The 71309-nt window shown below is 43.9% G+C and overlaps 4 protein-coding genes and 2 pseudogenes across 4 annotated transcripts; 3 read left to right on the top strand and 3 right to left on the bottom strand.

Moving 5' to 3' along the window:
- LOC127755720 (putative disease resistance protein RGA3) overlaps positions 1–2284 on the top strand; it is a 3562-nt pseudogene extending 1278 nt beyond the window's left edge.
- Positions 2285–13299: 11015 nt separating this feature from the next.
- LOC127755719 (uncharacterized) lies at positions 13300–16295 on the bottom strand. Its single transcript, XM_052281391.1, has 4 exons — positions 16159–16295; positions 14943–15953; positions 13914–14807; positions 13300–13807 (listed from the first exon to the last, which is right to left on the bottom strand). Exons 1-4 carry the CDS (start codon positions 16293–16295, stop codon positions 13300–13302), a joined length of 2550 nt encoding a protein of 849 aa, XP_052137351.1.
- Positions 16296–19934: 3639 nt separating this feature from the next.
- On the bottom strand, positions 19935–21742 carry LOC127755107 (probable esterase PIR7A). The gene is made up of 3 exons (XM_052280747.1): positions 21040–21742; positions 20814–20951; positions 19935–20498 (listed from the first exon to the last, which is right to left on the bottom strand). The coding sequence occupies exons 1-3, from the start codon at positions 21445–21447 to the stop codon at positions 20220–20222; spliced, it is 825 nt and encodes a 274-aa protein (XP_052136707.1). The 5' UTR covers positions 21448–21742; the 3' UTR covers positions 19935–20219.
- Positions 21743–32834: 11092 nt separating this feature from the next.
- LOC127753717 (putative disease resistance RPP13-like protein 1) lies at positions 32835–40726 on the top strand. Its single transcript, XM_052279142.1, has 3 exons — positions 32835–33325; positions 37140–39954; positions 40082–40726. Exons 1-3 carry the CDS (start codon positions 32963–32965, stop codon positions 40123–40125), a joined length of 3222 nt encoding a protein of 1073 aa, XP_052135102.1. The 5' UTR covers positions 32835–32962; the 3' UTR covers positions 40126–40726.
- A 6208-nt stretch (positions 40727–46934) lies between these two features.
- LOC127755329 (probable esterase PIR7A) lies at positions 46935–48283 on the bottom strand (annotated as a pseudogene).
- A 6691-nt stretch (positions 48284–54974) lies between these two features.
- Positions 54975–56111, top strand: LOC127753677 (putative disease resistance protein RGA3). The gene is made up of 2 exons (XM_052279091.1): positions 54975–55409; positions 55485–56111. The coding sequence occupies exons 1-2, from the start codon at positions 54975–54977 to the stop codon at positions 56109–56111; spliced, it is 1062 nt and encodes a 353-aa protein (XP_052135051.1).
- Positions 56112–71309: the final 15198 nt, after the last annotated feature.

The following is a 71309-nucleotide window of genomic DNA, read 5'->3' as shown; positions in this document are numbered from 1 at the left end:
AGTCCATATAAAAATACAATTTATAAATAACTGAAATTCGGAATTAAAAAATACGGAATATTAGCAGAAGAGTATAGAGTCCATATAGAATATACAATTAGGACATAATAGAAATTTGGAATTAAAAATAAGGAATATTAGAAGTAGAGTATAGAGTCCATATATAGAAATATAATTAAGAAATAATAAAAATTCGGAACTAAAAAATAAGGAATATTAGAAGTAGAGTATAGAGTCCATATAGAAATACAATTAAGAAGATATAGAAATTCGAAATTAAAAAATAGAATATTAGAAATAGAGTATAGAGTCCATATAGGAATTTAAAACTAACTAAAATTCGGAATAAATATAATAAAATTAAAAATAGAGTTTAGAGTGTGTATAAAAATACAATTTACAAATAACTAAAATTCGAAATTAAAAAAAACATGGGAAGAAGAGAGTCTTAAGTTAATATAAGAATACAATTTAGAAGTAACTGAAATTCGAAATTAAAAATTAAAAAATATTGAAAGATAAGTTTAGAGTCCACATAGAAATACAATTAGAAATAATAAAAATTCAGAAATAAAAATAAATAATATTGGAAGAAGAGCCTAGAGTCTATATAGAAATACAATTTACAGAAAATTCGGAATTAAAAAATAAATATTAAAAGACGAGTCTAGAGTCCATATAGGAATATATATAATTTAAAAATAACTAAAATTTGATATTAAAACTAATTAATAACTAACACGTGTATAAAATACAATATGAATATTACACATTAGTAGTTTCATAAAGTTAGTACAAAATTTAAAATTATGTTGTCATTTTAATATATTTGAATAAACGTATATAAAATACAATATGAATATTACACATTAGTAGTTACAAAATTTAAAATTATGTTATCATTTTAATATATTTGAATAATATATTGTGAAAACATATATGCTATTATATGAGAGAAAATATAATGATGCTAGCCGCGTAATCTGTGCGGGCCACCATGCTAGTTAGTGTTAAATTAGTAAATCTCCTTCTTAGCTAATATATGTTTTATTCTGAAGGTAAATGACGAGCACTACCGCATTAAACCTGGCGTAGTTCCAGTTCCAAGTGAGTTGGCTGTTAGAGCAAGGAAGGTTGTAGAGAGGTTTACTGAGATGAAACATTACTATGATAGTTTTAGTCAGTCCAAAAATGATGGGTATCGGCGGATTGTCCCTGACTTCCAAACTGTGCGGCAAACCAGCTCTTTTGTAGTGGAAGAGAGAATTATTGGAAGAGAGCGAGAGAAGGAGATAATTATCAAAAGGCTGATGAAGTCCGGAGAAAGCAGCAGCGTTGCGTGTTGTATGTCTATATTTCCAATTGTTGGTATGGGGGGTGTGTGGGCAAAACAACTCTGGCACAACTCGTGTACAATGACCCAAGGGTGAACCAATCTTTCGATCTCTGCGCATGGGTTTGTGTGTCAGAGTACTTTGATACCAAGAACATTACACAAAGATCATCTCTTCGCTGACAAAGGAGAGCTCCAGTCTATCAGAACTGGCTGATCTTCAGGAGGTGATGGGAAATAAACTACAGGGGAAGAGATTTTCCTTGTCCTAGATGATGTATGGACTGAACGAAGAGATACATGGGAGTTGTTGTGCATGCCATTGTTTGCTTCAAGTGTATGTAGGATCATGGTAACGACCCGCAATGAGGCAGTGGCAAAGTTGGTGCAGACAATGCCTTTCTACTACCTAGACTGCTTAAGTTCAGATGACAGCTGGTTATTGTTCCAACAAGCTGCATTTTCTGTTGACCAACAAGATGACACCCCAGCAGACCTGGATAAGATTGGCAAGAATATTATTGTACGGAGTAAAGTGTAGGGGCTTGCCGTTAGCAATCAAAACATTAGGAAGCATGTTGTGCTATGAAGCTGATGAAATGAGATGGAGATATGTCTTAGAAAGTGACATATGGGACTTGGAGCCACCACAAAAGGAGATTCTACCAGCCTTGGAATTGAGCTACAGACACTTGCCTATACACCTGAAGAGATGTTTTGTTGCCCTTTCTCTATTTCCCAAAGGCTATTTAATTGATAGAAGCGAGGTGTTTGGACTGTGGAAATCGCTTGATATAATTCAATGTGATCGACAATTCGACATAATAGTGCCGCAAGACTATATTTCAACGAAATAGTTGACCGCTCATTTCTGCAAGTGCATGATATTCAAGGGCTTCACATCATGCATGATCTTATCCACGATCTTGCATGCTTTCTTGTTGCAGATGAGTTCTTTAGGCTCGAAGCAGATGATGGATGCATTGAAATTCCACCAAATGTTAGGTACCTGTCCATTCATTGTATATCGCGTGAAATGTCAGTTGCCTCACGTTCACTCAGAGCCATCATAGTGTTGAACAGAGCATCTGGGTATATAGAAAATCCAAAAGCATTGCTCCTCGGTTGTGAGAAGTTGAGAGCTCTTGTCTTTTACGAGAAGGAGTTCTTTCTAAGCAAGGCATTGGAGGGCTTCATGGGCAGTGCAAAATTACTACGCCATTTACATTGTGAATGCCTGCTAGATAACCGGTACGATATTTCTTACTGCAGGCTTGAGCTACACGGAATTCACAGCCTAATTAACCTGCATACTTTGCCTCAACTATATATCGGTCGTAACATTTGTAACATGGGAGAACTGATGAAGAGCTTGAACAAAATTAACGAGTTGACAGTAAGAGGACTGGCAGATTTAGATCGCAAGGAGAGGATGCAAAAGAAGCTTGGCTACATAATAAAAAGCACCTCCAGTCCTTACACTTGGACTTCAGTAGTGGCATTGATTTGGATGACAGCCCAGATTACAGTGAAAACACGGTACAAAGGGAACCTGCAATTACAGTGTCACGAGCTGCTGCTTGACAACTTGCGACCATATAACAGCCTAAGAAAACTAATCATAGAGAGATATGAGAGTTCCAAATATCCCTCTTGGTTGGGTGAGTCTTCCTTCTCCAACTTGACAACAATAAAGTTCTTGTGGTGTAAATCTGAGCGACTTCCAACGCTTGGTGAGCTACCGTCCACTGGTGGAGAAACCATCTTTGGTCGGTCGATCAAATTCCACAATAGTCCCGGTTGCAATAAAAACCGGGAGTAAAGATCATCTTTAGTCCCGGTTAAAATTTTTTTTATCTGTTACCAACCGGGACTAAAGATAATTTTTAGTTCCAGTTTAAAGAAGTTGGTGGGTAGGGTCAGGCTCCAATTATCTTTAGTCCCGGTTGGTATAAACAACCGGGACTAAAGTTCTATTTTTACTCCCGGTTGTTTATACCAACCGGGACCAAAATAGACTGCCGAGCGCGCGTCCCAATTATCTCCTTGTGGTGACCCCTCCCCTTTTTTTTCTCTCCTCTTTAAGTCTCTCGGTATCCGCCTCCAGCGCCTCCTCGATATCCCCTTCCTCCCCTAGCCCTTCCCCTTCCTCCTTCCCCTCTCTGCTCCCCCTTCCTATCCCCGCCTCCTCCTCCTCCTTCCCCTCTCTACTGCGGCCGGGCGGCGGCAACAGAGCGAGGTGGCGGCGACGGAGCAAGGCGGCTGCGCGGCGGCGGCTGGTGGCGCCGCAACTGTGCGGCGGCGGCAGAGCGAGGCGGCCGTGCGGCGGCGGCGGAGTGAGGCGGCCGCGCGGCAGGCGGCCGTGCGACGGCGGCCGATGGGGCCGCGGCCGGCGACAGCGGCAGTCAACATTGTTTTTTTATTTGTGATTCACTGTGATGTACTTTTGTATGGACAATATTGTGATTCATTGTACATTTGTATGGATCTGTGATGTATAAGATTTGTGATGTTACTTTGTTTGGGGTTTGATTTGGGTATTTGGGGTTTGATTTGAGATATGTATCCCACTTGATTCGAGAGAAAATAAAAAAGAAAAAAAAAGAAAAGGACCATCTCACCGCCGCTACCTCTCTTTAGTCCCGGTTGGTGATCGATCTTTAGTCCCGGGTATTTGAACCGGGACTAAAGATAACTATCTTTAGTTCCGGATTGGTAGTCCCGGTTTGAAAACCGAGACTACAGAGGGTTACGAACCGGAACTAAAAAGCACTTCTCCACCAGTGGTCCCTCCAGTTTCTCCATGTCCGTGAAATTATGTTTCTGCAACACATCCGACAGGAGTTCTGCAGCCATGGCCATGGTTTCAAGGGCTTCCCAGCACTGAAGAAACTGAAATTCGTGCAAATGCCCGAGTGGTCAGAGTGGTCTGGGGTGGATGATGGTGCATTTCCGCGCTTGCACAGGCTTTCCATCAGATGTGCAGATAACATTTTGTCTCTTCCTTCAGTGCCCTTTCTGTTCTTGGTTTCTTTTCAACTGATGGACTGTCCTAATATCACTGGGATTCCTGCGTCGACTACCCTACATCAGCTACACATTTGTAGATGCGGTAATCTGGAACAACTGCCTGCCCTCCCATCACTCACCACACTGCGCAGGATAACAACCTGTCCAGGCTGTTGAATAACCTCTCATCACTGGAGTGCTTAACAATCAGCTGCAATTTCATGACATGCATCTCTCTTGAACCACAAGGCCTGCCGTACTGTCATGGGCTTTCTGGACTCACTTCCCATATGGAACTGGATATCAGGGAATGCCCAAAGCTCTTGCAGCACGGTTGCATTTTCTGGATGTTGTGACATGGAAGGTTTTCCTCTTTAATTATTAACACCGTGTACGAACAAATAACTCAGAATATACTTTTCGAAACAACTTTCAACTTTCTAACTGTTAATTCATCAAATTGTGCACTAGGATAACTATTATAGACTCAAAATTGTTCATCATATATACATTATTGTCTGGCATGTCTGCAAAGAACGGGTCTACTCGTCTAGCAGACACTGATCATAAATACATCGCAAATGTCGTCTCAGGTCTTCGACTTTAGTAAACTCACATCAAAAGGGGATGTTAAATCTAGGTGTAAAGAGCATAAGTAATTTTATAGTGCTTGAGGAGGTACCTATTTTCTAGTGTAAAATTTGGTACCTCTCGGTATCTCGTGTACTAAAAGGTACCAAATTTGCACTAAAATATATGTTGGTACCTTCCCGTACCTCTTAAGGACTGCAAAATTACTACAACTATTAACTACTCCTTCCGTCATATAAAAAACCAACCTAGTATCGGATGTGACACATCCTAATTCTACGAATCTAGGCATACATCTGTCCAGATTCATTGTACTATATGTCACATCCTATCTGTTGTCGAAACGACAACTGTATACGTCGAAGGACATGGTTACTCAACAGTGTTGGAAAGCAGTAAACTGTATTAACTTTTAAGATTTTTCTTGGGGATGCCGCCTTTACACGGCCCTAGGGGTCTATTTATAATCCTGTTACAGGTCCCCCTATTAAGGTTTAGGTTTTACAGGGGAATTTACATGGTTGCCCTTATGAAAGGGGCATTTACATGGGTACACAATGTCATTTGCATACATAGGCCTCTAATGGGCCAATCGATTAGGCCCGGCCTATGGCGAATGGGCCCCTCAGGCCGAAGTAGCCCGCGAGGCCGCTTGCATGCCGAACCTGTCCTGATGGAGGCCTCGCGGCTTCGCCGTATACCCTTGGCTATATGTCATTTGCCCAAGATGCCTTTGCTTCGCATGGACCCAACGCGGCTTGTCAGCCTTCGCCATCTCCGCCCATGGCCTTCGCCATGGGGCTTCGCCCAACTGGCTCTGTTGCCTTTAGCTTGAATCCTCGCTGGTTCTTAGGTTTCGACAGGCCCGGCCGAAGGGCCTCACGGCATACTGCCAACAAGCCCCTCACGGGCAAGGGTGAGTAAGGAGCTTCGGCCGAGACCATGCAAACCATGTGGTATGGTATGAGGCGCCCCCTTTCGGCCGACGTTCCTGCCAAAACCTCTTCTCAAAGTCCTGCAGAAAAAACGTGAATACTTGGTGTTTTCATGGTTTGGTTTAGAAAACTTTAGCATTCGCCCTTTCGGAAAGGGGGGACTGCATTGCCTTGATTTTGGTCTGAAATGCGACAGTAAGGGGCCCTTCATGGGCCGGTATGCTCCTCTTGGATTTCGGCCTGTACTGAGCGGCCCAGTCCGATGGGAATTTACTGTTTCGTCTACCCCTGGACACGTGTCGCGCCCTAATTGGGCGGAAGACGAACCGTCGTGGGATGGGATTATATAACCCCGCCTGGGTTACCGCTTTTCTCCCCTCGCTTTTTACTTTCACTGCTGCTACGTGCTCGCGCCCTTATGATTCGATACATTCGCCTTGACACGCTCTCGTGGCTTTCGAACAGTTCCTTCCTTTCGCCACGGACTCGATGGCTCCTCGCAAGCCTACGATGGCTGGGTCGACTGGCGAAGACCCTGGCAGCCTTGGCGAAGGGTGGTCGTGCTTCCTTGGTAAATCACTTGTCAAGGAGGCCGCCTTGGCCGAGCTTGTCCTTTCTGGTGTTCTCGTGGAGGACCAGGCGACCTATGGGGGCGAAGCCGTCGTCCCTTCGCCCGGTAATAGCCAGACTGTCGTCTTCGCCGCCTTCTTCGCTGCCTGTCACATCCTAAATTTCGTTTCAGGATTTATAAATTATTTAATAAATTATTATTAGAATTTATATTAAATGTTCATTAAATTACAAGTGAAGTTAAATGTGGGAAATAAAATTTCCTAAATATGAAGCATGGATGGATTTAATTTTTATTAAATTCTCCATGGTTAATTATACTCTCTGGAATTTTCTCGGATTTTTCGGAGCTCAATTCCTAATTTTAATCATACAAAGAACATTTCAGTAATTATCCACATATTAAATTAATCATTAAATGGTCTGATTGTAATTTTGTTAAGTACTTTGAGGGTCCAAGTATTTTCAAGATTTTTCTTGAAATTATTTGAGCAATATAAGTATTTTTAACAATTCAAAGATCATTTCAGTGATTAATTTAATTGGAAAAGTAATTAAAATTCACCTTTTCCTTTTCGGGCCGAATTAGGAAAAGTCCTCTCACTCTCGGCCCAGTCTCCTCTCAGCCTGCAGTCTTTTCCCTCTCTTTCCCGAAGTCTGCTTTTTGTCCCTCCTTTAATCAGTCCTTGGAAGTAGAAGCCTAGCCAAAAGTCTAGTTTACCTCCCTGTCGCTACAGTGCGTCTTCAAGCTCCAGCCGCCGGCCGAGCCGAGTTGGCTGCCATGCCGAGCCGCTTTGCCGCGCCGTTTCCTCCTCAATCTCTCCCCTTTTCTTCCGATTGTTTGAGGGGTTTTGATCCTCTCGTTCTCCTCTATCTTTACCCCCAAAATCGGAGCTAATCGTTGAGTATCTTATCCGAATCGAACTCGTTTTCGAGTTTATCTCCAAAACCAAGTTTTTGATTTCCCGAGCCGATTTCTTGCAGGAGGAGTCCGATCTCTTCGATTCAAGGCTATAAATAGGACCCCCTAGTCCTCCTCTTTCGTTTGCCCCCTCTCCCGTGATCTCCCGTGCCTCGTAGCGCCGCCGCCACGTGCTCCACCCCGCCATCGTCGCCGGCCGAGCTCCATCCGTGTCGCGCCGTCGCCTCCGCCGTTGCCGCCGGTCGCCGTCACCGCCATAAGGTGCGCCGAGGTGTGGGCAAGCTCGGCCGCTCCCTCCCCGCTGTCGCCGGTCACCGGAGCCCCGTCGCCGCCGTCGACCAAAGCCGCGCCGCCGCTAGACCCCGTCACCGGCCGTCGTCGTTCGTCGTTTGGTTCGAGGGTGAGTACCGTTGGGTTCGTCTCGTCGTCCTCTATGCGTAGGTGTCCTCCAAAAGTCCGGCCGACCACCCTAGCTCCGGCGAGGTCGCCACCCGTGCGTGGCTGCCGTCGATGACGTCATCATGACGTCATCATCTCCTCTTTTTCAGTTTTTTTTAATAGATTAAATCTTCGGAAATTCATAACTAAATCATCGTAACTCGGATTCGAGTGGTTCAAGTTGCTAAATTCATCTAAAATCAAGATCTACATGTTAAAAATATCCATATGTACTGTTTATGCTTGTTTTTGTACTGTTTTGTTGATTTTGTTCTTTCGCTTTAGTTTCCGACGTTCCGGAGAAGAGCGTTTTCGTTGAGGAAGGTTCAGAAGTGTTTGCGGAAGATCAAGGCAAGTCACACAGATCCCAAACAACCCTTTGAGCATGTTGAACCCGTTTAAAGCTGATGTTTTATTTCAACTTATGCATTATTTTCGAATGTCATCGGGTGGTGAGCCTTTCCCGATTAATTAATGGCCGAAGATGACTTTATTTTCCTATGGGTTATAATTTGATTAGCTAGGACCTTATATATTGGTTTGGTTCAGCTAAATGCTATATATATATAATTGCTTAGCCATGCATAGAAACATTAGCTCATTAATGGGATGAATCATATATACTACATTATTATTTATGGTTATATTTAATGGTAGCTCACGATGGTTAATCGTGTTATGATAATTATTGATAACTAAAACTTGACAATGGTGGGTTGTGAGCACATGGTTTTGAAGGTCGTGCTCATGACAATTAAGGACCGGTTCGCGAGCTACTATTGTGAGACATTAACCGTGCTAACCACAAGCCAGCGTGGGCAACGGCTTTACCTTTTGTATAGCATGATTCATTGCGGGGCACCAGACTGAGAAGCGGCGAGAAGTCCGTGGGGGTCGCTGGGGAGTCCATGCCTCTGGTTATATTTATAGAGGGGGTGATTATGATCTAGGAATGGTGCACTGTGGTGAGTTGTGTTGTGCAGGGGGTATTGTCATAGCCTCTATTCGGGTACTTTCCAGTATCGCGACGCATGGTAGACATGATGTTGAGGCTGTGTCTTGTGGGTACAGTGGTACACCTCTGGCCAGAGTAAAACTATTCGAATAGCCGTGCCCGCGGTTATGGGCGAGTTGAGCAATGTTTTTCATGATTAGTCTCACACCTCTCACAAATAATTATTGATGCAATAACTGGTAATAATTTGTTTAGCTCCTGGTTTGGAGTTCGATCTGTACAGCTGGGTATGGTTGTTCAGGATGGTTGGGCCTGAGCAGCATGGGTGTGCTGTTCAGTGTTGATTAAAATTTCTGATTAATTACTCTACTGTTTTACTTCTCTTAAATGTTTGCTAAATGCTGTTTTCGCAAATGATCCCTATATTATGCCATCCTTTGGAATCCTTGTGCACTTGCATATTTGCTGTGTGGCTTGTTGAGTATGTTATATGCTCATTCTTGCAATAATCAATCAACCTCAGTTGAAGAAAAAGGATCCAGAAGGAGAAGACGTTTGGCTTATACCCTAGTTGAGCTGCCTGTGGGAGTGGAGCTGAAGCCATCGTTAGACCGTTAATCCGCTGCTGTTGTTTTTCTTTTCTTTTGTAAGTATGTAATGTTATTATTATGATGGATTTGTATATTAAATTGTCAATTTGTGTACCTCGGCTGATTCCTGGACGAGGATTTTATGCACAAATTAGTTCGGAAATTATTAGTGAATTTCCGGGCGTGACACTGCCGGACTTCGCCTCCCTTGCGACGACTTTCTGCCGTCCGTTCTGGAGATGTACGAGGTTAGGCTTTCCCAGCTCAGCCCATCGGCGTTCCCGAAGTTAGCTGTTTTTGCGTGGATGTGTCGAACGTGTGGGTTCGATCCCACTGCCGAGCTGTTCGCCATTCTTTTTACGGCATGCGCAATGACGAAGGATGTGAGCACACCGGCCGGTCCGAAAAGGATGGTGTTTGGGTGCATAAATTTCATACTCCGCCCTAAGCGCTCAGACGCCTGGCCGGTGCCTGCCTCGATGGCGAAATGGGAGCGAAACTGGATGCAGAAATGGTTTTATATCAATAAACCATATTCCGCAGAAGATAGCAAGGCAAACTGGCTTAGGTTCGAACGCGTTGCTGTTTCGATCTCTGCTAAGCCGAGTGTGGAGGTCGACGGTGTTCTTGAGTCTCGGCTTATTCTCCTTCGCAAAGTTGCACGGCGGCTGAGTACCCGCGACCTCTGCGAGGAGTTCAGCCTGCTTCGGATCTCTCCCCATGCTCGCGAATGGGGGGTGTCCGTTAGTGAGGACGAAGAGGTGCTCGGGCTTCCCCGCCTCGCTTTTCCTCCTAGAGTCAAGCGTAAGTTCCTTGCATTTATCAGCACCCTCTGTATGCGTGTGGACATCTTTCGACTCATTCCGGTTTTTTTTGTCCAGTTCGCACACTTGGAGAGGCTGAAGCGGATGCGTCGAAGATGGTTGGGGGCCTTACCTCGACCGAATTTGCCTGCCTGCTTTCGTGTCAGCTTGACGGCCAGGCGAATCGAGTTCACTTTGGCGAACTACCGGGTCGATCGATCCCCGCCAAGGCTGGTGACGACGACGTTGGAACGTCGAGAAAGCGTAAGCGGGTGGTCGCGAAGGGTGGCCAGGTGCGATCTCGTCGCGCGACGAAGGACACGGCTGAAAGCGGTGGTGAGGAGGAGGAAGACGACAGGGAGGCTGGGTCTGAGGACGATGGCTCCCGCGGTTATACTCCTAGTCCGACCCCGGTGAAATCTGGAGCGGACTCTCACGTTTCCCCCATTCGCCCGCAAGACGTTGTTGTGCCGAACACCCTTCTTGCCATCTCTAGCACTGCGGCAAAGCCGGGATCAGTCGCCCGAGGGAAGAAGAAGAAGGGTAAGGTCATACAGATTGGTCGTGCCTTTTCGGGCAGCGAGGGGTCCGACAGGACACCGACTTCGCCGGTTCTCCAGCGCGCTCCTTCTCGGGGAGGCGCGCGTCTCCTCCGCCTGCTAGTGACGCCGAAGCGACGACAGGCGGGAGTGCTTCGCGCCGGCGGTCGGGACGAACGTCTCTTAGGACGAACGGGTTGAAGCGATCCCTTCGCTAGCTCGCCGGTGGGAAGGAAAGGCTCCGGCGGTCGAAGCGACTGTGTTGGACGTGACGCTTACCACCCCGCACTTCGTTCCCGCCGATTTCGCCACTCGGCCGGAGATCGCCCCTTTTGTGGATGGGGTGTGCCAGGTTATCGCGCCCTCCGAAGGCCTTGGTCTCTTCACCGAGATGAACGAGTTCGGTGAAAGCTGTGCAACCGTAGAGAGCTTGTTCGTTCGGGTATGTTCATTTGTGTTGTTGTTTTTTTTGCGCGAAATTTTCTTTTTTTGCTTATGGCACGCCGTAATGGTTTCGGTCTCCCTTTTCTAGGGCCTTGCCGCGCACCTGAGTGCGAAGAAGTCCGCCTTGGAAAGGCTGGATGGTTACCGGTTCGGCTCCGGAAGGCCGAGGACAACCTTCGCCACAAGGAGGACGAAAGGCGCGTCATGGCGGACACTTTAAGGAAGGCAAATGCAGAGAACAAGTCCCTGGTGGGGGAGAACAAGTCACTCCGTGCCGATCTGGAGGCGGCGAACAGGCGGGGCACCGAGCATGATCATCAGCTTGCTGCGGCCGAAGAGAGGATCAGGTCTCTTGAGGCCCGCCTCATTTTGGCCGAGGCCGCTGCTTCGGCCCTGGCGCCGGCGACGGAATCCGCCAAGCAAGCCTGTTACATGCTCAGGCTGGCCCTCAACGATCTCAGCGCGCGCACAGAGGGTGCCCCGGGAGATGACGGGATAGCTTTCGACTTTTCTGATTGGACGCAAGAGGCGGCCGGCTCAGTTGTCGATGTGGCCGGCACTTACGGGGATTGCTGTGCTCGTGTTTCTGCAGGCTTCGTCCTTAGCCTGCTACAAGCGCACGGTTGTGAACATATCAGGGATTTTCCCGACCATGTGACAGGAGAATGGCCTTCGAACTCGCAGTGCTCCGGGGCGTCCTTGAAGGCCTTCCGAAAAGGTTTCTAGGAGGACGGCGGCCGGGATTGTGTGAAAACCTGCCTTCGCGAGAATCTTAACAGGATTGCGAAGGACGAGGAAGCTGCTGCCGCCCACGCCGGAGGGGCCCCCGGGTTGTCAGAACCGGCGGCCGAACACGAGGGCGAAGGGAACAGAGGCCAAGACCACCCTGAGGTGTGAGGCCCTTCGCCCTCGTATGACTTCTTTTTCTTTTTTTTTTGTTGGTAGCCCTGCTGTGTATAGGCTCTTTGCATGTTCGGCTTTTAGCCGCTTTCGCCTTGTAATTATTAAGACTTTTTGCTAATGGAAAATTATCATTTCGCCAAACTCATTATCCTATTGGGCAGTGGTATTGATTTTGTTCGGATTTTTTTTCCTTTTGCACTTGTTCTTTGGTGCTTTATTAGCAGGATTGTGGCTGGAAAGCATGCGTTTGGCCCCCCACTGGTTTTTGGTGAAAAGAGAATGAGAAGTTCGTGGCGGCGAAAGGTTTGCTGAAGGTTAGACGTCCTCTTCGGCCCGTTTTCTGCAACAGCTACCAAGTCGTAAAGGTTGCTGAATGGATGCGAACACATCCGGGTCGGACCTTAGAAGATTATGATTGCCATCGTATTTTGTGCCGCGAGAATAGTGCAAACTTTTGGCGAGACTTTAAGAGGTCGATTCGCCAAGAGGCGATCGCTTGTCGACGTTATAGCCTAGTTTGTGCTTCGCCCCCCTCTCCTCTTAGGGTAGTGTATGACATTAGTAATGATGACGAACCATGTTCGCCAAATCATTCCTTTGGGAGAGGGGATTACTTTGGGGGCGAAGATATAATTTATTTGTGAGCTAGGCTGTGAAGCTTTTGCTTTCTACGCTTGTACCATGTTGTATGGCTTCATCCTTTGATTATTTTTTCGAAGTTAATAAAGATGTGTTTTATTCCTTTTTCGCTATTTTTCGCATTGTCACCTTTCGTCCTTTCGTTAGGTCAAAACATGTCGGCCCCTTTGCATATATTAGCGAAATAGGTACACTGACTTTTCAGCTTTCGGCTTCCGTTTTTGATATGTGGTATTGTGCGTTGAAAGCACTTATGTTTCCACATGGACCTAGTATAATGGTGTTCGGTTAGTTATTTCCGAAACAAGCTGTCGCGGTTTCAACGTTCGGCGAGCGATGCTTCGGCCGATTCGTTTCGCCCCCCTGGCGTATTCGCTGATCAGGCGTTTGCCTTGGGGTTTTTCCACGAATTATCATTCACACAAGTAAAAAAGACGAAAGACACAAAGATTTTATACTAGTTCGGGCCTCCAAGGTGGATAATAGCCCTACATCCAGTTTTTATTCTTTTTTCATTTTCCTCTTCTTTTTTTCTTGCACTTTTTTGCCGAAGGGCTTATATAGTGCCGAAAGGCTTACTTAGCAGTATGCACATTTTTACAAGTTGGCGATTTGGGTGCCACAAGTTCTAGACATAGAAGCGCTTAAGGGAAGTAGCGTTCCAGGAATGGTCGAACTCTTCGCCTTCCAGCGTTGCTAGGCGAAAGGAGCCTGTCCTGGACCTGTGCTTGATGAGGTACGGCCCTTCCCACTTCGATTTAAGTTTCCCGACCGCCACCGAGTTCGCCTTTTTCCTTAGGATGAGATGGCCAGGCAACAGCTCTGTCGGTCGAACTTTTTTGTTATAAGTTGCCAAAGTGCTTGTGGCGTATTTGCGCATGTGTTCTAGTGCTTCGACTCTTACCCCTTCAAGGAGTTCAAGTGACACCTCGCGCCCATCTTCGCTTGCAGAGAACATCACTCTTGGCGAATTAGCTCCTAGCTCAGTTGAGGTCATTGCTTCATCACCATAGAGAAGCATGAACGGGCTAAACTTGGTTGGCCTTGTGGGGGTCGTTTGAAGGGCCCAGAGAACAGATAGCATTTCGTCTGGCCATTTACCCTTCGCCGTCCCCTCAAGCCTTTTCTTGAGCGTCCTGTCAAAAAAAAGCCTTTTCTTGAGCGTTTGTGCATTCGGCCGCCCCATTTGACTATGGGTGCCCGACCAAAGCGAACCTGATTTCCAGGTTTAGCCCTTCGCACATTTCTCTGAACTTGTCAGAGTCGAATTGCTTGCTGTTGGCAATGATGAACTCCTTTGGCACTCCAAAACGGCAAACAATGTTTTTCCACACGAACTTCTGTACAGCTGTCGAAGTGATCGCACCGAGTGGTTCGGCTTCGATCCAGCGGGAGAAGTATTCGATGGCTATGATTGCGAACTTGTACCCATTTCGCGCCACAGGGAATGGGCCAATGATGTCTAGCCCCCATCTGGCGAAAGGCCAGACTGGTGCGATAGGTTGCAGCTCGTATTGAGGTGCAGTTTGGCTTCGGCCATGCCGTTGGCAGCTTTCGTACTTCTTGGCTTGCTCGACACAAACTTTCAGCACGGTGGGCCAATAGACTCCCAGGCGGAACACTTTGGAGGCAACCGTTCTTGCGGCTTGATGTGCACCGCACAACCCCTGGTGTATTTCTTTCGCCATTTCCTCTCCTTCGGCGAAAGAGATGCAGCGAAGTAAGGGTCGGAGCACCCCAGAGCGATAGAGCTGGCCGGAGACTAGCTTGTATTTTGTGGCTCTGAGCTGTAAGCACTTTGCTTCTGCTTCATCCTCCGGGAGCCAGCCATTCTTGAGGTACTTGACAAACGGTGTTCGCCAATCCTCCGGGTCTTTGCCCAGTTCTGCCTGGTCGATTGCCATGATGTCCAGGCTTTCTGTGGGCACACTTGGTGCGTACAGGACTTCAAAAAAGATGTCTGGCGAATGCGGGCCTCCACAGGCGGCAGATTTCGCCAGGGTATCAGCTTCCTCATTCCGGCCTCTTGGTAAGTGTTCGACCGTTATGCCAGCGAAGCACTTTTCCATAGACCGAACGGCCTCCAGATTTCTCTTCATTCCCTCTTCTTTCGCCTCGAAGGACTTGTCAACATGACTTGCCACAAGTTTGGAGTCTGTTCAGATGAGCAAGCGCCGAACCCCCAATGCTTTCGCCTTCCTTAGACCCAACAATACTGCTTCGTAATCGGCCGTGTTGTTGGTCGTGTCGAACTGCAGCCTTGCGGCATACCGAATCGGCACGCCCCCTGGCGAAGTGAGTACTGCCGCGGCGCCCGCCCCCTTGTGCGACCACGAGCCGTCGGAGTACATTACCCAAGGCTGTTCGATAGGCTCGGGTTCAGGGGCGAATGCCGGTGTCCATTCGGCTACGGAGTTAGCTAGCACTTGGGATTTGATGGCAGTGCGGGCGACAAAATGCAGGTCGAAGGGCGATAATTCCGCCGCCCACTTGCTGAGTCGGCCAGTGATTTCTTTGCCCCGTAGCACTTCGCCCAAAGGACACTGCGATGGCACAGTGACTTTGTGGGCCTGAAAGAAGTGCTTAAGCTTGCGCGATGCCATCACTAGGGCATAAGCAATCTTCTCCATTTCAATGTATCTTATCTTCGCCCATTGCAAAGCTTCGGAGACGAAATACACTGGTTTCTGGCCTGACTCCGTCTCTTGGACAAGAGCTGCACTAACCGCTACTGGCGAAGCTGCTAGATAAAGTAGCAGTTCGCTTCCCAGTGCTGGGCTGACCAGGGCAGGTAGGCTTTGCAGGTACTGCTTTAACTCGTCGAACGCTACTTGGCATTCGGGTGTCCAGCTAAAATTTCCCGCGCCCCGGAGGGACTTGAAGAAGGGCAAACCTCTTTCGGCTGCTTTCGAGAGAAATCGACTGAGCGCCGGAATTCGGCCTGCGAGCTTTTGTACTTCACGTACGCTCGATGGAGGCTTCATTTGCTGAATGGCGTCGATTTTTTCGGGGTTTGCCTCGATACCCCTTTCAGAAACAAGAAAACCCAACGACTTGCCCGCGCGAACACCAAAAACACACTTCTCAGGGTTTAATTTCAAACCAGCTACGCGCAAGTTGTCGAAGGTCTCCTGTAAGTCGGACGCATGGTCAAAAGATTTGCGGCTTTTTACGACGATATCGTCGACATAGGCCTCCACATTTCGCCCCAACTGCTTATTAAGGACCTTGTACACTAGCCTGGCGAATGTTGCTCCCGCGTTCCTCAGGCCGAAAGGCATCCTGAGGTGGCAGAAAGTGTCGAACGGCGTGATGAAGGCTGTCTTGGGGATGTCGGCCGGATCCATGTGGATCTGGTGATAGCCGGAATATGCATCCAAAAAGCTAAAGCTCGTAGCCGGCTGTCGAATCGACAAGCTGGTCGATCTGCGGCAGAGGGAAGTCATCCTTCGGGCACACCTTGTTGAGGTCTGTAAAATCGACGCACATGCGCCACTTGCCGTTCGACTTCCTCACCAAAACAGGGTTCGCCAACCACTCCGGGTGGTTGATCTCTTGGATCACCCCCGCCTCGAGCAGCTTCTGCACTTCAGCCTTTGTTGCCTCTTGGTGATCGGCGGACATCTTGCGCAGCTTCTATTTCCTTGACTTGGCATCCGGCTTGACCGCCAGATGGTGCATGATGAGGTCCGTCGAAACACCTCCCACTTCGTCGGGGCTCCAGGCGAAGATATCAATGTTCTTCTTGAGCACCTCCAGGATGTTTTCGGCTTCCTCTTCGCCCAGATCGCCCCCCAGCAGGACAAGCTTTGTGGGATCGGCGTCGTCGACTTGCATCTTGATCACCTTGCCATGAGGTGCAGGCTTCGGCATGTGTTTAGCATGGTCATGTGGTTCGGCCTCAACATTGTGCACTGCCCTGTTGATTGCGGCCAAATCGCCCTTTGATGCGGTCGAAGGTTGAAGCCCCTTAACGATGATCACACCTGTTGGGCCCGGCATCTTGAGCTTGAGGTAGTTGTGGTGGGAGATGGCTTCAAACTTGTTCAAGGTTGCGCGGCCGAAGATGGCATTGTAGTTGTATGGGATGTCAACGACATCGAACAGTATTTGCTCTTCGCGCCTGTTTTCAGTTGTGCCGAAAGCTACCACCAGTTGTACTTGGCCCAAGACTTGAACTGCTTTGCCACCAAAACCACGAAGCGAGGCTGGTGCCTGGGTGAGGGCTAGGGTTGGCAATCCCATCTTGGCATTTGCTTCGGCGAAGATGACATCGGCCGAACTTCCCCCGTCAACTAGGATTCGCCAAACCTCGAAGCCAGCCACCTCGGCTGAGATCACCAAGGGGTCTTGATGTGGGAATAGCACCCTTTCGGCATCTTCTGGCCCGAAGGAAATTTGCTAGTTCAAGTACCTCGGAGCCCCTTCGCCTGCCGCGGTGATGTTGTGCACCGTTCGCAGCTGCATCTTCTTCTGCCGCTTTGACTGTGGTACTGGCGGATCGGCCCTTCTAGTCACTTGAATTATTCTGCGCTGGGCGTCTTGGCGTTGTTCGGCCGGGGGTGCTTGTTCTTGAGTAGCTTCGCGAGGTGCTTCGATAGTAGCCCCTTGTTGCAGCCTTGGGTCTTGAGCGTTGCCACACTGCCGGATGTTTCGGCATTGCTCGGTGGTGTGCGAGGATCGCCCGTGGTATGCACAATAGAGGTCCTTCCTAACCTTCTTGCGAATAGGCTGTTGATGGCTGCCTGATTGCTGAGCGTTGAACTCCTTGCGGAGGGCTTGGACCTCTTTGACAGCCATCACCGCCTTGCCCGTGCGATCATTTCTGAATTCCCTCCAAGTCATGGGAACTTGACTTGGTCTTGGCGACTGTCCCTGGTTCTCCGGCTGAGGTTGGCGAACGGTGAGGGGAGCTAGTTCGACGACCTGCGCTTGGACTTGGGCTTGGGCAGCGGCGATGGAAGCTTTGTCGTACTCGGCTTGGATTGCTTGCCGCCACTTGGAATCCTCTTCGCCTCTTGCATACCCATCAATGATGCGAAGCAGGTGCTCGAGAGTCTGCAGCTCCTTGTTGGCGATTTTCTTTGTGAGTTCGCCTTCAAGCAGCCCGGCTGAAGAAGTGTTGATGACAGATGCTTCGGTTATGTCTTGAACTTGGCATCAGGCTTGCGAGAAACGATGCATGTATTGTCGTATCGATTCCGCAGGCCTCTGGTGAATACTGAGTAGATGCTGCTGCGTCTTCGGCTCCTCATAAGTACCTCAAAAGTTAAGGACAAAGACATCGCGCAATTGCTCCTATGAGTAAATGCTATTGGCTGGTAAATTGAAGTACCAAGAACGAGCGATGCCATCTAGAGCGAGATGGATTACCTTTGCCTTGGTGTTTTCGTCGCCATGAGCAGCTTCGATCGCGAACTCATAGATGGACAGAAACTCTTTTGGGTCCATTTCGCCCGAGTATCGCGGAATGGGTGTGAACTTGAACTGGGGTGGGATTGGATGATTCTTGATTCCCGAGCTCAACAGCAGTCCCTTTTCGCCCCCCGCATTGCCTACGATACCTTGCTGTGGATATGGCGTGGCGAAGGGCGAAGTCATGGCTTGTGCGTGAGGTTGGGCCACAATGTTAGGCTGCTCGGCTCCGAACAGTGACGCTTGGTGCGCCGCCATGGACGGGTCGAACGAAGGCTGAGTCCATGCCATGGCGACCAGGTTTGGCGCCTGATTTGTTCCGAAGCCTGGTGTCGGTGTCGATGCCTGTGGTTGAATGGTTGGTGCTTGAGTAGCGTTGCTGAAGTCGAACTGCAGTCCTTAACTCCAAGGCGAAGCCCCCGGACCTGTCTGGTTCGACGGCAGCCAATTGGGTGCACCTTGACTTGTGTTCCCCTCCGGTCGGGCCGAAGGGGCTGTACTTGGAATGTTGTGGGGTTGGTTGAGTTGCTGAAGGAAAGCTTGAAGTTGTGCCTGCAAAGCCGAAGCTGTACTATATGTCACATCCTATCTGTTGTCGAAACGACAACTGTATACGTCGAAGGACGTGGTTACTCAACAATGTTGGAAAGCAGTAAACTGTATTAACTTTTAAGATTTTTTTGGGGATGCCCCCCTTACATGGCCCTAGGGGTCTATTTATAATCCTGTTACAGGTCCCCCTATTAGGGTTTAGGTTTTACAGGGGAATTTACATGGTTACCCTTATGAAAGGGGCATTTACATGGTTACACAGTGTTATTTGCATACATGGGCCTCTAATGGGCCAATAGATTGGGCCCGGTCTATAGCGAATGGGCCCGTCAGGCCGAAGCAACCCGCGAGGCCGCTTGCATGCCGAACCCGTCCTGATGGAGGCCTCGCGGCTTCGCTGTATACCCTTGGCTATATGCCGTTCGCCCAAGATGCCTTTGCTTCGCATGGACCCAACGCGGCTTGTCAGCCTTCGCCATCTCCGCCCATGGCCTTCGCCATGGGGCTTCGCCCAACTGGCTCTATTGTCTTTGGCTTGAATCCTCGCTGGTTCTTAGGTTTCGGCAGGCCCGGCCGAAGGGCCTCACGGCATACCACCAACACTATCCTAGATTCGTTTTTTATAGGACGGAGGTAGTACATAGTTGCTTGTTCGTCACCAACATAATCTATCTGCATGATTTACATTTCTTGTTCAGCAGAGCAGAAGGCATTGTCACTACTACAAGGACGATTTTTCTGTACGAGAACCCCTATATGTTATAGGCAGACTGTGATTGGTCACATCTGCCAAAATCAACCTTAATTTTCGCATACAGAAAGGTCCGCATGTAAAAATGAGCATATTTTCATATGTGGGCTGCATGCGGAATGCACCCTTCTTATCCCTCATTTATTTTCTTCCCAACCCTCTCTTGTCCCTCCTCATCCCTTCAAATTTTTTCACCTCCTCTCCTCCCTCCTTGATATTTTCCTCTCCTCCTCCTCTCCTCCCTCTTCCTCTCTTCTCCTCTCCAATCTCTTCTCTCTGTGGGAGCGGGCTGCAGTGGGCAGCTCGGCGACTTCGGGTGGCGTTGCTGCCACCACTGGCCTCACGACGGCTCGATCCACCACTGTAGGCTGCACAATGGTCCGATCTGCCACCGTCGGCCGAGCGACAGCCACATCCACCGTTGTCTGCTCCGCAACGGCTGGATCCGCACCGCCACTGCCATCAGGAGCTAGAGTTTCGACTTTTCTTTTTCTTTTGAGATTTTTAGTTTTTTGGATTTATTTCCATGCGGCCCACATAAGCACCCGCATATGAAAATACTGATATTTTCCATGCCGTTGCGCAATCCGTATGTGAAAATCGCTATTTTCATAGTCCTTTACACGTAGACGAGCGCCCCAACTGCATGGAAAAATTGTTTGTGTAGTAGTGTGTTATATATGTATTTTTGAGAAATCGATGCATTTCCAATGACGTTTTATCCGAAGAATACTTGAGCTAGCATTCAAATATGAACACCCACTTCACTGAAAGGCACATAACAAGCTCTAATATTAACACCAGGCCATATGCTTCTGAAAATCCCAACTCTAGTTGTTGGAAATCACCATGAGCAATTCTGAGAGCTCCCTCGCCTTTGAGAACATGGGCATATGATCAGCTCCCTGCAACGTCCTCATCTCCGTACCAGGGTTCCATGACACCATCAGCCGCTGGATCTCCGCCGGCTTCCACTCGTCGTCCTCGGCCACGACGTACACTCGCCTCACCGCGCCGTACCTGCCCGCCGTCAGGACTTCCCCGTTCATCGTGGCATCGTTCAGGAACCGCCGTGACGGCCTCACCATCGACATCGCCAGGGCCAAGTCCTGCAAGAGTTGCACCGTCAGAGGAACCATGAATTGGATCGGCCACTTATGTAAAATCACCGAAACGTGGTTGTTGACATATATTCTCTCCGTCCAAAAAAAGTACTTAACCTAGGAAGGGATGCGATCTATTTTAGTACAATGAATCTGAACAGAGGTTATCCAGATTCGTTGTAATAAGAGAGAATACATTATTTTTGGGATGAAGGAAGTAGACCTGTAGGTGATGGGTCCCACATGTCAGTCACAATGTCATGGCGTGTAGTTAATTACATGAGAGATTCAGAGGAACAGATAATGGCCATTGTTGCATACCTCGGGTGGGCTGAGCTGATACACTCGCCGTGCCAAGTACTCTGGTCCGAACAGAAACGTCTTGTCAGGATTCTGGGGATCACCGATGGTCCTGATCGTGCAATCCATGAAGAAATCTGCATCCTTCCCTTGCGATAGCTAGCCGCAGCTCGTACAATTCAGAGTAAGTTCAGACACTGCTTCACATTTCACAAAGGTTTTGGGTGATTTTGCTGTAGGTATGTACCTGCTTGAACGCGAACGACATGGGCATGCCGGCGGCGGGCATGGTGGCGGTGACGAACACAGCGACGGCGATCTTCTCCGGGTACCTCTCCATGGCCAGCGCGAGGCTCTGCCCGCCGAAGCTGTGCGCGACGACGACCGCCTTCTCCTCGCCGTCCTGATCGGCCAGCGCGTCGAGCAGCGGCGCGGTGTACTGCTCGAAGGACGGCACCTCGTCGGCGCGGACCGGGCGCCCGCCGCACGCGGCCATGTCGAGCGTGGTGACGCGGTGGCCGGCGGAGGAGAGCGCGGTGGCCACCCTGTACCAGCACCACGCGCCGTGGCAGACGCCGTGCACCAGGATGAAGTGGTGGCGCCGCCGCTGCTGCTCGTTGCTGACGCACTCCGTCGTCGTCTCCGGTGAGCTCATGGTGGATCCAACTCGCCGTCGCCGGCCGCGATCTCAGGAAAAGCCAGTGAAGCTCAGCTCGCCCAAAAGAAACCAAAAGGGGGGAAAAAAACCCCTGTTTCGAGTGCTCACGATAGGAATGCAAAAATGGCAGGGCAGCAGCTATCAACTCGTCTCTGCAAAAAAAAGAAACTCCTGGTGCAGTGCACTGCAAGCTGTGCAGTCACTAAAGAATATAAATGCCCCCCTCCAAAAGAAAATAATATCCGAAATGGCTCTTGATAGACGCTGGCCCTACCACGCACTAACACAATGAAAATTCCCGAGGTCTTTAAATACTTGTCACTGCTTATTATTCGACTGATAGTCTCTTTTAAAGAAAATATATAAATACTAAAAAGCATGTCATACCAAGAGCAAGAATAAGAGCTCCCTTGTCACATCCTGATTTTTTTTTCAGGATTTATAAATTATTTAATAATTATTCTTAGAATTTATGTTAAATGTTCATTAATTTACGAGTGAAATTAAATATGGGAAATAAAATTTCCTAAATATAGCGTATGGCTGGATTTAATTTTTATTAAATTCTTCATAATTAATTATGCTCTCTGGAATTTTCTCGGATTTTTCAGAGCTCAATTACTAATTTTAATAATAAAAAAACATTTTAGTAATTATTTAAATAATAAATTAATCATTAAATGATCTATTCATAATTTTTTTAAATACTTTGCTTGTTTATTTACTTCGTGGATGTTTCTGGAAATTATTTGAGCAATAGAAATATTTTTAATAACCGAAATAACTTTTCATGAATTATTTAAATTGGGGATTCCTAATGGGCGCGTGCGCGCTAGCAGGCTAACTGGCGCAGCCGCGCACGCGCCCTCTCCCTGCCTCTCCGCTAATAACGCTAACCTCTCCACTAATAACGCTAATTAGCGTTGATGACATCAACTAGCATTAATGATAAATGTTAGCATTACTTTTTAGAAAAATAATACATAAATAGAATTTTTAACTTAGATTTGGAAAACTTTCAATTCAGATTTGAAATTTTCAAGCCAGATTTAAAATCTTTCACTCCAGATTTGAAAACTTTTAACCCAGATTTGAAAACTTCCAACTCAGATTTTAAAACTTTTGACTCAAATTTGAAAAATTTCAACTCGAGATTTGAAAACTTTCATTTAACTCGGATTTAAAAACTTTTAACTAGATATTTGAAAACTTTCAATTTAGATTTTAAAAATTTCATCTGAAAATTTAAAACATTTAACTCAAATTTGAAAATTTTCAATTCAAACTCAAATCTTAAAAATTTCAACTCAAATTCAAAACTTTCAACTAAAAGTGAAGATGAAAGATTCAACTTCTAAAATAAAAAAGCAAAAAATATGGCAAAAAGAAACGGAAAAAAAATGCGGACGTAAAAAACGGAGCACGGTAGCTTGCGAATAAAAAGAAAAAAAGGAAAATTTTTAAATGGATCCCATTTGTCAATCAAAATGATGTCACGTCATGTCCGTGTGGCATGCCACATCAGTGCCACGTAGGACCCTTAAGGGGCTGTGGTGATTTGGGACCTAGATAATATGGTATGATAAGTTATAGGACTTGGATATGCATTTATAGAGTTTACGACTTAGATGATACACCCCTATAAGTTTAAAGACCGTCCGTATACTTTACTCTTTTTTTTAGATAATGGAATAAAAATTCCGGCCTTTGCTCAAGAAGCTACAGCCAATTATTTCACAAATTCACAAAAACTAACACTCTTCTGAACTATTTTCCTCGCGACCGCGGACTTCCGAAACGACGGATTCTACACGCTGGCACGCAAAACGAGGAAAAACACTAATAAAAACCAAGGAAACAGTACATAAAAAGTAAACAAACATGTAAAGCTCAAATTTAGATGAATTTTGCAAGATATGAATTTTAGAAGTTTTGAGCCATTTATAAATTTCTAGAATTATTATCAATTTATTGCAATTATTAATTATTTTTACAAAGGAAAAAGGCTTAAGCGCTGACGTCATCAAAGAGGCCGGCGCCGACAGGTGGGCCCCACACGTCAGCGGGTCAAGGGAATCGGTCCACCATGGACCGGGACCACGGGGTGGTCCACCGCCGGTCCACGGGAAACGACGGCCCGATCAGCTCAGGCGCGGCACAAGGCACAGGCGCTGGGCGGCGCGCGGCAAGCGGCGACGACGGCCGGCGACGCAAGGAACGGCGGCGCACGGTACGGGAGGCGGCGAAGGAGGGGTAAAACAGAGGAGGAAGGAGGCGGCTCACCGAGAGGCACGGCGTCGAAGGGAGACGGCCGGCGGAGCTTGGGATGGAGGGAGGCGGCGGAGCTTCACCGGCTCCCGGCGAGGGCCGAGGCACGGCCGAGGGTCGGCAGGGCCTCGCATGGCGAATGGGGCTCCGACGACGATTTGCGGAGGAGGAGCGGCGACCGAGGATCTCCTCGTCCTTGCGGAGCCGAGGGAGGCGACGGCGCGGGTCGGCGTGGACGGGAGCGGCAGCGAAAGGCGGCCGAACGCGGCAAAAACGGCGGCGGCCTCGGCTTGCAGTGGGAAGGGAGTCTGGTGGGGGATTTGGGGAAATAGAGCGGTGGACGGCGTGCGCACGGCGGCTGCGGTGCCGGGGAAGTCGACGGCGCAGTGTGGCGGGGGTTAGGGCGGGGGTGGTGCTCGGCTGAACGCGATGGGAGGCGGTGGAGAGAGGGAGCACGGTGGGGAGGTGCTTTCGGTGGTATTTTGGGGAGACGGAGGGGATGCCGAGGTAGAGCTTGGCACGGCGTTGCCGACGGCGCAAGCGGCGCGGCGCAGCGGCATCGGGAGCGGCGGTGGCGTGCGGCTGGAGGGTCGCCGGCGAGCGGCAGCGAGAGGTGCGACGGTGGCGGGGTGGTTTTCGTGCACGGGAGGGCTCGGGAGAGAGGGGAAAATGGAGAGGGAGGTGCGGGGAATGTTTTTATAGGGGAGGGGAGGCCGGACCGAGCCCGGGGAAGGCGGAGTCGGGGCGGCAACCGCCGGCGTCGTGGGCGGCATCGTGGGGTGTGGGCGGCGGTTTTGGGGGGGAGAGGTGGGGGATGAGGAGGACGTGGGGCGGCGGGGTCCCACTGCCGGCGGGCTCGCGCGCGGGGGTAGAGGAGGAGGGCGGAAACGGCGGCGTCGTGGGGTGGCTCGGGCGGCCATGGCGGCGGTTGGAGCCGGAGGAAGGGGATGACAGGTGGGGTCTGTGGGTCCCACCTGTCGGGGAGAGAGGGAGAGAGAGTTGGAAGGGGGAGGCAAAACAGACTTCGCGAGGGAGGGACCAAGCTGGGCCGACGGCCCAAGGAAGGAGAGGGGAGGAGGCGCCCGGGCCGGAAAGGGGAAAGGGAGGCTTGGGCCGAGCCCAAGAGGGAGGGGAGGGGATTTTATTTGCTTTTCTTTTTATTTTAATTGATAAAATGAACTTTGTACTTTTAAAATTATTTCTTGAGCTCTGAAAATTCATGGGAAATTTCAGAGAGTATTTTAGGGCACAAAGAATATTACAAAATATTCTCGGCCAATGATTTTTAAGGGAAAATTTTAATTTTCCCATTATGTCACTTGATTAAATTGCTTTAACTTTTATTAAAATGTATTATTTAATGATTTTTAATCCCGACCGAAAATCGGGGCGTTACAAATAACCACACAAAAAAAGACCTATTGATTATTGAATCCTGTTGGTGAACCTCCAACCAAAGTTGGCAAAAAGCTATATAACCATTGTCTCAAAGTAGTCGACATGCAGATTTTATTAGCTTGATGTCCTCATCACACCTTTATAGTTGAGCCCAAGACCGGAGCCAGTATGTTGCCCTAAAAAAGACCTGCATATAAGATACAGACGGAGATTTGTCAAAAACCATATCATTTCTACTCAACCATAGAGCCCAACATATAGCGGATGCTCCTACAAGAATGAGTTTTTGGTTCCTTTATCAATACCCACAAGCCAATTCCCAAAGATATGAGAAATATTGTGTGGAGGATATAAACCAAAAGAAATTTGTAGAGCTCTCCATAGAAACTTTGCATAATGGCATTCCAAAAATAAATGTTGAACATTCTCATCTTTTATATAGAAACAATATCTCAAACTACCATTCCAGTTTCTCCTAGCCAAATTATCTTTTGTTAAAACAACCCCTTTAAGTAAGTGCCACATAAAAAACTTTAATCTTGAGAGGCATCTTAAGTTTCCAAATGATCTTATTTCTCTCAAGGTAACCATTGTTAATTAAAGCTAGATACATAGAACGAACAGAGAATTGACCATTTTGATGAAGATTCCATCAGAATATATCACTGTCCTCTGTCAAATGGACATGCACAATTGAAGCACACAAATTATACCAATTGATCAGATTCTGACCAACTAAAGCTCTCCTAAAAGAAACATTTAGTGGAACAGTACTCATGACATATGCAATCGAAGAGTTTCTCCTTCGAACTATTGAATACAGAGACGGGTACCTATCCTTCAAGGAGTAATTTACTAAACATTTTTCCTCCCAAAATCTGACTTGCTCACCATTATTAATAGTCCAGGAACCCAAATATAAGAAAGTATTCTTAACTTTCATGAGACCTGACCAAAAATGGGAATCCCCATGTTTCTTCTGAACTTGATTTATTGTTTGATTATTAAGGTATTTTCTTTTCAATAAGTTTTGCCAAACACCTTGCTCATTTATCAATTTAGACAACCATTTACTCAATAAACATTGGTTTTGGATTTCTAAATTCTGAATTCCAAGTCCACCCTGATCTTTCAGTTGACAAATAATATTCCATCTTGCAAGTTTATACTTCTTTTTATGATCATCACCTTGCCAAAAGAAGCGAGATCTATAATAATCAATTTTTTAAGAACTCCTTTTGGGATCTCAAAAAACAATATCATAAACAAAACTAGACTTGAAAGCATAGAATTAATCAAAACCAATCTCCCTCCAACTGACATATGTTTACCTTTCCAACTGCTAAGTTTTTTTTTCAATTCTTTGCTCAATTTTTTTCCAGCCTTTATTACTTAATTTCCTAAAATGCATAGGAATTCTAAGATATCTGATAGGAAAAGCTCCTAGCCTACAGCCAAAAATATTGGAATATTGTTCCTGACATTCCTGTGCATGACCAAAACAAAATAATTCACTTTTGTGAAAATTTATCTTTAGGCTAGAAAGCTTTTCAAAGGCTGTTAATAACAATTTCAAATTCTTTGCATTATCTAAGCCATGTTCCAAAAAAAATAAGAGTATCATCGGCATATTGGAAAACAGAAAGACCATCATCCACCAAATGTGGAATGACCCCACTAATTTGACCATCATCCTTAGCTCTCTTAATTAATGTAGCTAGCATATCAACAACTATATTAAAAAGGATTGGGGACAACGGATCACCTTGCCTAAGACCCTTATATGTCTGAAAATTAGCACCAACCTGATCAATTACTTTTATTCCAACAAGTCCACCTTGGATAAAAGATGTTATCCATTCACACCATTTTGATGAGAAACCTTTCATCCTCAGAGTTTGTTGCAAAAAAGACCACTTCACTTTATTATAAGCTTTCTCAAAATCAATCTTAAAGATCACCCCACTTTCCTTTTTACGATGCATTTCATGTATAGTTCCATGTAAAATGACAACTCCCTCCATAATATTTCTCCCAGATATAAAAGCTGTTTGAGTTGGGCTAATTACTTTTTGAGCAACACCAATAATCCTATTGGTAGCGACTTTAGTAAAAATTTTAAAACTGACTCATCAGGCTTCTCAAAAACCACATCTTTAGGACCTAATGAAAATTGAGCAACCTCAGCTTCATCCATAGCACAAAATTCCATAGGCAACATACATACCATGTTGACATCCATATCTTCCTTTGGAGATGACTCATCTTTAACAACCGATTGTTCTTCCTTTTCCTCTACAACAACCGATTCTTCCTTCTCTATGGATTTACGCCTCCATACCTGTGGTGGTCGCAACTCATTAAACCTCCTATCCCTTTGCTCTTCGGCCCTTTTCTCTCTCAACTCTTGGGCCGGCATCCACCTAGGTTTCGGCTCTGTTCCAGGAGGTATATAATGCCCCCTGTTAGGTCTGCTCGAAGAAGATGAAGCCCCCACACTACTCCTTGCAAATCTCCTGTCAAACCGGCGCTGGAGCCCGGTCAGACCGGACTTAGACCTCCAGTCAGACCGGCCAGAGGCGCCGGTCAGACCGTCATTGGGTCGGCGGTCAGACCGGCCCGATGGCCCGGTCAGACCGGCCCGATGGCCCGATCAGACCGACCTTGGGTCGGTGTTGACGACGAAATTTGGTAAAGCCCTAAAGTCATCATCGGCTGAAAATCACTATCGGCTGCAGCATCTCGGAATCAGCCGATGGGAGTTATCAAGTTGCCAATAGTCGGATCCCTGCTATATTCGGTTAAGGAAATCAATCTAATAAAGGAAATTTATCCATAAGCAACCGAGTTCAGAGAGGATGCGGCATGACAGTTTATCTATTAATTAGGAATAGTTTGTTAGTTTTCTTTTATCTTTAGGAAAGTGTGTTTAGTGTCCGATAAGGACTTTATGTTTCTTTTTATCTTTAGGATAGTTTCTTTCTTGTCCGACAAAGACTTGTATCAACCCATGGGTATAAATATGTACACCCGGGGTCTATAATATCTATCAATCTCTCGATCAATACAATTACCCTCTTTACCGAGGTTTTACTTATCTTCCGGCAGAATTTGGGCACCTGACGTGGGGCTGCATCGGCTTTTGATCTCCGGCGAAAGGGTAAGTCCTACGTTCCATCGGGCCCTGGTGAATCTATCGGCTACGTTGGTGTTGTTCAAGGCTGCATCGATTTGATCTCTTGGATCACTCTGGTTTGGTTGATATATTTACCTACTTAATATTTCAAATCTATCTCTAATTGCATTGTGTTTAGAGACGCATCGGTTTAGCTGGAACTGTCTCGGTTAGGTCCGATCTTCTGTCTTAGCTGATATATCTCTATAATTGCAATGTCGTTCTAAATAGATTTGTTATATCCATCACATTAGATATATCTATCGGCTCATCGAGTATTAGATTATCATATACAATCTCGTGCTGCATCGGTTAGGTTCGACCTACTAGATTGTTGTTGATAATCTAAGTCTTGTTAAGCCGATAGGTTCATGCTAATGTCTTATCGGGATGCTAGCCGATAAGTTATCTGGACGTTGCATCAGCTTATAAGGATTACATATACATATAAGTTGGATTTAGCCGATGACAACAAAGGTTTCACTGTTTAATCTAATATGTGGATTTTATGGCATCGGACCTCCAGCCGATGTATGCTCTAACCTTCGGATCAGTGCTTATTCTATCATATCATTGCTAGCCGATTGGTTTCTATTGGATTATGTTATTGTTATATTATATTATTGACAGCCGATTGCCTTTATATCATTATCTACATTGGGCATATAGCTGATTGCTTAAACCCCATCGCTATCGGCAGGTATCGGCATCGGCTATTATCAGGCTATTGGCTGGGATTGCTCCATCGGTTGTTTAGCCGATTGGCTGTTTGATCTACTATTTACATATCTTGTCAGTTGCAAGATCAAACTGACTGGCACGCCCACATCTCATCAACCTTTGGTCCTGCACTGGAGCTAAGCAGATCTCTTAGGCCGGTGTGTTCGATTTTTTCGTCAACAGTCGGCGGTTAGACCGGCCTGATGGCCCTGTCAGACCGGCCGTATGGCTACGGACAGACCGGCCAGAGGGCCTGGTCAGACCGGCTGACTGCGATGAGCTGGTCCCGGCTTCGGATTTGTTGCTTGAAGACTCCCCAACTTCATCTCCAGAAGGTACAGGCACATCATGAGACCCCACTTTGATGGTAATCACCTCTGAAGTCCTCGCCTCCACCTTAACACGCTTTCCTTCCCTCTTTTCTTCATTAGCCCGGTTCTTAGCATAAAACCGGCCATTGTTTGGTGAAGACAAACGCTCATGAGCTGGCCTCCTTGGTCCTCCCTATCCTTGATTGAATTGCATTGGAGGCATATGATTGAACATTGGCGGTATTGCCCCCCATGACATATAGTAAGGAAAAAGATATCCCGGTGGCGGCATTGGATAGGGCCTCCATAACATGTCTAGAGGATGATGATATGTAGGTGATTGCGACCGTCTTGGCAAATGACCGAATCACTCCCTAGGAGGCGATCTTGGTCTTATTCCTTTGTTACGAGCTTTCTCACCACCTTGCTTCTCATACTTCTCCAAAAGCATATCGAAGGTCACCTTGGTCTTTCTAGGTGCTTTAGAAGTTGAAGCTTCGCTCTTATTCTCCTTCCACACACTAACCTCCGGATTCTTTGGCATCATCATCTTGGGTCTAGGCTCTCCAATGACCACTCCTTTTCCCTTAGTAGATTCGGCTTGCTCCGGCCGAATCAATACCTTCTTATCATCAAAATTAATTGTATATATTCACCGGAAAAGGATCATGATCAAGCTTCATCTTGGAGCCATCGGTGAATTTCAATCGTCCTTCATCTATGGCCGATTGAACCTGTCATCGAAACACATTGCAATCATTAGTAGAATGAGAATGAGAATCATGCCATTTACAATAAGCTCAACGTTCAATTCTTCTTGAGATGGTATGACATGGCCTTTAGGTAATCTAATTTGTTTTTCTTGCAAAAGATAATCAAAAATCTTATCACATTTGGCCACGTCAAAGCTATACTTAACCTCACTTTGCCGATCTTTATGAGGAGTCGGCATTAAATTAGAACAAATAAAAGGCTTATTTTTGTTAGTCCATAACCACTCAACAACATACATATCATGATCACCCTCACCCTCACTATCACTAGCCTCAGGGTAATCAATCAAATTAACATAAGGCTTTTTCTCATATGGTCTAACAAACTTCTTACTATCCTTAACCCGGTTCCTAAGCCAGAAACTTTTGCATGAGTTGACTAGCACCAAGAAATTGTTGGCCATCTAATATTTCTTTAATAGGAGCAATTAAACCATTAAAAGCAAGATCAGCCAAATCTCTATCAGTTATATTCAAGCTATAACATTGGTTTCTAACATCCCTAAACCTATTAGTATAATCAATGACAGATTCATTATACTTTTGCTTAACCGATGTTAAATCAGACAATCTAAGCTCAATTTCACCAATATAGAAATAATCATGAAATCTTTGTTCTAATTAAGCCCAAGTATGAATAGAATTTACCGGTAAAGAAGTAAACCATGTAAAAGCAGTACCGGACAAATATAAAGAAAACAAGCGCAATTTAAAAGTATAGGAACTACTAGCCTCTCCACATTGCGCTAAAAATTGACCTACATGTTCCCATGTGGTCCTACTATCCTCACCACTAAATTTGGTAAATTTGGGAACCCTATAACCACGAGGATATGGCACATTATCATAGTAATTAGGATACGGCTTTTTGTAAACCTTAGCACGATTCCTAGCTTCAATCCCGAATTTATCCCTAATAATCCCACTAATCAATTCCTCCATACTATCAGGCCCATGTTGATTTGGTGGTGAATTTGGCGGCCTAATAGGTTGTGTTTGCGGCGCAATATAACTATATTGGCCTTGCCTAGTATCGGGAGGATACCCCCTACATCGTTATAAGCATTAGGAACATGTGAGGGAACTTGGGGACTAGTAGTGGCAGTAGATATAGGAGGATCAAATGTTCTAAGATGATACAAATAACTAGCATTGGTCATTGGATCTACCCCCTGTATAGGGATGATTGTGCCGGTCTGACCGGCCCAAGTCCCAGTCTGACCGGCGTCTAGAGGCGCGGTCAGACCGATCTGAGGTCCGGTCTAACTGCCAGGGTAATACCCGGTCTGACCGGTGGCGAAGTCGCGGTTTTACCGGCCATCAGGCCCAGTCGGACCGGCTGTGTGCGCCGACCACCCCTCGCCGGGCTATTGTGTCTTCACCCCATCGGTTTTGCTACTTATTTGATCTATAGGGGCTTGGCTAGCATTGGTAGAGGCTTTATCTTTGAACATAAAATCGGCCATGAGAGGGCCGAATTTAGTTGTCAAAAATCCTTCAACATGAGTCTCAATAGATGCATTTAACTTAGTATTCGAAGTAGCCATAGATGAATCTACTGTAGATGCAATTTGTTGTTGGATAGATTGTGATACCTCGTCATTACTTACCACATCGAAACTAGGCTTAACACGCGGTCCAGGCTTGACGATCACACCTTGACGAGTCCTAGTGCATGCCCTCATCAATGCCTCCTGTGTGATCTCCTTAATGTATTCCTCCATAGACTTGCGCTCTTCCCCTTCGAGATCATCCAATATGATTGGTATCACATTGGCCAGCTCCAACTCCGCCTTGGATGACGATTGCTTCGTCATGGCGAAGTCGAAGTTGAGATGGCGTTGAACGGATTTCCCCAGCGGAGTCGCCAAAAATCGTGTTGGCAATTTTTTGTGATAAGTTGACAAGCACGATCGCAACACGTAAACGCCTTACGGTGATCCTAGAGAAGCCAACCACCTCAATCTAGCAAAAGCTAAACTAAGATGGGTTTTGATAACTAAACTGGCTAGCGGAGCCGATTCTAGATAACTACCCATCTCGTGGGTAAAACGGAAGATTTTCAGGACAAATTTACGAAGAGGTGTCGCACTCTTGCAGCAGCGGCGGACGATTTACGAAGAGAAAACTAAAAGCAATATGAAAAACGATTCGATTGATTGATTGTAGATTGATTTTTTACAATGAACCGGTCATGTCCCTTATATAGGGGTTGGTCTTGCCCTCTACAGGCCCTCCTCCATGTCCAATTCGAGATAGAAACCAGAAGAAACCGGAAACATGCCTTCTCGAGCAAGGAAACTTCGAGATCCGGCGAAACAGACCCGGACTTGGACTCTGCCGGTCAGATCGGCCACACACCGCCGGTCTGATCGGCCCTCACCCGGTGGTCAGACCGGCCACCACATGGCGGTCAGACCGGCCCAATCAGAGAAAAATCAGCAGACTTCCAAACTTTGACAATTTTCCCTAGTTTACTCCTAGGTGTCAAATTTGGGTGTAAACACTAGGATATATCATATCCCGTACTAGATTAACTTATTTTAGGATGGAGGGAGCAGTACATACGAGGTATGATGAAATGGAATCGAGCAATCATGCATGCCCTTCGCCTTTACTCAAGTAACTGAACAGTGTACACGCCATTTTCACATCGATCAACACGTTGTTTGTCGTGTAGTGTGTGTCTGAGAGAGATAGTTTACTAGCTTGACTTGGGAGGCAGCTACCTCTCCCTTTCCCCTTGGCTTTCTCAGTCCCTCTCAGTTCCTTTGCTTTCCTTTTCCTCTCCCACCCACCCTTCCCATCTTCCACCATCGAACTCTTCTCCTTGCTCTTGAACTGAGTAGCTCGATCGATTGCATGCGATGGCTGGATTGTTTGCATCTCTGGCTGTTAGGAGGGCGCTCGACACACTCACCTCCTTCCTACCGGCTAGCCTGGTGGCATCCTCCTCGTCAGGAGCTGCTAGGGCAAGGGAGGAGCAGGATCTTGAGGACTTGAGGATGCTGGAGCGCACTATGCGCAGGATCCACGCCACGCTGAACGACGCGGAGCAGCTCTGGGACATCCGCGAGGAAACCACCAAGCTGCAGCTCAAGGAGCTCAAGGAACTCGCATACGACATGGAGGACGTAGTGGACGAGTACGAGTACGAGGTGAACCGCTGCAAGGTCGAGGCTCTGGAGCTGTCTGCGAGCGCCGCCAGCAACAAGCGCAAGCACCAAACGGTAACACTGCTTTCTCAACAATTTTGTTATGTTTTTTGCCCTGAGTGCCCATTATATTTGCATCCTCAGCAAAAAATAATAATAATAATCAAAGAGAAAAAAAATAGCAGTTTTAATTTGGCATGGAGCAGGGCGAGCAGCAATGCCGTTTCCTCTTCCCCTTTTCTATCGTCTAGATCAGGAAGCTCTAGAGCCGGCTAGCTGGAGCCGTAGGACAATCGGGACTGAGATCCTCTGCTCTCTGTATCTGTACTGTATCTCCAGTGGGCGTGTCCCTAATATCGAGACAGTGAGACCTTCTCTACTGAGTACTTCCATACGGTGGTACTTCATAGCCACCAGCATCAATATGTGCATTCGTAAGCTCCAGGCATACTCCTTTGCTTGCCCGTCGTTTGTTTACTACTGCCTTGGTGCGTCATGCTTTTTTTGCTTTCGTTAGCTCTTTTTAAACAAGCTAATGCAGCTTGGGAACTCTCTTAATTTGTGAACCTCCTCCAGCAAATCTATTGGCCGTTGTTCATTGTTGTTGGGCGGCAATCAGATAGCGGATGGACGGCGGCTTCTGAGAGTTGAGGTCTTTGTGTCACTGGTTGTTGGAGGCAATGGGTGGCCTCCGGGTTAGAGAATAGAGAGACTGTTAGAAATAAACTTGCCACAGTATGTTTGTGGCGTGTGTGTTTTGCTGCATGTGTGTGTCTGTGTGCGTCGTGTGTGTTCTGTTAGTTTGATTGAGTCGTGATCGCGAGTGCATGGCTGCTGCATGGTTGTTTGCATGGCCGTTGCAGTGTTGATCTAGTCGTTGGAGTGCAAGGTGTGTGTGGCGTCTGGTTCAGCTAAGCAGCCACGTCGTCCGGGCGAGCGTGTGGCTCACGGCGACGTTGAGCGGGTCCTGCGGAACGTGGCGCAACGGCCGGCATGGAGGCTAGCTCCTGGTGTGTTCCTGGTCTTTATGTAGCCCCTGTACTCCTGCATTGTTGAGCGAGTGAAGTTCCAGTGAGTAATAAAGCCATGATATAGGACCGATCGGCTCCGCGGCGTTCGTCGCCGAAACTCTACTGTTCATCTTCAACCTCCAGCCATTCTTGTGCGTGAGAGAAAGAGAGTTTTTTTCTTGTGTTCCTAGGCTGTTTCCAACAGATACCTCATATTCTCTCCTGAATTTACTAGCACTCTTATGCACTACTAGAAAAAGAATTTTTACCAATACCACGATATTTTCTAGGCGGACTATAAAATCACTGTTTGAAAAAATAGTTCAAGATACCATAAATCTAGTCTTGCCGGCGAAAATCGATTTTCGCAAACGAAGCCATAAGACCTCTGCCTGCAAACATCCGCCACCCACGGCAAAACCCATCCTCATAAATACGCTACCCGTCTCCAGTCCCTCCACCCACTAATTAAGTCCTCTGAGTCCTCTCCCCTCCACGCACCTCACTTCAGCCCCTCACCTCACCCCTCCTCCACCATCCAGCCGGGCACGACGGTAACGGCAGGCGGCAGCACAGGTAGCCCCTCCCCTCCCTCCCAGATCCTACCTAAGGGAGGGCGGTGGCGATGGCCACAGCAACCAGCAGTGCAGAGGCGCTCCCCGCCTCCTTCCCTCCCCGCTCCAAGATCTGGCTGGGGGACGGGAACGACGGCAACAGTGGCGCTCCTCTCCCCTCACTCCCAGATCCTACCTAAGGGAGGGCGGCGGCGGTGGCCATAGCAACCGGTAGCACAGAGGCGCTCCCCTCCTCCTTCCCTCCCCGCTCCAAGATCTGGCTGGGGGAGGGGAATGACGGCGGCGATGGTGCTCCCCTCCCTCCCTCCCAGATCCAGCCGGAAGAGGGGAGCCGACGGCGGCGGAGGCGGTGCTCCCCTCCCCTCCCTCCTTTCCAGATCCGGCTAGAGGAGGGGAGCGACGGTGGCGATGGCGCTCCCCTCCCTCCCTGCTAGATCTGGTCGGAAGAGGGAAGCCGACGGTGACAACGAAGGCAGCGCTCCCCTCCCCTCCCTCCTTCCCTCCTAGATCCAACTAGAGGGAGGGGAGCCGGCCGGCGATGGTGGTGGAGGCACGCTCCCCTCCTTCCTAGATCCGGTCAGAGGAGGGGAACCGGTCGGCGGCAGCAGCGCTCCCATCGTGATGGTGGCGGATGGAGGAGGGGAGCCGGTGGCCGGAGGGAGAGGGCGGCGGCGGGGGAGGGGCTAGAAGGGGAGGGCGGTGGAGGGCGGCGGCAGGAGAGCAGCGGTGGTGGTGACGTGGTGGCTGGTGGGCGGCACCGCAACAACGACAGCGTGATTTTCTACATTTTGGATCTAAATAGGCAACTTTTCTTGAAGACGGACTGTACAGCCATCGCTTGTCTCCCAATTCAAAGCCGATGGCATGCAAACAATGATGTCTCTCCTTGGTCTGTTCCATCTTTTCCACTTCACCAAACCTACTTACATGACAAGCAGAGAGCAGTGGCGGCTCCAGATTTTTTTTGGGTGGTCCTACTTCATACTCCGAAATTTCAAAACACCGAAAACTTAAATACATATACAATATTTGCTCAAAACTAGCATATTTTAGCTTAAAAGTAGGACCTGGGCTAAAACACCAAATTTGGGTAGAGGGGATATTTTGGGATAAAATTGAGGGTGATCTAGGGATCACCTAGACCACACCCTAAAACTGCCCATGGCCACTACTAGGAAAATGATTCGTCGCCATGAAAAAGATGATGGCATCAATGCTAAAATTGTGGGAAGACATACATGTTGTCACCATTTTAAATTTATTGCTAGCCATGGTAATAAATATAGTGGTAATATGTTATTGCAATGATTTTATTTAGTGTAAAAATTTTCAATATTGCCACAAAATGTTTGTGGCAAAAAATCATATTGCAATAAATAATTATTACCACCAATTCATGTGTGTTAGTTCTGCATACCAAATTAAAAGTTTACATATGAAACTATAATCCTAACTATTTCTTTTTTATACCTTGTCATAGTTAGGATTCAAACCCAAGACCTCACCCTCACGCACCATTTTCATTACCAACTCACCTATGCATCAATTATGTTAGCAAATACGTATCTTTCCATTTGATCCTACCTAACTGAGATTTGAATCATGGATTTCAGTATCTAAAAGATTTCAAATGAAAATGTTGTCACCTATAAAATTATAGATCTCGTCGAGAGCTATAATTTTCAAATAAAATTTGTCCCAAGCGATGTCCATATGAAAAAAAAAATAAATTAAATTATGAGATGATATTTTTTTATTACAACGAATTTGTTGATCGTGACAATAGCAAATAGTGAAAAGTACCACAACCATATATTATGCAAATTACCAAAAAAATTAAAACTGTGACGATAGAACATGTTTTTTTGCACCAGTTTTGTTTTTTTTGGCGATAGCTCATTTCCTATTGCAACAAAAATATTGAATAAAACAACTATTATAAATCTTTACAATAAAATATAGTTATTTGCCACAAAAAATTTACCATTGCAATAGTACACTATATGGTCACAAATTATTTTTCATTGTAATAATTTGATGATGTAGTGGGTAAAGAGAGCCTATTATTTAATGTCTCTGTGCATGCCCTTTAACAAGGAAATGTCGTGTCTTTCCTTAACAGTACAATGCAATTTATGTCAGTATTTGAATTGAAATGGCAATAAACGACACTTACAACATATTGTAAGAGTTTTATTAGCCCTTAGATCTATGCACAATGAATAAGCTCACATTAACTTGGTCACCTTTGAAAAATCCGCGTATGCATACTACTAATTAATTCTTTTTGTTACCTTGGAAAAGGAAAACGAGGCCTTGTTACATGATTTGGGTATCGTAGCTGTTCCAGAAGAGCTAGCTACTAAAACAAGGAAACTTATTGAAAGATTCCACGAGATCAAATATTATTCTGATAACTTTACTTTAACGGATAATGATGGAGAGAGACGGGTTGCACCTAATATTGGTAGTTTCCAGAAGACTAGCTCTGTTGTTTTTGAGAAGAGCATTCTTGGAAGAGAGAAAGACAAGGACAAAATTGTGGAGAAGTTGTTGTCCATGGGAGGTGACAATATAGCAAGTCCTATTTTTGTCTTAGCTATTGTTGGTATGGGAGGAATAGGCAAGACAACACTGGCACAACTTGTGTATAACGACTCAAAGATGCGTGAGTCCATCGATAAGCATGCATGGGTTTGTGTGTCACAGCCATTTGATGTTACAAACATAACAAAGAGCATCATTAGTTCACTAAAGAAGGACAGGTGTGACTTATCAGAGCTAGCTATTCTTCAGGAGATACTGTTGCGCCAAATCAAGGGAAAGAAAGTTTTTCTTGTGTTGGATGATGTATGGAATGAACGTAGTGATTTCTGGGAACTGTTGTGCATACCTATGAGGAGCACAAAGCTCTGCAACATTGTAGTAACTACTCGCAGTGAGAGTGTTGCAAGGTTGGTGCAGACAATGCCTGATTTCTACTCCCTGAACTGCTTAAGTTCTTATGACAGTTGGTTATTGTTCAAGCAATTTGCGTTTCCTAACCAGGATTCTGGTACTCCAGCAAACCTGGTAGAGATTGGCAGGGACATTGTTAGAAAGTGTAAGGGCCTGCCATTAGCAATTAAAACAGTAGGAAGCATGTTGCACTGTGAAGCTAATGAAACGGCATGGAGAAATGTCGCAGAAAGTGAGCTATGGGACTTGGAGCAGATACAGAATGAAATTTTGCCATCCTTGCATTTGAGCTACAAGCACATGCCTTTGTACCTAAAACGTTGCTTTGCTGCCCTTTCTCTATTTCCAAAAGACTATCAACTTGAAGATTCTTTGGTGGTTCATTTATGGGAATATCTTGACTTGCTTCAAAGTGACCGGAATGATATAGAGAATAAAACTGGATATCTGTATTTCAATGAATTAGTTCAAAGGTCATTTCTTCAAGAATACGATGCTTTCCGCTACACAATGCATGACCTTTTTCATGATCTTGCTTGCTTTCTTGCTGGGGAAGACTTCTTTAGACTTGAAGGGAAGATATTAACTGAGATTCCACCGAATACTCGTTACATGTCTCTATTTATTAATTGCAGAATAGATGAAACTTTGGTTGCTCCAATTTCTTTGAGATCATTTGTAATTTTTGGCAAAACTGGATTTGGGGATTTTATGGATGTGGACACATTCCTTTTGAACTGTAAGAAGCTGCGGAACCTTAGCATGGTATGCAAACCCTCGATGGCATTCCCTGACTTCATTGGTGGCCTGAAACTGCTACGACGTTTGTCAGTTCTTCCACCATTATTTGGCTTTAAAATTATAAGATGTACTACTATGCCCCAGCTATATAATCTGCATGACCTTCATTTGAATGGAACTCATGCAGTACTTGGGTTTGGGAAACTGATTAAGCTTCAAACTTTGGAAGTATATGTCACCAGATATGGTTGCAACTGTAACATAAGAGAGCTGAGAAACTTGAACGAAGTAAGGAATCTGACTATATATGGATTGGATAATGTAGCTCACATTGAGGATGCGAGCAAAGCCCAACTACAGAACAAAAGACACCTTGAATCACTGAGTTTACAGTTTTCCAATGTGATATTGGATTGTGGACACGTGCTAGAACCAAAACCTGTTGCAGTATCTCATGAGAAAGTACTTCATAACTTGCGACCACACCACAACCTAAGAAAGCTGCATATATATGGTTATAACAGTCCGATATTCCCCAGTTGGCTAGGTAATGCTTCGTTTCTCAACATGACTGAACTAGATCTGCAATGCTCCGAGTGTCATAAGCTTCCAACGCTTGGTGAGCTACCGTCTCTCAGGTTTCTTAGACTAGCTAAAATGAAGAATTTGCAGCACATTGGCCGGGAGTTGTGCAGTAATGTTATTGGTGTCAAAGGCTTCCCATCGTTGACAGCCTTATCAATTAATTTCATGCCTGGGTGGTATAAGTGGTCTGGGGTGGTAGATGGTGATTTTTCATGTTTGCGGTCCCTTACAATCTTCGATGCTCAGAAACTGAGGTCCATTCCGTTGGCGCTTTTTATGTCCGTGATTACTCTATGCCTATGGAGTTGTGGCAATCTCCACACGTTCCCTGCATCACATAACCTAATAGAGTTGAGAATTACTGAGTGTGATGGCCTAACCGAACTTCCTGCCCTCCCGTCACTTGTGGAATTAAATATAAAGGAATGTCCCAACTTATGTACGATTGGTTCACTCCCATCACTTTTGGAATTACAGATACACAAGTGTCCAAACTTAAGTGTGGTTGGTTCATTGCCCTCACTCACCACCATCAACCTCAAGGATCCACAACTTAAAGATGAGGCATTGTACAGCCTGTTGAATGTCATTGATCACCCCTCGCTCAACTGCATAACAATTATCTGTGAAACCATGGCGGACTTAAATCTTGAGCCACAAAGACTGTCGTCATTGAAGAAGCTCCGATTATGTTGCCCTAATCTCCAGTACTGTCATGGCCTTTCTGATCTCACATTCCTTGAGGAGATAAAGATTTGGGGATGCCCAAATCTCCCTACAGATGGTTTGCTCCAACGACTGCAGCAGTCTCTGGATGTTCAAAAGAACGCAGGAGGTATGTTGTGATAATCTCTAATGTAGCTGTCATATATCGTTTCTATGTTGTTGTTACAAGCCACAAAGACTTAAGTAGTCATCGTCATTCTTTCTCATGTTCCTCTGTTTTTCTTTTGCCCATGCAGTTTATGATGTTGCCCATGCAGTTTGTGATGTTTATAGTTTCTGATGTGTATTGGGCTACATTCATGCTTTCGGGAAGTGTCCAGAGTTGTTGTCCGATATAGGATGAGTTCCTGAGCATCTCCAATCTTTATCAGGAGGCCAATTATCCAGGTTGCCAAGGTGGACCAATTCCTCGCTCTTCTTCCTCTCCAGAACAGGAGGATCTCCAAAATCTTTGGATTTTTTTAGTGTATCTTTGGTTCGATGTGGACCGTTGAACGGATGAGATCTAAGGGTGAATACTCCTTGCTACTATATCTAATGGGGCCTGTTCGGTAGTTCTAATTAGCAGCCAGCTGCTACAGCGAAATGCATAGAAGATCAATGGTAGCAGCTGCAGTGCAGCGGCTGCACAGACGCTGTATAGGGCTGCCGAACAGACCCAATATTAGGGTGTAGTAGTACAGTAGAAGGGTAATTCTGAAAAAAATATTATGGCATTCTTGTAAATTAACCATTAGGAAAGGGTGTAATCTGTAACTGCCAATAAGATTAGCAGTGTTGTCACGTGATGGGCCTCCGAAGTGAAGTACAGGCCCAGCCGTATGTAACATGGCCTCCAAATTCTACATGGGCTGCACTCCCGAGAATACATGGACTTATTAAAAAACAATTGGATAAGTATCTTTATCGTTGTCTGTTCGGACCGATTGGTTGCAAACATTTTATCGTTAGTCTGTTCCGACCGGCTGGTTTCAAACATTTCTTTCTGGAATAGCACGCAAGGATATGTGATTTATTAAGTATTTTCTTAAAATAATTTAAAAATGGACTAGTATAAATTTTAAAAACATCTTTCGTATAGAAAATTTTTAGAAATCCCGGTTGAAATACGGATAAATTCAGTCAAAAAATCAACTCGAGTGGGTCCGGCCCAATAAAGCTTCCAAAAATTTAACCCAATTTTCTTTAAAAAAAACTCGAGGTTTTTTCCTTGACCAGGTCCGGAAGTCCGGGTCGATTTTTAAAACACATGGTTTTCGGTCGTGCGCACAAAGAATAAAGCAGAATGGATTTTTTTGAAAAAAATATATTATGTTTGGAACTCATCCGAGACTATCCGGACCAGGTTAACACTAACAAAACGCGTGGGTTTTCGGTCGTGCACGTATAGATTAAACCAGAAATATTATTTTAGGATAAAATTGGTACCGCTAGAATCTGTCCAATTTGTCTGGACCGGGTAGATTTTAAAAACATGTGTTTTTTGGCATGCACACATAGAATAAAGCAGAACATATTTTTTAGGACAAAAAACATATTATGTTTGAAATTCATCGAGGACTGTCCAGACCGGGTCGACAATAAAAGAACGTGAGGTTTTTCAATCGTGCACACATAGATTAAACCAGAAATATTATTTTCGGACAAAATTGGTTATGCCTAGAATACGTTTGGTTTGTCCGGACCGGGTCGACAGAACGGATTTTTTTTGGACAAAAGCATATTATGTTTGGAATTTATCCGGCATTGTCCGAACCGGGTCAACACTAAAAAAACACGTTGTTTTTCGGTTGTGCACGCATAGATTAAACCAGAAATATTATTTTAGGACAAAATTGATTACGCCTAGAATCCGTCCGGTCTATCAAAACTAGCTCGATTTATAAAAAAAAAACGCATGGTTTTTCGGTCGTGCGCACAAAATAAGTTGAACAGATTTTTTTTGCCACAAAAGTATTATGTTCGGAATTCATCCGGGACTGTCCAAAACGGGTCGACAGTAAAAGAACACGTAGTTTTTGTTATCGACCCAGTCCGAGAAGACCCGTTTTAAATCCAGATAAATTATGTCCAAAAAAGCAAGCGGACTTTTTTTCCCCACTTGATCCGGGAAGCCCCGGTCAATATCTGGATAATTTCAAACAAAAAATCAACCCAATTTTGTTTTTTAAAATAAATTAGCCCGAGTGGTTTTTGTTATTGACCCGGTCCGAGAAGTCCCGGTTGAAATCCGAATAAATTTTATCACAAAATCAACTCGATTTTTGTTTTCTTTAAAAAATTAGCCCGAGTGGTTTTTTTTTCAACCCAGTCCAGCCCAATAAAGCTTCCAGAATACGAGGCCTAGGGCATCACTAGTTTACGTTGCCATGTTGGATCCGGCCCAATAAAGCTAAACCCATTACATGGCGATAGTAAGATGCACTTAACAATAATTTCCAGGATTGATTAGTTAGCTCCTGGACATTGCTGAACTACAAACAGTTTTGAGATCATCGGAGCATTAGTTCCAGGCCATGCCATTGTTTCAAGGGGACAAAAAAAATCTCAAGGTGTAATCATGAAGAACAAAATATGGAGCTGTGCCATTGCTGAACTAAAAACCTCTTGTCGCCTCCATATCAGTACCACTAGACTTCCATACACTTCCAAGCATTCTGTAACATTGTAAGTCTGAATGACAGCAACTGCAATGGATTCAAAACCAAAGCAAAACACTTCATTTCTCCTCGTTGTTGAGATTCTCACCATCAATCGATCTCTCTGGCGAAAATGAATTCAGAAATGGCAGAATTCAACTTAACTTCAGTAATTGTAGTTTCAGTACTAGAGCAGAATTCAAAACTTGACAACTTAACTTGAGACACTTAAAATTCAGTGGGTTAAGCCTAATTTGAAAGGAAATTGAGAATACTAAACTAGATCATCATCTGGCAGCACATCTGATGGTCGTGTCTTCCTGGCGCATCAAAACATCTTCCCACACCACACCTCCTGTTGCCACCATATGCAATCACTGAAGATACCAGCCATCTTAACTAGCTACAAAGTATGTTAAAATCAGCACTTGATGCCACAATTTTTAAAATATTATAAATTTCAGAAAAATAATTGAACACTATCATGGAACAAAAATAAAAAAAAAATGACCGCCAGTCGAAGCAAGGGCTCAACATTAGTCAATTAATCTGTTTGCATCCTGATTTGCATGCACAGCCCCACTCACAAGCAAGTCAGATCTCACAAGCTTGCAGACCAATTCAGATTCCAGTGATGGTAGAAGTATACAGTAAATCACAGTTTAAGGGCTACATATAAGCACCTGATCAGGTAAGTTCAGGGTTAATTTCCTATAACCAATTATACCATATGGCCATATACTACATTCCTAATAATCGAATGATTACACTCCATTGTGAATCTGACAATTTATGTTTTCATAAATAACATCAAGTGTTTACTGCTAATAACTCCAATCTAATGGCATACTCCATCCATCCCAAAAAAAGACAAACCCTGGGTCTCCGTGTCCAACGTTTGACTGTCCGTCTTATATAAATTTTTTTTATAATTAGTATTTTCATTGTTGTTAGATGATAAAATATGATTAATAATTTATGCGTGACTTGACTTTTTAATTTTTTTCATAAATTTTTCAAATAAGACGGACGGTTAAATGTTGGACATGAAAACCCAGGATTTGTCTTTTTTTTTGGGACGGAGGGAGTATGTAGCATCAAATTTAATCTAGCACAGTTCACACCATTCAAACATTATTGTCTTTATGTAATCGATAGCAAAGATCAAACACCATTCAAACAATCCTGTATTCCTCTAATCGATAGCAAATACTTCAGACCTGTCTTTCTGTATTCTATGGCAGCTAGCAAATCCTTAAAACCTTAAGCTAGGACGGTAATTAATCGATTAGGGAAATGAATAATCTTGCTCAAGAAGAAGCCTTCCTAAAGTTTTTTTTTTTGCTGAGCAGCTGCTTCATTACCTGAATAAAAATGGAGAGGTGGCAACGACTCCTATTCCAAATCAGACGAGGGTCGGCGACTCCACGTACAACGAGGGTAGGCGGCCGGCGAGGAGATCACCGAGAATCCCGGCATGGGGCTGCGAGGCGTCCAGCGGGGGAAAGCGAAGGGGCCGGCGAGGGGCAGTCAAGTGCCATGGACCGCGTGGTTCGTCGATGCCGGGACCTCGATGACTAAGGCGGCACCGGCGGAGCGCTCGCACTCTGGTGGAGGGGCGACGCGGCGGCGGCACCAGCGGCGCGCTCGCGGTCTGGTGGATGAGGGCGATGGAGGCGGCAAACAGATAGTGGGGGGGATCGGGAGTAACGATGAGGAATACTGTGCGAACGCAATATTACCGAAATACCCTTCCACCGAAATTAATACAAGAACTAAAATGCCCATAACAATCAACGGTGAATCGTCAGATATAATCCTACCATCACACAACTACATGCACAAGTGGGGGCCCTGTAAGTGTCAGCACAGTCTCCACCTTTCAGTGCTCAAATCAGAAAAATTGGTAGTCACCGGCAATGATCAAGCAGAGTTCCGGTGTCTAGCTGGGTTTTTCTTTGTCACCAATGCATTGGAGCTGGATATTTGGACATGGAGCAATGCAGGGCCGTTCCATGAAATTTGAGGGTCCTATGCAAAATCTTAAATGCGGCCTAAACTAAAGTGACTGGTTATTTGGGGTGAAAATGGTGGGGTCGCTTTCTAATTTATGCTATATTAATTTGTGTATCAGTCAATAATTAAATAATTACTCTATATTAGATCTCCCGTAATGTTTTTCTTGGTTCGTCACTGAGTACACTTACATTTTCTTACATTGACAGAGATGGGGAGCGCCACACAACACGTTTATCAGGCGGTGCTGGTGGCAGCGTTAGCACGGTAAGTGAAGTCTTAACAAAATTATTTCAACATATAGGTTATAGGTTATGTATATTTTAGTTGCATAGTACACCTTGTAGAAAAGAACTATAATGCAAGAATTTTAAAAAAAATTTAGAACTGCACATCTGACATCTATCTATCTATATATCTATGAGCAATTTTACATCTAACATTTGATATTTCGAGATACCATATTTTACGAGAGCTTTTACGGTGCATGGGAGGTATGCTAAGTACCTCCCCTGCTATTAAACATCCACCGTTGATCTGTGAAAGGGTAGTTTAGAGATATAAATTAACATAGCAGGGCAGTTTAGTAATTGTTTATTTTTTTATCAATTATCAACTGGAGGAACTTCTCTCCTAGTCTCCTCCTGGCTGACTGTTTGTTGCTTGCCCTTGATGATCTTTACATAGCCGTCTGCCGCTAGTTGTCGCTAACTTTGTGAATTGTGCTACATATACATATCCTCAATTTAGCACTTAGCAAATTAATATCTTCTTCCCCCACTGACTCTCGTCTAAAATTGAATTACTATCTGAGAAGACCAAATTATTCTCCTCCATAATCATTGCCTGGGTATGCGCTCCATCGTTTTATGGTGCACAACCAAATTTTATAGATATCTTTACTAATCGTTATGACTCATGTTGAGTTGTGATCCAAATTCATTTACACTTATAAAGGCCGACTTCGAACGGAGCGAAACAGAGGCCCGTCACCAGAGGCTTGGGCTGGATTCCGTCATCATCGATATCCTTCTATCGGTTCTGGTTTTGCTCGATCCCAATAAACGGTTTAGAAAAACAACAGAAATAGTACTGATGATCAGGTAAAAAAAACTAGGTACAACAATAAGTTTTCCTTAATTTGAGACCTACATGGGCTTAATCTTTTTTTTCACCAACATAAAAGTTATAGACAATTTTATCTAGATGATGGAAGTTCTATAATTTACTAGATTACAATAGGCGGTTTGTGAGTTACGCATAAAACAATAATGGAATTTCTATAGGTTGTTTAATACGAATCGATAAAAAGTTTATATATTCTAGGTTTTGATTTTAGTAAATATCCCTTATAACTATCATTAGTTGAATATGGTGATTTATTCGTACTTTTGCTCTACAGGTGTGGAGGGTTCCGACGTTGGAGGAGTTCAGGCAAGAACAGGATGGAATTGTATGATGGATAAACTAGGTTGCTTTGATTAGTTTCACTTACATAATTAATTTTTGAATACTTACTATTATTGGTTGTTGTGGTTCTGATGTAATGCTACATATTCATATTCTGTTTCATATTCAAGTTCATGACATTCTTCATGTTTTATTATTTCGGATATTCTATTTACATTATTCAAGTACCTTGCATAGTCATGAGAGTGCAGTTTGGATTTTTATTCATGATCCTTGAGAAGTGTTGATCACGCTTGCTCGGCTTACCGATAATGTTAAGAGGATATTCATACCTGCCCGGGAGGGAACTACTACCTTTTGCGTTCTTCGTTTTAAAATAAAGGAAATCAAATGTTTCATATTGGTTTCTTATTGCACTAAACCCGTGTATGTTTTACTAGTTTCATACTGTACTTGCTAAGTATCTTTACTCACTCTTGTATTTAATTTGGTTTTTAAGTATCTACATAGGATAGGAGTAGCACCCTTGGAATACACACTTTATTACACACTATTAAATTTTACCTATGTTCCTGCTTAGCATAGGTTTTGCTTAGAACTTGTAAATGTCATTTAAAGTTCTAATTATTATTTTCATGTGGATTTTTTTGGAGCTAGGATGGTTTGAAAGGTGTGGATTATATCATTATCGATTTATATTATAGCTGCCTATCATGGATGTTCGTATTTATAGGGAGATTCTACCGAAATTTCTAATAATTTTTAGAATTAGTGGTTTTGAGTGTATTTTGGTGGGGGCGTTACAATAGGAATTTGAGATTATCACCTGGCTGCTCAGGAGCGTTTATAGAAGTGTCACATCGTGGCTTAGAAGTTTATCACAAAATATTTAATGGACTTTTACTATATAGAAGATAGATAGCCACTTGTTCGTCACCAACATAGTCTATCAGCATGATTTACGTTTCTTGTTCAGCAGAGACGAAGGCATTGTTATCAATGCGTTTTTGAGAAATGGGTTGCCTTTCCAATGACATTTTATCCGAAGAAAACTTCGGCATACATACTTGAACTCCCAGTTCATTGAAAGGCACATCACAAGCTCTAGTACCTGGCCATGCTTCTCAAATCTCAACTCTACCTGTTGGCAATCTCCACGAGCAATTCTGAGAGCTCCCTCCCCTTTGAGAACATGGGCATATGATCAGCTCCCAGCAACGCCCTCACCTCTGTGCCTGGGTTCCACGAGACCATCAGCCGCTGGATCTCCGCCGGCTTCCACTCGTCGTCCTCGGCCACGACGTACACTCACCTCACCGCGCCGTACCTGCCCATCGTCAGGACATCCCCGTTCATCGTGGCATCGTTCAGGAACCGTCGTGACGGCCTCACCATCGACATCGCCAGTGTCAGATCCTGAAATTACACCATCAGATGAACCAGGAAGGGATCGAGATGGTGCCATATATATAAGGATTAAAACGAACACGATCCTCTGATGTGAAGTCGCTGTAACGTAACATGGTTGTCGCTGATATGTGGACCCACGTGCGGATGATAGGTCTCACATGTCAGTGACAATATCACGATGTGCAGTTATGTCAGATGAACTGGTTCTTGGAATTTGGATCTCTGCCCGAGGAACAATTAAATGTCCATTATTATTACATACCTCAGGTGGGCTGAGCTGATACACTCGCCGTGCCAAGTACTCTGGTCCGAACAGAAACGTCTTGTCAGGATTCTGGGGATCACCGATGGTCCTGATCGTTCAATCCATGAAGAAATCTGCATCCTTCCCTTGCGATAGCTAGCCGCAGTTCGTACAATTCAGAGTTAGTTCAGACACTGCTTCACATTTAACAAAGGTTTTGGGTGACTTTGTTGTCACTCACAGAGGCGTACCTGCTTGAACGCGAACGACATGGGCTTGCGGCGGCGGGCATGGTGGCGGTGACGAACACGGCGACGGCGATCTTCTCCGGGTGCCTCTCCATGGCCAGCGCGAGGCTCTGCCCGCCGAAGCTGTGCGCGACGACGACCGCCTTCTCCTCGCCGTCCTGATCGGCCACCGCGTCGAGCAGCGGCGCGCTGTACCGCTCGAAGGACGGCACCTCGTCGGCGCGGCCCGCGCGCGCGCCGCACGCGGCCATGTCGAGCGCGGTGACGCGGTGGCCCGCGGAGGACAGCGCGGTGGCCACCCTGTACCAGCACCACGCGCCGTGGCAGACGCCGTGCACCAGGATGAAGTGGTGGCGCCGCCGCTGCTGCTGCTTGTTGCTGCCGCTCTGATCCGTCGTCGTCTCCGATGAGCTCATTGGTGGACAAACTTGCCGTCGCCGGCCGGCTGCCGCTTTTGTGTTGGGTGTTCAGGATAAGATCAATCAGCGACGAATTCAAGATGCAAATTGTGTGAGTGCTAGTGTAAAAATATAATATGATTAAAATAAATAAAGATATATAAACTAAAGTACTTAAAAAATGAAAACAAAATGCGCATATGATGAAAAAAACTTTCTCTATTTTGATTTGTGCCTATATTAAAATATTCGTAAATATATGTGAATATATTGTTATGTATACTGGAAGTAAGTTCTATTATATCAGTTTGGGCAGTAGAAGCAGTGAGGCAGCCTGTCCTTGTCTTCCGAGAAATTTCTGCACTACTAATTAGACTTGTTAATGACTAATTAGGAGCAGGAATTAGCGGTGGGGCTGGCGCACCAACCAGCCCTAACAGTGGATCCGCTACTGAGATCAATACTGAAATACTAGCACGATAGCAGCTACTCCTACTTAGGCTCAGTTTGTTTGTCCATGTTCCCAACCCCACCTCCTCGTTTTCCACGCGCATGCTTTTCAAACTGCTAAACGGTGTATTTTTTGTAAAAAAATTATATACGAAAGTTGCTTAAAAAAATCATATTCATCCATTTTTAAAAATAATTAGCTAAAACTTAATTAATCACGTGCTAAATACTACTTCGTTTTGCGTGCAGGGGAGTTAGGGTTCCTAACCCTCACTCCCGAACATAGCCTTAGGGTGTTCCTAGTCTGCAATATTTTGAATTTTTATCGTCAGTGGTCGGATGACGCAGTGTGTAGCCACTAAATGGGTCCCTCCAAAAGAAAAATTATATGAGTATCTGAAATGTTTTAATAGCAGCTGGCCGTACCATATACTAGCAAAAAAACATTTCCAAAGTAGTTTTCAGGAATTTGGTGGGGATCCATGCTGGGGATTTTGGAAAAATTTAATAGTAGTATCTTATAATATTTTATGATGAATGTAGTACTACTTATCAAAGATTTCGAGTGAGAGCGCACCTTCATTGCACCATCCAAGACTTACAAGTAGGAGCATACTCTCTGTCCCAAGATGGCAAAGAGTAGCCGTCTTGCTACTAGCGGCCCGCGTTCAATTCTCGAGAAAACACCGAGCCTGACACCCTGCCTGTTAATAAACTGACAATGGTTTCATTTTATCATTCCCTAGGAAAATAGATTATGCTGTGAGTCACTTGTAACTAAAAACTTGAGCAACATATTTTAATATTAACGAAGTCACCAAGAACATCTCGTTATCCATGAGTACGCCGTCTAGCACCAATCTAGAACACCTATGTCAGAATTTTAATCTGGATGGACTGGTTCCACCACAACAGACCTAACCAGTTATGTTATGTTTCTTTCGTTGGGGTAGTTATTAGCTTATTGCATATGATCAATCGGCAAACCGTCTTTGGTTTCCGTTCTAGCTCTGCAACAACCGACTTGCAGGGACAATGTGATACATGTAAAAAAAATAATTTTTGCGGTCCCTAAGGAGATGCTAAAATTAATTACCATACCTACTATACACTGTTATGTACATTTTTGTGAGGTGGAGCCCAATAAGACCAAGTTTAATAGTATAGCCCACTACTAACACCAAATCATTTATAGCAAGTAATAGTCAATTTATACAATAGTTGCTTACTATACTATTAATATCTGGTCCCACCTGTCATCTATACATTACGTCTTGGAGCCCGTGCTGCAGCTAGCTACAGATCCGTAGCCCGCTGCTCTTCTGTCTCTTCATTTATCTCTTTAAAATATGTTTATAGCTGATTTATAGCCTGCTATTGTACCTACTCTGAGCCCGAGCGTTCCCAAGCACCTAGGGAAAAAAATATGCCCCCATTTCAAATTATAAAATGATGTTTTGGTCTCTTCACTTGTTTAGATTCACTAGTATTCATATCAATTTGGACACATATATAAAGCACATATATATCTATATTCACTAATATAAAAATATAAAAAAATAACTATTCAAGTTATATTTATGATCTCTTGAGGGAGATTAACAATGGATATAAAAGATATGATCCCTTATGAAATAGGAGGGTCCTTGGAGAATAGAGATATACAGGAGGAATGGATGGCAACTTGAGGTACTAGGGAAAGATTTGAGTAAGAGGTGATTGATGGAACATTAGTGCTCTAAAATATCTACAGTTATGACCAAATGAAGAGGATGAAAACCTTTTATATTTATGAACAGAGGGAATATGTACTATATATGGTGTTGTGTCCATGTTTTTCCAATCAGATGTACTATGTGATGATGATGATCATAGTAGAGGTGATATGATAGTCACTCTAATTTTGTTCGCATCATTTACTCATTATTACTCAGTAGATATAAGATAATATACACAGTACACACCACCTGCACACTTGCTCTAATAGTCCACAATCTCTGAGTTATATTATTGTTTTGTTCTTAATCCATTTGTCTATATATTTCTTCACTCATCTCTGAGTTTGTGTACAGATTATATATGCCTTGCATCTCCTCTCTCCTCTCTTGCCTTATTGGCTTGTCTTGTGAGCTTACATGGTATCTTAAGGCAAGGACTTAGAGGCCTACTTGCTCTACGAGAGGACAGGTCTTAAAAAATGATGGCAATTTGTAGCTCTTGAGTCATATGCTCGTTAGTGCGAGCGTTCATAGTGGCCTTCCTTTCAGGCTTAATTATTTTGTTGTTGCTGTATTATATGTAAACTTTGCTTCTTTATCAAGGAACGCTTTCTTAAAGTCTTAAAAAAAAGCTTTCTTAACGTGCCGTGGGAAATAAAATCATATATCCATTTCTTCTATACTACCTCCATTTTTTAATATAAGACACCGTTGACCTTTTACAAACGTATAACCATTCGTCTTATTCAAAATTTCAATGCAAATATAAAAAAAAACTAAGTCATGCTTAAAAAGCATTTGATAATAAATCAAATCAAAATAAAATAAATAATAATTATATAATATTTTTCAATAAGACGAATGGTCAAGCGTCTCTCAAAAACTGAATGATATTACATATTAAAAAAAATGGAGGGAGTATTTTAAACTAAGGTCAGACCTAATATATTATCCAGCTATCATGTATATTAAGTTCCCGCAAATGTTCCCAATGTTTGAAATGTAATTATACGCCAACAACAGAAGGGGGTCAATTGCATGAATACGAACAATCAAAATCTTTTGCGGAAATAAAAGTTATCCTCAAATTCGATGAAGTTACACCAGTTCGACCACCTAGTCACCACCAGTTAGACCGCTTCCTAGCCGTTAGTCAGCTCATAACCTAATCCAATATGGTACTTTTAGGGATAACACAAGTTCCTAGGACATTCCTAACCTGGAAACTATCAAGTAGTTTTTATACTTGTCACGTCATATATGCATTATATTATATGTATAGAAACTATGTACTCAATGGATGGTGCTTTCAAATTAAATTCTTATCCAATCACCTATTTTCTCTCTCCTTTTATCCATATATCCCCTTATATACTTCTCTTATTACTCCTACTTCTCTCCGATGTTCTCTGTTTCAGATTAGTGTACGAAGTTGTTCGGCACGTAAAATAGAACGACACATTTTCTTATGATTAATTAAGTATTTACTATTTTAATGGATTAAGATGATTTTTTAAAGCAACATTATATAGAAAATTTGTGTAAAAATACTGTTTAGCTATTTGAAAAGTGTGTGTTTGGAAAATGAGGGAGGTGAGTTGGAACTCACTAGAGATACAGAGTTATACTGCCACGCCGCCAATAGCCCAACAGTAGCTGGGTTTTAAGGCCCCCTGTTTTTATCCTCGGTCTGTTTTAATTTTAGGTTGTGTTCGCACATCCTTATTCCCATCCGGAACATTGATTACGGAAAATGGAGCGGTCTATTAGCGCGTAATTAATTAAGTATTAGCTATCTTTTTAAAAAAACTTTTTACAGAAAACATACCGTTTAGCAGTTTGAAAAAGCGTGTGTGTGGAAAATGAGGGAGAGAGGTTGGGAAAAGGGATACCCAATCCCCCGCATGCCCCCAACTCACCTAATTATCCACCTTCTTCCTCCAGCGTGCGGACTGTGGTTCGGCTGGCCTTTGAATTCTTCGAGCACTTGGAGAACCTCCGGACACCAGCCACAATCTGAGGCTCGCATCGATCCTCGGTAAGATTAAGATAAGAATTTGTTTGTTTGTTTTTTCGGTTTTGGACACCACTTCAGTTCTGTGCTGCACTTTTGCTCAAGCATATAATCATATATTTCAGTATTTCACCAGTTTGTTCCTTTCTGTTTGACCTACAAGTACGATTACTGTGAGAAGTCGGGGTTTGTACTGCTTAAGAAATGCTTAAAAAATATGCTTAGGTTGATTTGTTTGCCGATATGATGTCGGTACTGGTCATGGATTTGTAGACGCCTCTCGTCATATTTTTATCTCATGTTAGAACCACATATTTTTTGCTGTTCTGGTAGTACTATTTTAGATAACTTTTATGGTGGTTTATTCTAGCATTTAGAACCTTTATCTTTCATTGTCCAATCGATCTTCTTTCGTAATATTGCCACGTCAGCTACAAAGTAGTACTTCCTCCGTCTATAAATATAAGAGATTTTGATTGGATGTGATACATTCTAGTACAACGAATCTAGACAAGCTTCCTGTCCAGATCCGTTGTACTAGGATATGTCACATCCAACCACAATCTCTTATACTCCCTTCATCTACTTCTGATAGTCATATTTTCAAATCTGAAAAATTTATTTTTGATTGGCATATTCAATTCAACAACCTATCATCTTAATGACTTTCTCGGATTTAATGTATAACTCTCCATTCTTTTATACAAGATTGGCTACATGTGCATCGAGAAATGTAAATATTAATGAATCGCTTGTTTACGAGGAATGATTAGTGGCATGTTTAAATAGATAATAAGTAGAATTATTTATTCTTGATCTATGTGCCAAGATGAAATATGACTATCAAAAGTAGATGGAGGGAGTATTTAGGAATGGAGGGAGTATCATTTTTTCTTATATGGGACAATGTAGTATCACTTTTTTTTCTACCGTTAATCCTATCGTACTATAAAGTTGATGTCCACTAACTTTTAAAACTCAGCATGTAAGTATGTGTCACATCTTCACCTGCTAGCAATTATTTTCTAGGGTATTCTAAATTATATGTAAGTGTGTCACATCATCACCCACTAGCAATTATTATCTAGACTATCTTAAATATCATGCAAACATGATATCGTTTACAATTTTGTTGTATTTTTAGAACTCAATATGCAAGCAATGTCAAATCATTATCTTAACATCCTTTTTATATTATCTAAACATATATATATTACCATTTTTATAACGTATAACATACATTCATCCATATATCTCGCAGCGAAACACGGAGTATCGAGTAGAACTCATTAAGCAAAGCGTGGGATATTATTGGTTGTAGGAAACAACAAGTAGAGACCACCATAAAAGTAGTCGTTAATTTAATTTGTAGGGCAATTCTCATCTCTTGCATTGATCTGAAATGTTTTTTTTTTGTGATTTAAATCATAGGAGTGTACCAGCATTTCACAGCAGTTGGGTATTGGAATGAAAAACTGTAAAGCACACTTAAGATGCTTAATTTTAGAGATTTGCTCCGGTCCAAGAAAAAATACCTCGAGGTACCGGTATCTCGCGGTACTAAATCGTTTTTAATCGTTGGATCTAGTTGGACAGGATGAACATTGTTAGATCCAACGATCGGAAATGATTTGGTATCGTGAGGTACCGGTATCTCGAGGTACTTTTTGTTGGACCGGAGCAAATCTCTAAAATTTATGATATTTGAGGTTGTCGAGGTAACCGGCCAACATATATAGAGGGTCTAATTTGAATTTTAATTAGAAAAATCATCTTATTGTTGGTACTAATACTATGAAATTTGACAATTGCTACGGAGCCAAGATAGATCGTGACCTCTACAATTCTTTAGCACTGGTATTAGGAGATATCACAAATTATTAATTACTAAAAGGTATATTACCTATTATACGTTTGTTCTCAAGGACAATAAACATAAAGCTTAACATTCCAAAACTCGTTACATCTATGATTGATAGGATTTGATTTGTTGACCTTCCTAGAAGGAAAATCTGGTGGATTTTGAGATGGCTGGAGTATTCGCCTCCATGGCTATCAAATGGGCGATCCAGAAGCTCGCATGTATGGTATCAACACCTATGCCGTCATCGTCTTCAGCAGCGCCAGCTGCGAGCGAGGACCTTGAGGTTCTGAAGAGGCTTGAGAGAACAATGAACAGGATCCATGCGACACTGCACGATGCAGAGGAACACTGGAACATCAGGGAGGAAACAGCCAAGCTGCGGCTCAAGGAACTGAAGAAGGTGGCTTACGACGCGGAGGACGTGGTGGATGAGTACGACTACGAGATGGCACTCCATAAAGTGGAGGCATTTGAGCAATCTGCAAGGGCTAATCGCAGCGGCAAGCGCAGGCATGAAGAGGTAAAATTTTCATATATTTATTTACGATGTTTGGACCACTGCATAATCTATGCCAACAAAAATTCTATCAGATATTTATATATGATGTTTGGACCATGTTTATGTATGATATGTTATTTCTGTTATGTACATTCATTTAAGATTTAACAGAAATTTATCCAGAAGTAAGGAGATTCAGTTTTCCTGATTAAGGTTTTTATGTTTTCCAACATGAAGGTTGATGGCACGATCCAGGCCATTTCGGACATAGTCCCAGTACCGTCTGAGTTAGCTACTCGAGCAAGGAAAATTATGGACATGTTTAATGAAATTAAAGATTACTCTAGTAACTTCAGTTTGTCTGAGAATGATGGAGTGCGGCGATCTATTCCTGATATTCACCAGGTGCGGCAGACTAGCTCTATGGTATTTGAGCCAAGCATTATCGGCAGAGAAAGTATCAAGGACACTGTAATTGAAAAGATGCTGTCCCAAAACAAAAGCAGTACACCTGAAAGCCATGTTTCAGTCCTGGCCATAGTTGGTATGCCAGGAGTAGGCAAGACAACTCTAGCGCAGCTTGTGTACAACAACACAGAAGTATGCAAATCTTTTGATGTCCGTGTTTGGGTCTGTGTATCAGAGAACTTCGATGTAAATGACATAACAAAAAGAATCATCTCAGCAACAAATGAGTTTTCTCATGGTGAAACAATTGCTAATCTTCAGGAAGAACTGGTAAAAGAAATTCAGGATAAGAGGTTTTTGCTATTATTGGATGACGTATGGAATGAACGAAGAGACTACTGGGAAATGTTCCGTTTGTCAATGTTGAAAACAAAGCTTTGCAAAATTATAGTAACCACTCGACATAAGAATGTTGCTAGACTGGTTCAAACAATGTATTCCTGTGAATTAAGCTGCTTAGATCCTAATGATAGCTGGTCATTGTTCAAACAAACTGCCCTTTTGGATGAAGAACATCCAAATAATCCATGTCTACACGAAATTGGCAAGGATATTGTTTCGAAGTGTAAAGGGTTGCCGTTCGCAATCAAGACTATTGGAAGCATGTTGCGCTACGAACCAGATGAAACTAAATGGAAGGATATCCTAGAGAGTGATCTATGGGACTTAGAGCAATCACAGAATGAGGTACTGCCAGCACTGGAGCTGAGTTATAAGCAGATGCCCATGTACTTGAAACGATGTTTTATTACCCTCTCCTTGTTTCCAAAAGATTACATACTTCATGAAGAAAATGTGGTTCTTCTGTGGGAGCCACTGGAATTACTTCAACATGGTGGTGGAGCTAACAAGGCAAAACTTGCAGTTTCATATATCTCCATGAATTAGCTCAGCGGTCTATTATTGAAATTAGTACTGATAGTGCATACAAGATGAATGACCTCATCCATGATCTTGCATGCTTTCTTGCTGGAGATGAGTTTGTTAGAACTGAAGGTAGATCACAAGTTGTGAAACCATGTGTGGTTATAGTTCTTTTGTGATGGGAAATTGACAAGTACCGGAAGTGCAAGAAGTGTGTGCGTGGACTAACATTGGTCAGGTTGCGACATCTGTGCCAAAACAACGGCTGTTTGGTTCATGTGTGTGCAGGTGATCAGAGTCGATCTTAGTCAACGGCAGATCGGGACTAGACTCAGGGGAGTTGAGGTCCAGAACGATCGACGGAGCCATGTGACAAGGTTGAGATCAAGGTGACGCACGATGGACGAACACCGTATCGGGAAGACTTCGCAACGGGCTTCACAAGGTCAAGTGTGCAAGTGCCGGGTTCGCAAAGAAAATGGAGAATAGAAGAGGAGCTACATTACTTCGAAGTACTGTAGCATGCAGGCATGCCCTGGCGTGTGCATGAGATGGCAAGTGCAGCTAGCTGATTTGGCTAGCTAGCTTGCACATGGGCTCGGTTGGCATGGAAGCCAAGCCGACGCTTGATTGGCTCCAGGCCCGAGTGCTTGGCTGGCAGGAGGCCAGGCCGAGCAGGCCCAAGACAAGACGACGGTCCACGGCATCGGCACCATGCGCGGACAAGCGCGGGAGATCATACGAGCCGCGCGGGCGCGCGGGGATCGGCGCCCTCCCGTGGGACCCACGCTGTTTTCGCGAGCGCGCGCGGGAACGGCTCAGCGGGAGGAACGGCGACGTGGCGGCTTCTGACTGGTGGCGCGCGGGAGCGAGAGAAGCCAGCGCGCGCGTGTTGGCTTGGAGGAGCACGACGCGGATCGATCTCCGGATCAGTGCACGCTGATTGGAGGAGGAGTAGGAGCACGCGGATCAGTGTGGCGTGAAGGTTTTGGATCGAAGACGTGGCAAGCATCGAAGAGACTTCCTTCGGTTCTAAGGAAGAATGGGTGGTCCGGATTTCATCTGAGTTAGGGTTTCGCCCTAGGGGTATTTGAGACAATGTCTTAGGGGTCTTTAGGCTATAAATAGAGAGATGGATGCAAGGGTGGACCATACAGTGGAAAATACATCAAGAATGTCAAAACAAAGGAAAGATGATTATCTTATAGGTTGCTCCTTTTGTAATCCTTTTGAGATGCTCGGTGAGAGATTTTCGGTGTGAGTTTGGAGTGTGTTTGCCCGAGAGGCTTTTGTATTAGGATTAGTTTGGAGTGTGTTTGTCCGAGAGATTTTATGTTTGTGTTAATGTTCCTCTGAAGGTGTATGTTTGCTCCTAGTTGAGCGGTTATTTTGCATCACCTATGAATGAAATGATTTGAAGGATTTCGTTTTTGCTTTGTTCATTTAAATTCCGCAATTTAAATTCCGCTTGCATTTTGAACTTTGCGATGATGAGTTTTGCTATCTCCTCCTCACCTCTCTTCTAGTTTCGGGAATTCCTTTTCTCTTCCTCTTCTAGTTTCGGGAATTCATTCTCTCTTCTTTTCTAGATCCAGCTTCTCTAATAGCCGCCGTTCTAGTAAGGATTTTGAGAAATCAGGCTTGATGAGTATTTTCGGGGGCAAGATTTGAATTGCTATATTCAAGCTGTTCTTGGTCTTTCAATTGGAATAAGGTTAAATCACCTTACACTGTGCCCGATGATGCTGATATCACGCCTGCAAATATGGCTCAGGTTGATTTTAATTATCGTACAAGAAATGCAATCATTGGTGGAATTTCTTCTGGTGAATTTAATCGTGTTCAACACCACAAGTCCGCTCATGACATGTGGACTGCTATGTGCAATTTCCATGAGGGAAACAATGATATTCAATTGGTTCGTCAGAATCAATTTCATAAAGAATATCGAAGATTTGAGATGCACCCAGGAGAGTCCATTGATTCTTATTTCAAGCGTTTTGGAGAAATTGTTTCGAAGTTGAGATCTGTTGGAAAAGAGTTTTTTGATAATGATAATGCTCGCCATCTTTTGAATTGTCTTGATTATGGTGTTTGGGAAATGAAAGTTACTTTTATTACAGAGAGTGCACCTCTGAGTGACCTTACCATGGACAAGCTTTACTCAAAGCTAAAAACCCATGAGATGGATGTTTTCCATCGGAAAGGCCTTAAACACTCGATGGCTTTGGTAGCTGATCCCTCTGGTAGTACTTCTTCTAATGACTTAGCTTTTGTGTGTGGTAGCTTCTCTCTTGCCGCTTTACACTCAGTCACTGAGGAGCAATTAGAGAAGATTCCTGAAGATGATCTTGCTCTTTTTGCTAGAAAATTCTCAAGAGCTTACAAAAATGTGAGAGATAGAAAAAGAGGAAAAACCAATGAACCATTTGTGCGTTTTGAGTGTGGAGAGCCTAACCACATAAGAGTGAATTGTCCCAAGTTGAAGAAGAAGAGTGACAAGACGACCAAGAAGCCCGAGGGACAAGGGCGAAAGGGGAAGAAGGATTTGATGAAGAAAGCGATCCACAAGGTCTTGGCGGCTCTTGAGGAGGTGCAGCTTAGCGACATCGACTCCGACGACGATGATCAAGAAAAGGGGGACAAGGACTTCTCCAGGATGTGCTGTCTCGCCAACAACGAGGACTTCATCAACCTGTATCTCATGGCACTTGAGTATGAGGATGTCTCATCGGAGCATCCTGAGGTATGTGTTGATGATATCCCTTCCTTGGATGGTTCTCTTTGTGATGATTCTTGCTCAGATAATGACTCTGTTGATGATGAACTAAGCAAAGAAAGAATGGCACACTTGATGATTGAAATTAGTGACAAGTATAGGTCTTCTAAGTATAAAATTGAGAAACTAAAATCTGAAAATGATGGAATGGCGCTAGAAATTGCTAGGCTTCGATCCATGATTCCTGAGGAGGATACCTGTTCTACTTGTGCTTCATATCTTTCTGAAATTAATCTCCTCAAGGATAAGTTGAAATCATGTGCTTTAGGAGCTGGGAATCCTTCTAGTGCTAGTGCTGCTTGCTCTACTTGCTATGAAATGAAAGTTGATATGGGTTTGCTTGAGATGGAATTGAAAGAACTAAAAAAAAATTTGTTCATGATAGGATTGGTAGGTGTGAAAATTGTCCCATTCTCACTAGTGACAATGATGAATTAAGACAACAAGTTGCCATGCTTAGGACCAAGAATGATTCGTTAGAATCTTTTGCTACTAAGGAACCTGTTCATTCTTCATGTGCTAATTGTGCTATCCTGGAAACTGAACTAAAAGATGCTAAAACTGTCATTGATTCTATCAAATCTATTGATTCTTGTTCATCATGCATTTCTCTGAAAGTTGATCTTGAGTCTGCTAAGAGAGAGAACTCATACCTACAAAAATCTTTAGAGAGGTTTGCTCAAGGAAAGAAAAAGTTGAACATGATCCTAGACCAATCCAAAGTGTCCATAAACAATCAAGGTATAGGCTATGATTTTGCTGAGTCTTTGAGGATAGGTACCCATGAAATTTTAGGTGTCACAGATGGGATGATAGAACTAGCTCAAAAACCTATAACCTTCAAGTCTGCAGGTTTCATTGGAAACACTAGTTCTAGTTCACCCAAAACCTCAGGACCAAAGATGGTACCTATGACTAGCAAGTCTAAGTCTGTAGAGTTACCTAGACCCAAAAATCCAAAACAAGTTGAGCACAAGCAAAACCAGAAACAAACCAAGCCTGTAGAGAAAACCAAGTATGAGTGCACCTATTGTGGGAAAGCTGGTCATTTGGTAGGTTTCTGCTTTAGAAAGGCTAGAAAAGAGCGACAAGAACGTCTTAGGACTAGAAGAGCTACTAGAGTCCCTGAGAGGTTCGAGTGTGCGTGTCATTGTCGTTCAAGTGGTGTATCTCGCTTTCCTCGCCGAGATGTGCACCCTCGATGTGACCTAGCAGGGTTGGGGCAAAACAGACATGGTCATCTTGCATATAATTCTGCTCATAACACTAAAGATGCTTGTACTCCTCGCATGGTTCAGTACTGGATTCCTAAGTCATTTCTCACTAACCGCAGTACTGAATCATCGAGATTCGCTTTGTCTTTCTTGTAGGATTTTGGAGTGGGGATAAGTAATTCTTGGCTTGTGGACTCCGGTTGCTCACGCCACATGACCGGTGAAGCCAAGTGGTTTACTTCTCTCACTCGTGCATCCGGTGATGAGACCATCACTTTTGGGGATGCAAGCAGTGGACGCGTGATAGCTAAAGGAACAATCAAGGTCAATGACAAATTCATGTTGAAGGATGTCGCGCTTGTAAGTAAGCTTAAGTACAATTTGCTCTCTGTTTCACAACTCTGTGATGAAAATCTAGAAGTTCGTTTCAAAAAAGACAGGTCTCGAGTTCTTGATGCTTCTGAATCTCTTGTTTTTGAGTTTTCTCGAGTTGGTCGAGTTTTCTTTGCTAACTTCGACTCTTTTGCTCCTGGTCCTTCTCGTTGTCTCATTGCCTCAGAGAATAGGGATTTGTTTTTTTGGCATCGTCATCTTGGTCATATTGGCTTTGACCACTTGTCTCGCATTAGTGGTATGGATTTGATTCGGGGTTTGCCTAAGTTGAAAGCTTCTAAAGATCTTGTGTGTGCACCATGTCGTCATGGGAAAATCACATCTTCCTCCCACAAGCCTGTTACAATGGTTATGACAGATGGACCGGGACAACTGCTTCACATGGATACGGTTGGTCCTGCTCGGGTCCAGTCAGTTGGGGGAAGTGGTATGTCTTGGTTGTTGTGGATGATTTCTCTCGCTACTCTTGGGTCTATTTTCTTGAATCAAAAGAGGAAACGTTTGGCTTCTTTCAGTCTCTTGCTCGTTGTTTGGCTTTGGAGTTTCCTGGTGCTCTTCGAGCAATTCGCAGTGATAATGGCTCTGAATTCAAAAATTCTGCATTTGAATCTTTCTGTGATTCTTCTGGAGTCGAACATCAGTTTTCTTCGCCATATGTCCCACAATAGAATGGGGTGGTTGAGAGGAAGAACCGCACCCTTGTGGAGATGGCACGAACTATGCTTGATGAGTTTACTACTCCAAGAAAGTTCTGGACTGAAGCTATTTCTGCTGCTTGTTTTATCTCCAATCGTGTGTTTTTGAGAACTATTTTGCACAAGACACCATATGAGCTCAGATTTGGTCATCGACCAAAAGTTTCACATCTCAGGGTCTTCGGTTGCAAATGCTTTGTTCTTAAATCTGGAAATTTGGACAAGTTTGAATCTCGATCATTGGATGGCATTTTCCTTGGCTATGCTACTCATTCTCGGGCTTATCGAGTTTATGTTCTTTCAACTAACAAAATTGTGGAGACTTGTGAAGTCACTTTTGATGAGGCTAGCCCAGGAGCTAGACCAGAAATTTCAGGTGTTCCAGATGAAAGCATCTTTGTGGATGAGGATTCAGATGATGATGACAATGATTCCATTCCTCCACCTCTAGACAGTACACCACCAGTGCAAGAAACCGGTTCTCCTTCGACTACATCTCCTTTAGGAGATGCACCAACTACATCATCTTCAGCAGCTGAGGAGATTGATGGTGGCACATCAGGACCGACAGCTCCCCGACACATCTAGAACCGACATCCGCCTGACTCGATGATCGGAGGCCTGGGTGAAAGGGTAACTAGAAATCGGTCTTATGAACTTGTCAATTCAGCATTTGTTGCCTCTTTTGAGCCCAAAAATGTTTGTCATGCTTTATCTGATGAGAATTGGGTTAATGCCATGCATGAAGAGTTAGAAAATTTTGAAAGAAACAAAGTTTGGTCTTTGGTAGAACCTCCCTTGGGTTTTAATGTGATTGGAACAAAATGGGTTTTCAAAAACAAACTAGGTGAAGATGGTTCAATTGTTCGAAACAAAGCCAGACTGGTTGCACAGGATTTCACCCAAGTTGAGGGCTTGGATTTTGAAGAAACCTTTGCACTAGTTGCTAGATTAGAAGCTATTCGAATACTTTTGGCTTTTGCTGCTTCAAAAGGTTTCAAGCTTTTTCAAATGGATGTGAAAAGTGCTTTTCTGAATGGTGTTATTGAGGAAGAGGTCTATGTCAAACAACCTCCTGGTTTTGAAAATCCAAAATTTCCAAATCATGCGTTCAAACTTGATAAAGCTCTTTATGGTTTAAAACAAGCTCCTAGAGTCTGGTATGAAAGATTGAAAACCTTTTTGCTTCAAGATGGTTTTGAAATGGGGGCAGTTGATAAAACTCTCTTTACTCTTCATAGTGGCATTGATTTTCTTCTTGTCCAGATATATGTTGATGACATCATATTTGGTGGCTCTTCTCATGCACTTGTTGCCCAGTTTTCTGATGTGATGAGCAGGGAATTCGAAATGAGCATGATTGGAGAGCTGACTTTCTTCCTTGGACTTCAAATCAAGCAAACCAAGGAAGGAATCTTTGTACATCAGACCAAGTACTCCAAAGAGCTCTTGAAGAAGTTCGACATGGCCGACTGCAAGCCTATCGCCACCCCCATGGCAACTACTTCATCGCTTGGTCCTGATGAGGACGGTGAAGAAGTTGACCAGCACGAGTACAGAAGCATGATCGGTTCCCTCCTCTACCTGGCTGCGTCATGGCCGGACATCCACTTCTCTGTGTGCCTGTGCGCGAGGTTTCAGGCTTCTCCAAGAACATCACATCGCCAAGCAGTCAAGCGCATCTTCCGCTATATCAAGTCTACACTTGAGTACGGTATTTGGTTCTCCTGCTCTTCTGCCCTTTCAGTTCGAGCTTTTTCAGATGCTGATTTTGCTGGGTGTAAGTTTGATCGCAAAAGTACTTCTGGCACTTGTCATTTTCTTGGCACTTCTTTGGTCTCTTGGTCCTCTCGTAAGCAGTCTTCTGTTGCTCAATCAATAGCTGAGGCTAAGTACGTAGCTGCTGCTAGTGCATGTAGTCAAGTTCTTTGGATGATTTCAACTCTGAAAGATTATGGTATGTCCTTCTCTGGTGTTCCTCTGCTTTTTGATAATACAAGTGCAATCAATATTGCAAAAAATTCAGTTCAACACTCCAGGACCAAGCACATTGAGATACGGTACCACTTTCTCCGAGACAATGTTGAGAAAGATACCATTGTGCTAGAGTTTGTTGAATCTGAAAAACAATTGGCAGACATTTTTACAAAACCACTTTATCGCTCTCGTTTTGAGTTCTTGCGGAGTGAGTTAGGGGTAATCCACCCCTATGGCTTGATTTGAGGGGGAGTTGTTTTTCTTTTGCATGCATTTGTAACATATTGCATCATGTTTACTTTATGCATTGTATTATACACTCTTCAATTGAGCTTTGCTTGTTATCTCTTTGTCATCACTATGCTATGCATGTATCACTCTTATACTAGTTTGATCTCTTGTCTAGCTTTCATTTGCTTAAGTAGCTTGTGTGATCATGTTATGCTATTCAAGCTCGTTGAAACCTGCTTAAATTGACTTCATTTGAACTTAATCAATGTGCAATGCTTGCTCTAGAAGTTTGTTTAAGCTGAAGTATCCATCTCATACTCATGTCATGTTTACATTCTTTTTGCAATAACTGTCAGTACATGCTCTTGAATGCTCATGCTTGTTCGTCCATACTTTGTATCAATCATGCTTTACAAGCTTTATCTCTATTTTTGTCCGGGCTACTGAGTGCGTTTACGCATGATTAGTGCCGAAGATAGCACTGAGACAGCTTGTAATGGGAACTCTAGCTGGAAAACTTGATTGAGGTTAGACGGATGTGTTTGGCAAAACCATCACTTGCTGACTGATAAGATCAGGTGGACCGTCGTGATTGTGCTATTGTCTTTAAAGAAATTAAAAAAATCATAAAAATAAAAGTCATGAGAAAAGATTAAAAGCTCATGTTCTATGCTTTGTTATCATGTTGATACTCTTTATGAACTGGGCATTAGCACATTAGCATGGGTTCATTGCTTTGATTATGTAAATCTTGCATGATTATGAGCTGGTTTGCTTCCTTTTAAGCTTCTTCTAGAAATAGCTTTGCACACTAAATCACTAATTCACTTGAAAGCTTTTTGCTTGCTGGTGATATTATCTTGATATCCATGACATGTTTCATACTTCTTATGCACATGCTTAGCTAGGCTTGAGCACATGCTTGTATCTGTGTGATCCATGTCTACCTTTTGATGCCTTTAGATAACTCTCAAAGCTCTCAAAACACTAAAATTTGCAAGTTTCATCTCATTTTCATCTTGCATTTTTGTCTCTTTTGATCTTGATGGCATCATTGACAAAGGGGGAGAGAAATTTGCACTTATTGAAAATTAAAACTTGCTTTAGATCTTGGTGAAAGGGGGAGTTTTGGCACGTAGGGGGAGCATTCTTGCATTTGCATTTGCATCCCTTTTCTTCTTGTCACTCAGTCTTGATTTTTCGCGATTTCAAAATGACCAAAGTTCGACTTTTGTAAAATCGTTTGCTTTGTGAATCAAAAATCAAATTTTCAAAATTTTGCTTGAAATTGTCAATGTTCCCATCAAGGGGGAAATTGTGAAACCATGTGTGGTTATAGTTCTTTTGTGACGGGAAATTGACAAGTACTGGAAGTGCAAGAAGTGTGTGCGTGGACTAACATTGGTCAGGTTGCGACATCTGTGCCAAAACAACGGCTGTTTGGTTCATGTGTGTGTAGGTGATCAGAGTCGATCTTAGTCAACGGCGGATCGGGACTAGACTCAGGGGAGTTGAGGTCCAGAACGATCGACGGAGCCATGTGACAAGGTTGAGATCAAGGTGACGCACGATGGACGAACACCGTGTCGGGAAGACTTCGCAATGGGCTTCACAAGGTCAACTGTGCAAGTGCCGGGTTCGCAAAGAAAATGGAGAATAGAAGAGGAGCTACATTACTTCGAAGTACTGTAGCATGCAGGCATGCCCTGGCGTGTGCATGAGATGGCAAGTGCAGCTAGCTGATTGGCTAGCTAGCTTGTACATGGGCTCGGTTGGCATGGAAGCCAAGCCGATGCTTGATTGGCTCCAGGCCCGAGTGCTTGGCTGGCAGGAGGCCAGGCCGAGCAGGCCCAAGACAAGACGACGGCCCACGGCATCGGCACCATGCGCGGACAAGCGTGGGAGATTGTGCGAGGCGCGCGGGCGCGCGGGGATCGGCGCCCTCCCGTGGGACCCACGCTGTATTCGCGAGCGCGCGCAGGAACGGCTCAGCGGGAGGAACGGCGACGTGGCAGCTTCTGACTGGTGGCGCGCGGGAGCGAGAGAAGCCGGCGCGCGCGTGTTGGCTCGGAGGAGCACGGCGGGGATCGATCTACGGATCGGTGCACGCTGATTGGAGGAGGAGTAGGAGCACGCGGATCAGTGTGGCGTGAAGGTTTTGGATCGACGACGTGGCAAACATCGAAGAGACTTCCTTCGGTTCTAAGGAAGAATGGGTGGTCCGGATTTCATCTGAGTTAGGGTTTTGACCTAGGGGTATTTGAGACAATGTCTTAGGGGTCTTTAGGCTATAAATAGAGAGATAGATGCAAGGGTGGAGGTTGCTCCTTTTGTAATCCTTTTGAGATGCTCGGTGAGAGATTTTCGGTGTGAGTTTGGAGTGTGTTTGCCCGAGAGGCTTTTGTATTAGGATTAGTTTGGAGTGTGTTTGTCCGAGAGAGTTTATGTTTGTGTTAATGTTCCTCTGAAGGTGTATGTTTGCTCCTAGTTGAGCGGTTATTTTGCATCACCTATGAATGAAATGATTTGAAGGATTTCGTTTTTGCTTTGTTCATTTAAATTCCGCAATTTAAATTCCGCTTGCATTTTGAACTTTGCGATGATGAGTTTTGCTATCTCCTCCTCACCTCTCTTCTAGTTTCGGGAATTCCTTTTCTCTTCCTCTTCTAGTTTCGGGAATTCATTCTCTCTTCTTTTCTAGATCCAGCTTCTCTAATAGCCGCCGTTCTAGTAAGGATTTTGAGAAATCAGGCTTGATGAGTATTTTCGGGGGCAAGATTTGAATTGCTATATTCACCCCCCTTCTGTAGCTGTTCTTGGTCTTTCACAAGTTGAAATCTCACCAAATGCTCGGTATTTGTCAGTAGTACCAACATACCCTTGGGAAATTAGTACTATCAATATTTCAGATCCTTCAGATTCACTCAAAAAAGCTATCATTGTGATTGGTCATGGTCTTGGCGATATTGTAATCCCATATGACATATTCCTAAAGTTCAAACGGCTGCGTGTCTTTAGCTTGAATGGAGCTGCGCCTACCAATCTATTACCAGACTCGGTTGGCAACCTAAAACTCTTACGCTTGTTGAGGTTTAGATGCAGCATAATTGCCAGATCATGCAACTACCTAAATCGGTATTCCAGCTTTTTAATTTACATACCCTAGAACTGATGAAGCCAGCTTTTGATCTGTATACACCAATTGTAAGTGGAATCGGCCGACTAATTAAGCTAGAAACTTTGCCTCCACTTGAAATACTAAGTGGGTATGACAGTAACTTAAGTGAACTGAGGAATATGAGAAAAGTAAGGAGCCTGAGTCTAAAAGGGCTGGATTATGTATGTAGTGTTGAAGATGCAATGGAAGCTGATATCCCGAGTAAAATTCACCTCCAATCACTCAACTTGGATTTTACGAGCTCACACCATCAAAAACTACAGCAACATAAGCCTGGTGCAGTATCTCATAAGGAACTATTGGAGAGTTTGCAACCATGTCACACCCTCAGAGATCTGAGTATATATGGTTCCAGAGGCCTGAGCTTCCCGTGTTGGGTTGGTAACACTTCCTTTCCCAAGTTGACAAAAGTAGATGTGTGAATGGGAATGCCTTCCAGCACTTGGTGAGTTGCCTTCCCTCGAGTCTCTGGAGATTTCCAAAATGTATAATCTTTGATGCATTGGACGAGAGTTTTGCTGCCTAAATCAAAGTGTCAAAGTTTTCCACTCATTGGTGAACTTGAGTTTTTCCTGGATGTATGAATTGTTAGAATGGTCTGGAGTGAAGGATGGTGATTTCGCTTGCTTAGAGACTCTCTTATTATGCCAGAACAATAAACTAAGATTTCTTCCATTGGTGCCCTTCTCGTCCTTGGTTACGTGTAGGTTATCGAATTGTTGTAATCTGGTAACAGTTCCAGTATCATATACCCTTTGTGAATTATATATAAATGACTGTGCAAGTCTAATTGAACTTCATTCTCTCCCATCCCTTACGAGCTACAATCCCTATGTTCCCAACCCTTGATTGTCTAATTATCAATGACTGTGTGAGTCTACTTGACTTCCCACTCTCCCATCACTAATGGAACTGGACATATCAAAATGCCCAAGCATGGGAGCTACAATCCCTATGTTCCCAACCCTTTATTATCTAAGTATCAAGGACTGTGCGAGTCTACTTGAACTTCCCACTCTCCCATCACTAATGGAACTGGACATATCAAACTGCCCAAGCATGGGAGCTACAATCCCTATGTTCCCAACCCTTTATTATCTAAGTATCAAGGACTGTGCGAGTCTACTTGAACTTCCCACTCTCCCATCACTAATGGAACTGAACATATCAAAATGCTCAAGCCTGAGAGCTACTATTCCTATGTTCGCAACCCTTGACAAGCTAAGTATCAACAAATGTGCAAGTCTACTTGAACTTCCTACGATGGAATCACTTTGGAAACTCGAGATATCACACTGCCCAAGCCTACGTGCAGTTGGTCTTTTCCCAGAACTCAGTGTACTGGAACAGTCTGGTCCATTTAAAACTGAGGTGGTTGATAGTTGGCTGAGCTTGAACTCGCCACTCGAACACTTGGAGATTTATTCTTCTCCATTGGTAAGCATCCTGCTTAGGCCCCAGTATTTGACATCACTTGCTACCCTCAGATTATTATTCTGTTATGATCTGCAATACTGTGATGGACTTGTCAGTCTCACCTCGCTCAGAGAACTAAATGTAGAGGAGTGTCCCAAGCTCAATTTACATCGTTCGCTCCCATGCAATCTGCAAAAGTTTGAGCTTTATGGTAGATAGTTGTCTTGTTACATATCCACAAGGCTGGTTGGTCTAGGCACTTATTTGGTTCATCAGAATGACCTTTGGGACACATGGACTAAGCAGGTAACTATCCCTTATTATAGTGCTACTGAAAATTTTGCCTACTTTTTAAATTTTAGTAGGCCGTGGTTAACTGTTTTTGCTTGTAACATTGCAAATACACTTAGGGCCTTTTCGAATTGCTACGAATGGCCTACCAATTTTCTGTTAGTTTGAATAATAATTATGGTTGGTTTGGATTGAAACCAGCTAGTTGATAATAGTCCATGTTATATTTGGCATCAATCTAGAATATTCATAACTATAATTTCTTGTGGTTTCATGTTGGTAGCAAATCAAATATGACCAAATACAGTCTTATCCTACCAGAGAACTGGCAGGGGGCACTACCAAAACATACTATCCAAATAGCCCCTTAATTACTGTAGGATCGAAACACAAGAACTAAGCCAACCAGACCGAGGGGGGTGAATGGTTGGTATACCTAAAACCCCAAACTTATTGCGGAATTAAAAGTTACCCACAAAATCAAATATCTGCGATCTGACCGGAATAGATTAACCGTCTGACTGGTGTTGATCTTCCGGTCTAACCGCCAAAACTTGTCGCCGTCGCCTGTTGTCACCGCCGGTCTGACCGCTGCTACCTCATCGGTCTGACCGTCGCCTTGCCATCGGTCTGACTGCCGGTGAGTTACCGGTTAGACCGCCGAACCCGATGAAACACAAATCGAATAACTCTCAAAGTAGATGATAACTTTATTGCTTCTCTCTGTGTTTACAAAGTGCACAACAGCACTCCTTACAAAAATCTCGACTAAACTCGAAACCCTAACTAAACTATCAACTCTATTGCTCTCAAAAGCGATACCGGGAAGCCTCACGCTCCCTCTCTATTTATACATGAGGTAGGCAGCCTAAAGCCACGAACCAAACACATACTAGAAGTCCTAATCCCCCTAGGAAACCTTCACGTACAAGAAACAAACTTTACATAACCAATCATTCCAAATTCGACTCCGCATCCCATACGCAGACAATACCTCCATCGTATGCCATATGGAATCTTCACCAACCACGTGCATTGAACTCTAGCCTAAGTATCCCGCATGATATCTGACCGTCCCGGACATCGTCTTATCCCCAAGCCGACTCCTGATCCATCACTGCAAATACTCCCCCGAGGCATCAAGTCACCTACACATGAATCAGACAAAGAAACCATATTCCGAGACCAAGCTATCTCCAATTTGACTCATTAGTAGCAACCAACAGTATTACATACGTATAGTATCCATCTAGAAGCCATAAATATGAAACAATCATGAATATCCAAATAAACAACTCGAAAATGAAATCGACACAGTGTCGGCCAGTCTGACCGCGCGACACACGCCGGTCTGACCGGCAACCACTGCCCGGTCTAACCGGACCCAAATCAGCAGTACCAATAGATCACCTGTTAAAATCCAATCATCTCCAAAACCACTTCGCAAATAAATTCCAAATATCAAAACCAATAATCTCCAATGCCAATTGTTCATCACAGAATAATAATCAAAAACACCTTTGATTTTACAATCTTCCCCTTGATGAACACATTAGCAAACCCATAAAAAATGTTTTGGTGTTTGGAAAAATAAAAACAAAAGTGGTAAAAAGCACACTTTGTACAAATGTACACATCGTGCTCAAAAATCCAAAAGAAAACTTCTCTCATTTTTGAAAAGAAAGAAATTCCCCCTTGAACCAAAAAACATGTTCTCTTCTCAAAAACTCATTGTTTCTCCCCCTTTTGACAATGATTTCATCAAGCATAGGAATTATATTCAATAATGTTCAAGAGCTTAGCATACATATAGCAAATCAAGTCATGTGTTGCAATAAAAAGAATATGAACCCATCTATAATATAGCAAGCATGCAGTAAAGTATAATCATGAACCAGAGATTTTACAATTAAGTTCAAATCAACAATCAAAATTCATGATTTCATACGATTTATAATGCAACATCTTAACAAGCACATAGGTTGAAAAATAAACACTAAACATATATACCTATTGCATTTATCACTCTTTCTCAAATTAGCTCTAGCACAAAACAACCAAGAGAATTTTTTGTTTTATTTTCCTTGAGACTTTTTGCCCATATTTTCTCTCTCAATTATTCCGAGTACGTCCTTGTCGTCAAGACTGTTTCCAAGGATTCGGCACCCATTATTTTTGCTCACATCGAATACGTCCTTGTCGTCAAGACTGTTTCCAAGGATTCGGTATTCATTTTTTTCTCTCATAGATATTTTTATTCTCTTTGCACAATGAGAAATTACAAAGCTATTTGAGGAATAACAACTCAATAAAGCATATATATAAAGCATTTATAAATCAAACCATATGCTAGCATCAATATTGCATATTTACTTAATTCAAGTATAGAATTTAAGTGCCATGCATTATCTCCCTTGAAAGCAAAATCTAAGCCTCATAAAAAGACTAGAATACATACAAGCTATGCTAGAGACAAATAAAACTTCATAGCAACACTAGATTGTTTCCTAGAAGACCATGCAATCAATGATGTACCAAGAAAATGACATGTTCCACTAGTACTTTTCCTATCAATTCTACAACCAGCAAAATCAGCATCGGAATATCCACTCAAGCATATAGAAGATGAAGTAGAATACCAAATTCCAAACTCAAGTGTATGATTCAAATACCTCATTATTCGTTTAACCGCTTGACGATGTGAAGCACGAGGAGAAGCTTGAAAACGTGCACACAAACACACAACAAATTATATGTCTGGCCTAGAAGCAGTTAGATACAACAAAGATCCAATCATATTTCTATACTCCTTCTGATCAACAGCTTCACCATCTTCATCAAGATCCAACACAGCTGTAGAACCAATTGGTGTTGAAATTGGCTCGCAATTCTCCATCTTGAACCGTCTCAAAAGATCCTTTGTATACTTCGTTTGATGCACAAAAGTACCTTGAGGTGTTTGCTTAATTTACAATCCCAAAAAGTACGATAATTCACCCATCATGCTCATCTCAAATTCCCTGCGCATAGTCTCAGCAAACTCCACAA

This window comes from Oryza glaberrima, chromosome 11 (assembly GCF_000147395.1).
Source record: "Oryza glaberrima chromosome 11, OglaRS2, whole genome shotgun sequence".
In the NCBI taxonomy this organism is placed as follows: domain Eukaryota; kingdom Viridiplantae; phylum Streptophyta; class Magnoliopsida; order Poales; family Poaceae; genus Oryza; species Oryza glaberrima.
The sequence above is the reverse complement of the archived record's forward strand: the minus strand, read 5'-3'. Positions and strand labels throughout refer to the sequence as shown.

What these genes read in the sequence shown, in the direction of transcription:
- LOC127753717 (XM_052279142.1), top strand. Translation starts at nt 32,963, where the DNA reads ATGGCTGGATTGTTTGCATCTCTGGCTGTTAGGAGGGCGCTCGACACA. An exon ending in ACAAGCGCAAGCACCAAACG is followed by an intron (nt 33,326 to 37,139) that starts GTAACACTGCTT and finishes ACCTTGGAAAAG; the next exon opens with GAAAACGAGGCCTTGTTACA. An exon ending in TGTTCAAAAGAACGCAGGAG is followed by an intron (nt 39,955 to 40,081) that starts GTATGTTGTGAT and finishes TTGCCCATGCAG; the next exon opens with TTTATGATGTTGCCCATGCA.
- LOC127755719 (XM_052281391.1), bottom strand. Translation starts at nt 16,295, where the DNA reads ATGTCCGCCGATCACCAAGAGGCAACAAAGGCTGAAGTGCAGAAGCTG. An exon ending in TCGAACGGCAAGTGGCGCAT is followed by an intron (nt 15,954 to 16,158) that starts GTGCGTCGATTT and finishes CTGCCACCTCAG; the next exon opens with GATGCCTTTCGGCCTGAGGA. An exon ending in TCTGACAAGTTCAGAGAAAT is followed by an intron (nt 13,808 to 13,913) that starts GTGCGAAGGGCT and finishes TTTTTTTGACAG; the next exon opens with GACGCTCAAGAAAAGGCTTG.
- LOC127753677 (XM_052279091.1), top strand. Translation starts at nt 54,975, where the DNA reads ATGTTTTCCAACATGAAGGTTGATGGCACGATCCAGGCCATTTCGGAC. An exon ending in GTGTATCAGAGAACTTCGAT is followed by an intron (nt 55,410 to 55,484) that starts GTAAATGACATA and finishes GCTAATCTTCAG; the next exon opens with GAAGAACTGGTAAAAGAAAT.
- LOC127755107 (XM_052280747.1), bottom strand. Translation starts at nt 21,447, where the DNA reads ATGAGCTCACCGGAGACGACGACGGAGTGCGTCAGCAACGAGCAGCAG. An exon ending in TGTCGTTCGCGTTCAAGCAG is followed by an intron (nt 20,952 to 21,039) that starts GTACATACCTAC and finishes AGCTGCGGCTAG; the next exon opens with CTATCGCAAGGGAAGGATGC. An exon ending in ATCAGCTCAGCCCACCCGAG is followed by an intron (nt 20,499 to 20,813) that starts GTATGCAACAAT and finishes CAACTCTTGCAG; the next exon opens with GACTTGGCCCTGGCGATGTC.